Source organism: Rhinopithecus bieti, unplaced genomic scaffold, assembly GCF_001698545.2.
Source record: "Rhinopithecus bieti isolate Rb0 unplaced genomic scaffold, ASM169854v2 scaffold_30862, whole genome shotgun sequence".
NCBI classification, from domain to species: domain Eukaryota; kingdom Metazoa; phylum Chordata; class Mammalia; order Primates; family Cercopithecidae; genus Rhinopithecus; species Rhinopithecus bieti.
In genome coordinates, this window is record NW_016813281.1 from 823,173 (window position 1) to 889,412 (window position 66,240).

Below are 66,240 nucleotides of genomic sequence, written 5' to 3' on the forward strand. Positions count from 1 at the left end.
TGTGAAATCAGAGAGAAAAATTTGTATTATTGTAAGATGTGACGCTTTAGAATTTTTTCTAGCAAGAAAATGGCTTTGTTGAGGAAAGCACCTTGAGAACTATTAGGCAGGAAGAGGAGCTTCAAAGATCCGAGTGTCAGCCAGGAAAGAGGTGTCAGGTGGCGGACTGCTCTATGTTGTAAAGGAGGAAGCGAGACAACACTCTGGAGGAAGACATGACAGTAATGGGAAAGAGACGCCAACGAGAAGGCTTTGTGGTTTCTGAGGTGATCCCTGTCCCTCTGCTAAGTTCATAAATACTCCCTGTGAGTGGATTCCTTGTAGTCCCAGTGAAGGGATGAATTGTGCATACAGGGGACGTGGGGCATTTGGATCAGCGATGGCTTACACAGTTGCAAGAGCCCAGAAGCAGAAGCACCATGAGAATTCACAGTAGACTTGGGGAATGCTCTGGACTTCCCTAGACTGTGGAATTCGGTATTGGGAGCAATCTTTCCCAGAGCTCAAATACTAAGGGGAGCCTGACAATTAGGTTACGAGGGCAAGTTTGTCACCCCATTTGAAAAGAATGCCAATGGCTTCATCAAAGCCTCTCTGGATTATAGCTCATCAGTAGAGGTGCAAAAATCCTAGAGAATGTGAACAAAAAAAAAAAAAAAAAAAAAAAAAAAAAGGAAAAGAAAAAAGAAAATAAAACAAAATCCAATTTCAATGTCCAATTTGAAGAATGGAGTATCCCTGAGAGGTGGAGTAGCTGGAGATACTAAACAAATATAGAGCCATTCCCACAAAGCCAGCAATGAAGAAGCTAGTGCAGCTGGAACAGTGTGGGCCTAGCTGCTACTGGCTCTAGGAGAAGAGGTGGGTCATCGTCTTTTTGCCAGACCTGGCCAGATGGAAGTGTACCATCTGCCTGTCCCCTGCATCTGCATGTAACAAGGCATCTGCTGAGGCTATCCAAAACTAGCACAGCCTCATAGACGAAGCTGAGTGGCTGCCCGCCACTCCCCCTTCCTATTTCATGGGAAGAGCAATGAAATCATTAGAAGACCCAAGACACATCTCTAAGGATGATAGAGGATCCCAAAGGGCCCAAGACCAGCTGGCACTTCCATATCTTTCTCACAATGGAATCCTGGGCCTCGGAAAATGTGGATGACTTTGGAGAAGAAGCACTGGCTACAGAGATCGGGTTGGGGATGGAATTTGCAATTCTTGGACCATAGCACCTGAATAAGGGCAAACCTGGAAGCCACAAGATAGCCTGGACAGTGGCTGATCTGATCAAGAGACCTGAGTATGCAGCTGAATGGAGAAAATGCCTGGTCAAAGCTGCACAGCTAGGCAGGGCCGGCAACAAAGCTCCTGGCTCCAGGATACCTGCCTGGGGTTCCAGCTATTGCCGACCTGGGCTTCCCTGCCTCCTGCTCACTACTTAAGATGCCCCACCAACTTACTTGATGCAGGTGAGGGACAGGAAATAATTGTTGCTTACAAGTAGATCACTGCATATACCAGGCAGAATCCTTGGTGTGACCTGCCACTGGGTCACATCTAAGCTCCTTCTCAGCTACAGAGTAGGTGGGGGAAGACCCTTCTGCTTGTCCTGCTCTAAGTAACCATTCATCTGCTCTGATTCCTCATCCATGAAACCCGCCCCAGCCATCGTAAGGTGCACCTCGTCTCTCTCCTGGACTGTTGCCGCAGCCCCTAATGTGGTTTTCCTGCCTCCAGCTCTACTATATAAACCCATGGCACAGAAAGATGCCTGATGAATCTTCTGAAAGCATTCTGATCAGATTGTTAATTTGGTCCAGATCTCTACATGTCATCTTCGTTGCTTACAGAATGAAATCTAAATCATCCATGGGACATCCAAGATCCTACATGATCCAGGCACAACTTTCCTTTCTAATTTCATCTCTCACCCTATCCCTACCACCATCCTATGCTCAAACCACACCTGAATGCTATCCTTCTACAATGCCCTGCATGTTTCAATCTTCCTAACTTTGCTCCATCTGTTCTTTCCACTCCTCCCTCTTTACTCATTGAAATCCCATCCATTCCTCACAATTCAAAACAAATACCACCTCCTCCATGGGGCCTTCCAGGTGCCTTAATTGGAAGTAACTGCTCTTTTCTCTCTGCCTCTTGGTACTTGCCATCACCTAAATAGCTGTCCTTGTTGCTCTCTGCCTATGCTTCAGTGAATGCTTTTCCACATCTTTTTTTTTAACCCTCACTTGAATGTAAACTCCTTGAAGCCTGGATCATATATTATTATTCAGCTGTAATTGCTAGCATCATGTGGATATTCAATAAATATTTGCTGAATCAGAGCTGAGCTAGAAGATGAAATTAGAAAGGAAATTCCAATTTCCTTTAATAAAAGAGAGAGAAGAGAGAGGCCTTGTGTCCTCCACAAAACTAGCACAGCCTCATAGATGAAGCTAAGAGTGAAGTAACAGCAGCCTTGGGCTTCGCCATTCCCCAAGGGCCCAGCTGTCTCCAGCCTCATGAATCCTGCTGCAACATTCAGAGACAGAGCCTTGACCTGGTGAGAAGTAGACACGACAACTGTCCAAACTACAGGTCATCTGGGTGCTGAGCTGCTGAGACATTGACAACAAAAGTGCATGTACCAGGCCAGGCGCAGTGGCTTATGCCTATAATCCCAACACTTTGGGAAGCCAAGTTGGGTGGATCACTTGAGGTCAGGAGTTCAAGACCAACCTGGCCAACATAACGAAACCCCCGTCTACTAAAAATACAAAAATTAGCTGGGCATGGTGGTGCATGCCTGTAACTCCAAGTATTTGGAGGCTGAGGCATAAGAATCACTTTAACTCAGGAGACAGAGGTTGCAGTGAGCCAAGACAGCACCACAGCACTCCAGCCTAGGTGACAGAGTGAGACTCGGCCTCAAAAAAAAAAAAAAAAAAAAAGTATGTCCCAGACACTCAGGCTCCCCATTCTTGGACCTTACTTTCAGAGCAGTTTTCCTGAATATGGCTCCCCTTGGAGGAGGGTTAAGGGAGAATCAGCCAAGACGTTAGGCTTCAGCTAACCCTGCCAAGATGGACTGGGTGTGCAGAAGACTTATTGGTCATGGAAGCTCTTCTGTTCCACCTGCATCACACTCAGTGTCCCTTGGGCTTTCCACTTCCCCATTGCCTTCCATGTGGCATAAGAAGGGCTGCTTATCAGCTGCTGGGCACTGCTTCTGTGGGAATCGAGCTCTGCTACAGAACAGGGAGAATGATGGAGGCTTCCCTAGGGCTGCCATCCCCTCCACTTCTTAGGGAAAGAATTCCCAGTCAGACTGGAATCTGCACTGAGCATGAAGCATCTTCATAGTGACTTGGGTTGGTGGTAGGGTCCAAAGGAGGCCCCAGGCCCTAAGGATCCAACATGGGCACCTGGCTCAGGTGTAGCCTGCATGACACTTGGGAGCCCACCACTGCCACTGCCACTGTCATCACTGCCACCACTGTTTAAAGAAAAAGGGGTGGGGGAGTTTTTCGGCATTTGGCTTCTACACATGGACTTGGAGGCTGGTGGGGCCACCAACTGACCTGTTACTACCAGTGTGTGACTGATACAACAGGCATCTCAAGGAGAATGCAGCTCACTGCAAAAGGCTGAATGGTTACCATTTAATTCCACTAAAATTCCATCAATAATCAGGGTTTTAGTAAAACTTATAACAAATAGTGACAGCTTACTATGGGTTGAATCATGCCACCCCCAAATTCACATGGTGAATCCCACCCATCAGCACCTCAGAATGTGACCTTATTTGGAAATAGGGTTGTTGCAGTTGTAATTAATTAAGATGAGTCCAGTAAGATAGGCTCTAATCCAATATGACTGATGGATGTCCTCATTTAAAAAAAAAAAGGAAATGTGGACACAGAGACACACACACAGGGAGAAGATGGCCATCTCCAAACCAAGGAGAGAGGCCTGGAACAGATGCTTAACTAACAGCCCTCAGATGGAACCAACCCTGGCGACACCTTGATTTTGAACTTCCAGCCTCCAGAGCTGTGAGACGTTAAGTTTCTGGTTGTTTAAACTCCCAGTTCGCAATGTTTTGTTACGGCAGCCACAGGAAACTAACATACTTTAAAAATCCTCACTGTAAATCATGCTTACTTATTTCAGTCGTCCTTATGACAACTCAATGAGCAAGATATTTTTATTTAGCCTCATTTTCCAAATAAGAACTGCGAGACTCTGAAGAGTTAAGAGATTCATCCAGGGTATTAAGTGGTTCAGCCATTATTCAAACTTCGCTGCTTGACTGTGAAGTCTGCTTGACTCTGAAGTCCCTTTTCTTTTCTCTACACCACCCATTGCTACCTCAGACAGAAGGGATGTCCTTATGAGTGATGCCACCATGCATCCTAGGCTCCAGTGAGCCATGCCTGGTGGTTTTACTTCCTGTTTAGATGTGCCCAATTCATTGTATTGTCAACACAAATGGGCTTCCTGCTCAGACCACTCTGGACAGACGAATATTGGCAGTTCCCAGATGGCCACACAGGAGCTGGGGCCGACAGCCTAGTGAGGGATGACAATTGTGGCCCAGCTGGTAGGAGGATGCTTGAAGGTGAGGCCAGTATTCAAGGATCTGGCAGGTTGGGTCACTGTTCTGTAGAGGGAGTGGCTTGGGCACTAAGAGAAGCCTGTGAGGATCCTGGGTAGGCAAGAGACAGGTGGGCAGTTACGTGGGATGGGGCCTGGGGAGATATAAGCGCAAGACAAGGAGCAAAAAGGCAGGATCTGGGACCCACAGAGACCGGGGAAGCTGCAATTCAAGGTCAAAGTGACCCAGGACTGACCAGAAGGTGGGATGTGCGGGAGGCCACAGGAGCCCCTCAGGGAAGACACTGCCCCAAAGTCAGAGGAAACTGGTCTCTGAGGATGATTCCTTGGGTCTTTGGTGGGAATGATAGAGAAGAGAAGGCACTTCTTGCCTAATTTCCAGAGAAGTAACTACCATTGGACAAATGAAGCAAAGGGAACCAACCCTGTGCAAGGCAGTTCACTCAACAGCAGGCACAGAGCTGCTGTGAGCTTTCATGTGGCTTTCACATCTTCTGGCCCTGCGATGTCTGGTTCAAGTCCAAGGATCATGAAAGGCCTTTAACGGCTGCTGGGCAGAACAGTCCCCTCATTTATCTTCTGATTCCAGGCCCTGACTTCCTGGCAGATAGCATACCAACTGGCCCAGCAGATGTGCTCCAGCCCCTTCCTGAGGTTCCCCTGCCACTATCAGCCAGCCACCATTGCTTCCTCAAGTGCCTGGGGCTTCCAATATGGGCTTCCAGGCTCAACAGATGCGACCCAGGCCAGCCTCAGGAAGTGGGTACAGGGGACTTGCTCCCCCACTGAGCTCCCCTCACCCATCTTCCCACCATGCCAATATTTTTTGGCCGGGCACAGTGACTCATACCTGCAATCCCAGCACTTTGGGAGGCTGAGGCGGGTAAATTACTTGAGGTCAGGAGTTTGAGACCACCCTGGCCAACATGGCAAAACTTTGTCTCTACTAAAAATACAAAAATTACCCAGGCATGGTGGCATACGCCTGGAATCCCAGCTACTCGGGAGGCTGAGGCACGGGAATCACTTGAACCCAGGAGACAGAGGTTGCAGTGAGCCAAGATCATGCCGCTAAACTCCAGCCTGGGCAACAGAGTGAGACTAGGTCTCAAATAATAATAATAATAACAATAAAGAAAGAAAGAAAACTAAAATTTCTGTACAAGGCAACATTTCAGAATCCCATTTTAAGTTGATTGTTTAAACTCCCAGTTTACAATAGCAGGGTGGCAAATACATCCCATCAACCATCCAATTCTGACTAACTGGTGACAGCTGCCTGTAGCACTGTGTTGAGAAGATTCCAAATCAGCTTCTGGGCTCAGCAAGAAATACTTCCGTGATCAATCAGGGACATTTGCCAAAAGAGTAAATGTGGGGAGTGGAGCAGCAGAGGCGTCACATACTTGTAATTCCTTGTCTGTGGCTCTCCTAGTATTTGTGGCCACTCTCTGTTTTTCTTTTGTTTTGTTTTGTTTTTGAGATGGGAGTTTCGCTCTTGCTGCCCAGGCTGGAGTGCAATGGCGCAATCTCAGCTCACCGCAACCTCTGCCTCCCCGGTTCAAGCGATTCTCTTGCCTCAGCCTTCCCAAGTAGCTGGGATTACAGGCATGCGCCACCACACCCAGTTAATGTTGTATTTTTAGTAGAGATGGGGTTTCTCCATGTTGGTCAGGCTGGTCTCAAAATCCCAACGTCAGGTGACCCACCTGCCTCGACCTCCCAACTGCTGGATTACAGGCATGAGCCACCGTGCCCAGTGTGGCCACTCTCCATATGCATGCCTGACCCCTAAGCTTGTCAGCCCCGTAGGGCTGGGCGCTGAGGTTGACGCCTGAGTCAGCTCAGCCTCAGCATTTCAGTGCAGCACAGGGGCTGGCACACAGCAGGCCTCCATATTCATGGGCTGTTCTGCCAGACCTTGTGAAGATCATCTCCATTCTCAGATTTCAGAAATGCACGTCCTAAACTATGGTTTCTTTCCACTTCCCCACACAGAGAAACATAAGTAGCAGCGTAATTCTTACAGACCTTGGAAATAACAATTTCACAAACAATGTCCTAAGAGCTATAGTCATCCTTGAGATATTAGGTGGGGAATATGTTCATTCACTGATTTAGTCAACTTGTTGAAGATGTGAGGGCTGTGGGGAGGGTCACTGGGGGACGGCACTCATATTCCATCTTGTCAGCAACCTCTTCCTTCCCCCAATCTTCCTCCACTCCAGGGAGCTTCAGAAGCTCCAGATTCCCTCTCGTCTGTTGGAAAGAGTAATTCAGCTCTCCATTACTCTGTCCCCAACCCTCACCATCCAAACCCTTCTGGATGCTCAGCGGAACTCCCCATTCAACACCCACACTCTTCACTCTACAGAAGGTTCTTCCTCTTGCATATACTACTATATATTTCACAGCTCTCAGAAAAATGAGTGAATTAGATCTGTACTTACATGAAAAAAGATGAAGAGAAGAAAAAAACAGCCAGGTTGCAGGGCAACATACAATGTGTGATACTACTATATCCATGAGGTCTGGCAGGCTACATGTCAAACTGTTAGCCATAGTTACCTGCAGGGAGGAAATGAGACTGGGGGGTAGGTTGTCAAGAACATTTGTGTTTTTACTCCATATAATTGTACTGTTTAAACTTTTTAATAATGAAAATTTATTAGTTGTGTAATTAGGAACAAAAAAGACAGGATTTCAGCATGGGAAAAACAGGTCAAGGAATGCCAAGCCCCTGCCTTCTTGAAGAAGTAAATTTCTACACTCAGCTGGTTTGCTTGAGGGCAGCTGCTCATTTATCCCCAGCTGCCTCAAGAAACAGAGAAAAGGAGGACCTTCCTGTTGGATGTGTTGCTTGGAGAGCTGGGCTTAATGTGCCTGCATTAAACGCTCTTGCATTACTGCTGGGTAACAACCCTTCTCTCTCTCTGCTGTGGGGTGCAGCCTTTCCAGACCACTTGCTTGCATGCAGGCCAACTAGGGTGGTTCAAGCCTGGAAGACGGCTTTTTTTTTTTTTTTTTTTTTTTTTTTTTGAGACAGGGTCTTGGTCTGTTATCCAGGCTGGAGTGTAGTGGTGCAAACATGGCTCACTGCAGCTGAGTAGCTGGGACCACAGGCACATGCCATCATGCCCAGCTAATTTTTTAATTATTTGTAGAGACAGAGTCTAGCTATGTTGCCCAGGCTGGTCTCAAACTCCTGGGCTCAAGCAATCCTCCTGCCTTGGCCTCCCAAAGTGCTAGGATCACAGACATGAGCCACCATGCCCAGCCAAAGCTACTCTTTGATGAGCTCTTCTTCCTCAGGTGTGACACATGCCAGAGACTCTGGGGTTCACCAGGACCACAATCTTCTCTTTGATGAGGAGAGGTGAGCGGGCTCTGAACTGCAGGTGTCCTTCCTCACCTTCCTCAGTGAGATTAGTCAAACTTGGCCAAGCCAAAACCAGTAACACTGATGAGAACAGGGAACTCCCAGCCTCAGCTCTATTTTGTCTACCCTTGATTCCTTCTCCTTTTGTCCACCATACCACAACTCATAGGAAACAAAGAGGATGGATGAGTCAACAGGCTGTGGTTTTTAACCACATTAATGGATCAGAGAAGACAAGAGACTTGAGTGCCCTCCCACATTAGATGAAAAAAGAGGTTCCCTCCTGGGAGAGGAAAATGCCTCTTAAGTTAGCGCTGGTTGTGGAAAGGAGGCCTCAGTTCCTTGACACATAGATCCCTCCAGAGGGCTGCTTGAGTGTCCTCACAACATGGCAGCTGGCTTCCCCTGGGGCTGGTGATCCAAGAGAGACCAAGTCATATATTTTATGACCAGCCTCAGGGTCAGGCATCACTTCCATCACATTCTATTCATTAGAAACGAGTCAGTAAGTCTAGCCCATACTCAACGGAAGAGGAATTAGGTTCTACTTTTTGAAGAGAGACATAGGCAGGTCCGAATGCAGTGATGTTTACAACTAATTGATCACAACCAGTTACAGATTTCTTTTTTTCTTCTCTCCTTCCACTGCTTCATTTGACTAGACTTAAAAAAAAACAAAAAGTATCAAAATATTTCTGGGCATGTTTTAAAACCACTACAGATATGACTTATCTGGCCAGGTACGAGGTGCTAGAGACATAGAAATGAATCAAAATCCCTGCCCTCAAGAAACTCTCAGCTTAACACAGGAGACTGATATGTTACCTGGATTACAATAAACCAGGGATCACAGGGAGGAAATTTTCTACTGGGATGGGGGCAGGTGACAGTGAGAGAGGAGTCTCAGTGGGGACCTTGACGTGGGCCTTGGAGCATGAGTAGGAGTGTGTTAGCCAAGGTGAACTGATGCTCAGCACCCATGCTGGTGATCACCTCCTCCTGGTGATCCTTTCTGCACTGCAGAGGCTCATGAAAGAAAACTACATCCCCCATTCTCGTTGCAGGCAACCCTTCCAAGAGTATTTAGGTCCTGCCAATAAGATGTGCTAAAGCTTAGCTCCCATGCCTTTTGCTCTTTCTGCTGACAAGCTCTGACATGGAGGTGTGTGCTGTCTTGGCATCATAGGTGGCAGCAACCCCACTGTTCAGATCCTGACTAATGGGTGTCCAGGGAAAGTGTGGGACATCCTTTTGCTATGAGATTGTGGCTAGTATGGCATGGTTGTGGGGTGGCAGTTGTACAGAGTAGTGGGGTGGCTTTCTGAGAGTAGGAAATGCTCAGACCTGGTGGGGTGCAGTCCCAGTGCTTTGGGAGGCTGAGGCAGGTTGATCACTTGAGGTCAGGGGATCGAGACCAGCCTGGCCAACATGGTGAAACCCCGTCTCTAATAAAAATACAAAAATTAGCTGATTGTAGTGGCATGCACCCATAATCTCAGCTACTCAGGAGGCTGAGGCAGGAACCACTTGAACCCAAGAGGTAGAGGTTGCAGTGAGCTGAGATCATGCTACTGCACTCCAGCCTGCGTGACAGAGGAAGACTCTGTCACCTAAAAAAAAAATAAAATAAAAAAAAATAAAAAAATTCTCAGACCTTCCAGAACCCCTTCTAGAGTTGGAGGGTTGGGGGGGTACTCAAAACACACAGACAGCTTTCATCGAATTCTTCCTCCAATACCTGCTTCTCCTGGCCACCTTCACTTCAACTCTTATATCCTTAAGTGTGTGAGGGGCATAGGTGATGTTAGCTTGTAAAGCGCAGGGATTTTGAAGCCTCAGTTGCAACTGAGAGTTACACAGTTCCATTTTAACAACCAATTACTTCAAGTTAAAACCCATAAAATGCCAACCAAAAATTAATATGGCCCCCTCCAGTCTTTTATTGTCTCCCTTACTGAACTCATCCACACACCCACACCCCATGCTGTCAGTCAAATAGAAGTGGCACTGGATTAATTTCATAGATAAATATGGGAACTTTGGAAAGTTTACAAACTCAGCAGTTGTCAGGAATCCAGCTTTGCTTTGCTGACATTCGCCCATGGTTTCTGGCCTGAGATGTGCAGGTTAGAACAGAGCTCATCTCCCACCAGCCCTGAGCTGCTGAGATACAGACTCATGATGGGGTTTTCATTATCATTCTTGTCTTAAGGCATCACCATCACATACCAGCTTTCATGGGGCTCTCGCTCTCCAGCACCACCCCCGCACACACCCACACACTGCCCTAGACACTCTTTGGAGCCTGACATCCCCACATTCACTTGATAAATATTTACAGCTGAAGAGACAGCAGGCTGGAAAGCACATGGCAGCCATGGATCCCACCCACAGTGGGACTCACTTGGTGTCGGCTTGGCTTGTAAACCTCTCTGAATGCAGGGCAAGGCGTCCTGGGGAAGAAGCTATAAACAAGCATTGCTTGGCTGAACCCCTAATTGACAGAATCTTGAAACCAGAGACTGAGTCTAAGTTTCCTGCATAGCCCATGAGCTTTAGATCTCAGTGGGCGCACACCCTCAATGGAAGACAAACTTGAGGATATGATGGATTTGACGTTTGAAAGATGACTCTCCTTTGCATGTAAGTCAAGAAACAATATCCAGACATCCCCCAAAAGACTTCCTCATGCATATTCTCAACATTTTCTAGGTTCTGGACTCATTTGAGAATATGATTAAAGTTGTAGGTACTCTACCCAGAAAAAATACACAAAGGCACATACACACAGCACTTGCATGTAATAACTTTAAAGACTGAAAGATGAATTAGATCCAAGCCTCTATCTTCCAGGAGCTGACAGTCTTGCAGAAAAGGTAAACAACAATAAGCAAAATGCATATCAATATAGATGAGAAAGTGACCCACGTTTTGAAGGGCTGCGGAGCTTATGTATTTTGAGTTCAGGGAGACAGAGATCAGGCTGTGAGGTAAAGAGCCCAGCAGAGGGCAAAGGACTCAGCCCTAATTGCTATTCGTGTGTACCCCAGCTGTCTGCCAAGGGCCTCTGTTCCTCAGCACCTAAGTGAGATGGCCTCAGACTTCTGAATCCCATGGACTGGAGATCCAACACCCTCCCCAGTATTTCTGTTGGTTCCCTGGGAGGACTCGTGGTCTCCCGCTCTTTTTACCTCTCAGAACTCTGGCTTCCTCTCACATCTCTTCTGTCCCCATAGTATGTTCTCCCCAACATAAAATTCAGTCACTTCACTTGTTTCCACAACAAAAAGTTGACCACTGCAAGCATTTACACAGGCTTTGTGGAAAAATGGGGCTGGGGGGGGGGTTCCTGGAAAAGTGCCATATAATACACGCTTCCGCCATCTGCTGAGTCCTTCTGCCTTCTCTCCATACTTTTATCTCTTTTCCCCTCTTTTTCAGGAGCAACTCAAAAAGTTCCTAAAGCTTTAGTGTGAGAGGACACCGAGGGCTGGGGCCCACCCCAGTGAGGTAGGGGTGTGTGAGTGGGGGGAACTACTCTCCTTGCAAGCCCTTATCAAGGCATCTTTCCAAAACACACACAGAGTGATTGCTCCAAGAGGAATTCGGCAATAAAAATCTCTCCATACCATTTATATTGGTTAGCTGAAGAGACAAAATCCACTCTGGGCAGATTAAGCGAGAGAGGATTTATGACAGGGTATTAAGTGTCTTACAAAACTACTAGGAGGGATTTAGAAGAGACTTTGAGATTTCAGCAAGGCTTGCCCAAATGAAACCTGGGCCCCGTGCCAATAAGGGGGCTGCTGGGTCGCCTCTGACCAGGCCCGGCTCCCAGCAGAACAGATGCCCCTCGCCTCCCAACGTCATGAGGACGGTGACAGGGCCCCAGTGCCAGTCCCCCCACGGCAGTGCCCGCAAAAAACAGCGGGAGCAGCAGGCAAGGGTCTTCCCTGGCTTCCGCCCAGATCTCCCACAGTGCATCTGATTCGCAGAGCCTTAACGCCCTCGGACCCCCTGACCGCATGGGAGTCTGGGAAATGTAGTTTTTAGCTTTCCAGCCTTTGCAATACCAGACAGTTCAGTGGAAGGCAGAGGGGATGAAAGTTGAGTGTCGGCCGGGGCCTGTGTAATCCCAGCACTTTGGGAGGCCGAGACGGGCGGATCACGAGGTCAACAGATCGAGACCATCCTGGCTAACATGGTGAAACCCTGTCTCTACTAAAAAATACAAAAAATAACTAGCTGGGCGAGGTGGCGGGCGCCTGTAGTCCCAGCTACTCGGGAGGCTGAGGCAGGAGAATGGCGTAAACCCGGGAGGCGGAGCTTGCAGTGAGCTGAGCTCCGGCCACTGCACTCCAGCCTGGGCAACAGAGCGAGACTCCGTCTCAAAAAAAAAAAAAAAAAAAAAAAAAGTTGAGTGTCAATCTACTGTGTACAGATAAACCACACCATATCATTTCGAATGGGGGGAGAGAGGAAGAAGGTGGAGGGGAGAAGAGAATTTGCTTTTATTAGGCACCTACTGTAAACGAAGTAACTTATATCTCTTAATTCCTATAACACGATGAGTAGGCCTTATCACCATATTAAAACTATGGGAACAAGGCTTAACAGAGATAAGGTATTTTTTGTGGTTTTTTTTTTTTTTTTTTTTTGAGACAGGCTCTTGCTCTATCACCCAGGTTAAAGTGCAGCAGCATGATCACAGCTCACTGCAGCCTCAATTTCTCAGGCTCAAGCAATCCTGAGTAGCTGGGACCACAGGTGCACACCATCATGCCCAGCTAATTTTTAAATTACTTGTAAAGATAGGGTCTCATTATATTCCTCAGTCTGGCGTGAAATCCCTGGGCTTAAGTGATCCTCCCACCTTGGCCCCCCCAAAGCACTGGGATTACAGACATGAGCCACCGCACCCAGCCCATACAGAGGATGTGACCTTTGCTCCAGTCACATCAACACAGCTGCATCCCAGGACAGTAGGGGAAACTCCAGAAATCATACAAGCTAAGGAAAGGTAGCTTAGCTTATAGGTCCATCTACTAGAAATTCCAAATGTTCTGCATGGTCCCCACTTTGCTGTCCTCTATTCACAAGTTCCTCCTATCCTGACTATCCTGATCATCTCAGGACCCACCTTGTCTTCCAACTTCTGTCTGAGGCAGCCATCGGGGTGACACTCTGCTGGGCTGGCAGGCCCACTGAAGCACAGAGGCAGCTTGTCAGAGGACTTCTTGTAGGAGCTTGTGGCTGTTTCTTCCAACATCATGGACAATTCAGGAACATCTGTATGCAGTGGCTTCATAACTCCAATCCCAACCTCAGCCTCTGGGGAGCTGTCCTGCAGTCTTATTGTTGTCCCCCACACATTTCATCACAAGAGAGGAGTCTCCACCTTCTCCACTCAAGCAGTGGCTTTGGGTTTGAAGTCAGCTTGTCTGTCAGTTGCCAACCACGCTACAAACTTAACTAATCTCTGAACTCCAACCTCAGGGCCCCCACTTGTAGTTTCTCACAGAACTCAGACTTGTCTTCCTCAGATGTATATGGGCCTCCCAAGTGGGCTTCAATTCCTCAGAACCTTCCTCGATGTTCTTTTGTGTAGAGAATAACAGAGGCCGGTCTTCTCACAAGCCTAACATGAGAACCTAATGGGGCCAGGCGCGGTGGCTCACGCCTGTAATCCCAACATGAGCCTTTGGGAGGCCGAGGCGGGCAGATCATTTGAGGTCAGGAGTCCGAGACCAGCCTGGCCAATATGGTGAAACCCCATCTCTACTAAAACTACAAAAATTAGCTGGGTGTGGTGGCAGACACCTGTAATCCCAGCTACTTGAGAGACTGAGGCAGGAGAATTGCTTGAACCCAACCCAGGAGGTGGGGAGGTGGAGGTTGCAGTGAGCTGAGATCTCACCACTACACTCTAGCCTAGGCAACAAGAGTAAAACTCCGCCTCAAAAAAAAAAAAAGAACCTAATGGGATAATTATGGGATGCTCTCACACATGTTTAGACCTTAGTAAATCCCAATTGTTTGCCTCTACTCCCTTCCTGTGGTAGGCCACTTCTGAAATGGTCTTGATGATCTGGGTACTCATGAAACCGCCTTTGCAAAAATTTCAACTGAGAAATTTATCAAAGTGAAAGAGATCTAACCTAACTGACTTTCAAGTGAAAGAGATCTAACCTAACTGACTTTCAAGTGAAAGAGATCTAACCTAACTGACTCCATCTTGCTTCTAACCTCCAAGCTGTCCGTGTTCATTCCTGGGCACAGGCTGAACTAACTTTGGGAGGAAGTCAGTTTATAGTTTAACTTTGAAATAAAGATAACAGCCCTTTCCCCAAACAAATCCCCTTCCTGCCTGGGGACTAGACTGCCTTTGCAGGACTAACAAATTCGCCACAAGATTAAAAATTGTGGTTTAGGAGTCATGCAGCTGGAGGCTGTAAGATTCTGAATCTTCCCAAATTGCATCCTGGGGCTAACATCACTACTGTAAAGCCTAAGATCAGTGCTTGGGATATTTTGCAGACCCTGCATTCAGAGGATGAGCTGGTACCACCCAGATTGATAAACTGGCTCATCCAGTCATGTGGTTCCTACCCGAGAACTGACTCGGTGCAAGAGGACAGCTTCCACTCCCTATGATTTCATATCCCACCTGACCAATCGGCCCTCCCCACTTCCCGACCCCCTACTCAGCAACTTATCATTAAAAACCCCAATCCTCTAGTTTTCAGGGAGACTGCTTTGAATAATAATAAAACTCTGGTCTCCCACACAGCTGACTCTGACTCTGTGTGAATTAAACTCTTTCTCTATTGCAATTTCCCTGTCTTGATAAATTGGCTCTGTCTGGGCAGCAGGCAAGGAGAACCCAGTAGGCAGTTACAGTCACATCCTGGTATGTCTCCTCATGTGTGCGTGTGTGTGTGTGCGTGTGTGTACTGTACAGAGTGAGTTGCTTCTAACATAATAAGACTAAAGTGATGGGGTGTCACTTCTGAGATTAGGCTATAAAGGACTATGACTTTCATCTTCCTTGCATTCTCTCTCTCTCTCTCTCTCTCTCTCTCTCTCTTTCTGCCCCCTAGCTAGTGAGGCAAGGGGGGTGCCCAGGGCACAGAATTGAAGAAGACACTCCTTCCCTGGCTCATGCAAGTGCAGGGTCAGCACCTGAGAGCGAGTGTCTCCTCAAATGCTGAGCCCCAAGTGCCTTGCCTGCCTCACCTTCCTTCTAGCCAGCTCCCAGGGCAGACCTAACCCACACTCCTATCCCAGCCTTGACAGTCTCTGAACAGGTCCTGACCAAGCATGGTGATCAGATTTCCTACCACCTCCAGCTTGATTTCTCAGCCAGATATCAGAGGGGGCACCAGGATCTCTGAGAACCAGCTCTTCTGTGCCAGGCTTCCTGGCAAAGAAAAACCAAATATATTTAAATCCCTCTGTCCTCATGTCTCCATGAAGGATACTGGTCTTTTGTATAGTAAGCAGCTCCTTCTTCTTTCATACCAGTAGCCAATGACAGAGGTAGTCCAAACCGAAGGCCACCCCACTTCCCACCAGCTTGGGACAAAAACACAGAAAAGCACTGTGCATGGGCTGCCTTCCCGTGCCCTCTCAGTATGGCGTAGTATATGATCATGGCAATGTTTATATGAGTGTAGTATATGAGCATGGCAACGTTTACCAGCAAGGGACTTTAGAATGCCTCCGAATCTGCCAAGCACTATGTGTTTTAATGTGTATGATGACAGCTATCATTTGAGGGATGCTAGGCACTATGCTAAGTGCTTTACTTGTGGTTTTTGGTTTGATTTACTCAAAGACCTTAGGAGGTAGGTCTCATTTTTAGGGATGAAACTCAAGTCTCAATAGGTTGACTAACTTGTCTGAGATCACAGTTAATACATCATGGCCCTGGGACTTGAACTCAGTCTAGCTGGGCTCTAAGCCTGTGTGCCCAGCACTATGCCACATTGCCTCCCCAGCAGAGTTTGACTTTCCAAGGTCCACTGGGCTTCTCCTTCTTACCATGATCAGAATCCTGGTGTAAGAGTTTCTCTGCCAGGCGCAGTGGCTCACGCCTGTAAGCCCAGCACTTTGGGAGGCAGAGGTGGGCAGATGACCTGAGCCCAGGAGTTTGAGACCAGCCTGGCCAACATGGCAAAACCCTATCTCTACTAAATACAAAATTAGCTGGGTGGTGGCATGCACCTGTAGTCTCAGCTACTTGGGAGGGTGAGGCACAAGAATCACTTGAACCCCAGAGGTGGAGGTTGCTGTGAGCCAAGATCACACCACTGCACTCCAGTCTGGGCAACAGAGTGAGACTCTGTCTCAAAGAAGAGAATAGAAAGTTTCTCTCTTCTCCCCATTCCCCCTCCATCACTCCCATGAAAGTTTAAATAAACATGAAAAGTTAAGTAAACATACAAATAAAACTTGCCTCCTACCTCTTTAACACTTCCCTTCCCAAGAAGCCCACCTAGACCAAATCACATGCAGGAGGCCGCTATGAGGGTGGCAAATGGCATACTGTTCTAGAAGGGCAACCACAAACTTTAGAGCCAAGAAGCCCTGGCTTGGAAGTCCAGTTCTACCCCTTTGTAGCTGAGTGGGTGATTCTGTCTCAGCCTCATTTATAATCTGTAAAATGGGGAAAGTAATGCTCACTTCTTAGGGTGCTTAATTCACTCATTAAATGAATACATTTAAGTATATATAATATATACTGATATAATTGAATATATTACATATATAAATAATAATCCTGTGCCTTGAGTGCCACCATGTCAGCCAATGTTTCCTGCCCTTTGAAATTTCCAAACATTGGCTGGAATCTCATCTTGGCCTCTGCAAGGAACACGATCCATTTAGAGATTTGTTACAGATTTCTGTTGTGTCACTTTCCTTTTAAGGCAAAGTGGCTACAGTGGGCCATGGTTTTAAATACTATTTTCTTCTTCTCTGTTATATGCATAAGGCTCCAAGAACCATGTCAGGTGCATTGTGGTTACTTTGAGGACCAAGGGGACAAAGGAGGGGGAGGAAGGAGAAGTCCTCCTTAGAGAGGAGGCTGGACCCCTCATGGGCTTTCCCGTAAAAAAGTTCTGGGAGCAGTTGTTCCATTCTGAGGTTTTCAGGTATAAGAAACAGAAAATTGCCAGGTGCAGTGGCACCTGCCTGTAATCCTAGCTATTCAGGAAGCTGAGGTGGGAGGATTGCTTGAGCCCGTGAGTTTGAGCCTATAGGAACCATGATCATAACCACTGCACTCCAGTCTGGGTGACACAGTGAGATGGAAGGGAGGGAGGGAGAGAGGGAGGGAGGGAGGGAAAGAAAACCAAACTTGAAGGCCTTAAACAACCAAAACAATGTATGGGTTCACAAAATCTAAAGTTTAGAGGTAATGTGGGCTTCTGGCACAGGCTGTTGAGAGCTCCCAGCATTTGGGGGGCTGCAACTCTGCTTGTCTGAAAATTTCTCACCTCTGCCTCCCAGTCGGCTTTTTCTAAGCCAGTCTTTCCTTGAGGTAGCACAAGGCAGCTGACAGCGTCCAGGGCTCAGCGCTTCCTCACTCATGTCAGGGGGATCAGTGTGGTTGTATGCCCACCCCTAAAACAATCGCAGTGGCCAAGGGAATGCCAAGGAGGCAGGGATTATGTTGATGGGTTTAGGCCAATTGGAACTGACCCCTGAAACTAAGAGTTGGTTTGATCCTAGACTTAAACCACATTGCTGCTTTACACAATGGGATGGGGGTGTGGAAGGGAGAGCAACTGCAGGAATGGCAGCTGCAGATCTTCACCCCAAAGACTCTTTTTCAGTGTGGGTGTAGGTGGATCGTATTGTGTGTGTCAGTGTGAATGTGTGATGCGTCAGTGTGTGAAGTGTGTGCTTGTGGAGATAAGACTGTATTGTGCACATGATGTGACTGTGTAAGCATGTATGTTGTGTGTGATTGTGCATATATGGTAAAGTGTGTGTATGTTTGTATTAACTGAGAAGACCATATGCTGGACTAAGTGTGCCTTCCATTGTTTTTTAAATTTTTATTTTATTTTATTTTTATTTCAATAGGTTTTGAGGTATAGGTGGTTTTGGTTACATGCATAAGTTCATCAGTGGTGATTTCTGACACTGTCACCCCAGCAATGTACCCCCAGCAATGTACACTGTACCCAATGTGTAGTCTTTTATCCCTCACTCCCCTCCCAACTTTCCCCCAACTCCCGCCAGTCCCCAAAGTCCATTATATCATTCTTGTTGGGGCCTTCCATTCTGACTCTGCTGCTGCCACCCTGCTGGACCCCCAAGGGGCTCCCCCATCCCCGCACCCTCACCCCAGTTCATGAGCAAAGTCCCTTTTCCCCTAAGCAGAGATGATAGGGTGGAAATTTTAACAACTTTCCTAACGAAAAAGGAGAAGAGAAAGGAAATCCATTTAGAGAGCATAAGAAACCCAGAAAGTCATTTCTGACAATGTATGTCCCTGAGCCAATTATGACCTCCTACTTCCACCACCCTGCTCCTTGCTGTCTCAGAGCCTTCCCAGCTCCCTCCCTGGCGCTAACTGCTGGACACCACCCTAGGACGTTTGTCCCCTAGCAGCCGAGGCCAAAAATCCCATTTGCACGTTTGTACTCGCCATTCTACCTCAGGGCCCTCCGTCACCCCACCCCCTCCGACACCTCCCCCGCTCCGTCCTCTCCTCCCGCCTCCTTGGAGAAACTGAGAAACCTTCGAAACAAGGGCCCCACGGTAAGAAAGACGGCTTCCTTATACTCTGTGGCGAGGATCGGCACATGTAAACACAAATAGGAACGTTGCCTCAAGCGCTCCATCAGCGCACTCTAGAGTCCTACAAAGGACTAGACAAAACAAGGTCATCTCCCCAAGGCCCAGCCCAGTGCCTGGCCGCCCACCCTTTCCTCCGCCCAGGGCCTGCTCCTTCCGGCAGGTCCCAGTCCAGTGCAGCCCTCTGCTGCCCTCTGCTGGGCCCTTGCCTACACAGCCCCGGTGCTCACCAGTAACCAAGAACATCGGGGGTTCTTGGCCAACCTTTTCATGTTCCTCTGTGGTCTGGAGGCTGGAACAGGTTCACCAATATTTTCACCCACTCATCACTCCTCAGTGTGCTGGAACCTGTGAACGGTCACCTAGTCGTTCTGAGTCTCATGTCCTCGATTTTTTTTAAAAGCAAAACAGAGGTTATAATCCCTGCCTCACAGGACCAGGGTGAAGATTAAAAGGGTTTATTCATTCATTTATGAGTCATATGTTTACTGCACCTCTACTGTTTGCTAGACACTGGGTTGGTACTAAGGATACAAAAAGAAACTATCCCTGCCCAAATGGCGCTTACTGTTCTGTATACACAAATACAAAGTCGTGAATCATGATAAAGGAACTTAGTAAGATGCTGGGATAGACTAAGACAAGGGGAAGCTTCCGGGAAGATAAGGAGGCAACTTAAGCATGAATACGAGTCACATCCAAGGGATAAGGGGTTTGGGGCGGGTATTCCAGACAGAGGCGCAAGAAGGCTGTCGTGAAGGCCCCAGAAAAGGTGATAGAGGTGGGGAGTAGCTGTAGCTGGAGGGTAGCCAGAGGGGGAAGGGCCTCGATGAGAATGGAAAGGGGTTTGGACTCTATTCTAAGTGCTGTGGGAGCCATGGAAGGGTTGAGAAGTGGGGTTGTGAGGCAGTGGCTCACACCTGTAATCCCAGCAGCTTGGGAGGCCAAGGTGGGCAGATCACCTGAGGTCAGGAATTTGAGACCAGCCTGACCAATATGGTGAAACCCCATCTCCACCAAAAAAAATAAAAAAATTAGCTGGGCATGGAGGCATGTGCCTGTAGTCCCAGCTACTGAGGAGGCTGAGGCAGGAGAATTGCTTGAACCCAGGATGGGGAGGTTGCAGTAAGCCAAGATCACTTCACATCACTGGGTAACAGAGGGAGACTCCATCACAAAAAAAAAAAAAAAAAAAAAGGGCCGGTGTGGTAGCTCACGCCTGTAATCCCAGCACTTTGGGAGGCCAAGGCGGGCGGATCATGAGGTCAGGAGTTTGAGACCAGCCTGGCCAACATAGTGAAACACCATCTCTACTAAAAATACAAAAAATTAGACAGGTGTGGTGGCACACACCTGTTATCCCAGCTACTCCGGAGGCTGAGGCATGAAAATCTCTTGAACCCAGAAGGTGGAGGTTGCAGTGAACTGAGATTGTGTCACTGCACTCCAGCCTGGATGACAGAGCAAGACTCTGCCCACCTTCCTCTCTGCAAAAAAATTTAGTCAGGTGTCGTAGCACATGCCTGTAGTCCCAGCTGCTTGAGAAACCAAGTCAGGAGGATCACTTGAACCCAGAAGTTCAAGACTGCAGTGAGTTGTGATTGCACCACTGCACTCCAGTCTGGATGACAGAGTAAGACACTGTCAAAAAAAAAAAAAAAAAAAGCATGGTGTAGAGGACAAATTATCCCCTTTGTATAAATTACAACACTGACTCACGATGTAGGTAGGTGCAATTTTTTTTTCTGGAAAGAATCACAGAAAAGTATGCTTTTAGGAAGAGAAAATTGGATGAGAGGAAAGAAAATTGAGTCTCTGTTTTCATTTTGTATCTTTCTAAAGTAAAGTTAAAGGATTTGAAAATTTTTACCTTGGATTTATATTATTTTTTGACTTGAATTTTGTTTAAAAAACCTGGTGCTCAATTGTTCAGTATCAATTTATTGCCTCTGAGCTCACGGAATGAGCCTTTCAATGTATGCTCTGCACTAAGCAACAGATTTCCTTTAAGTGTCTCTCCCTTAAAGTGGGCATGATGTTAAGCTTTCTCAGTTGGAAGCTGGAGGGACGTCGAAGGAGGAAAAGACCTTCCTGCCATTTTGCCAAGGTTGAGGGTTGGTGGGGTGAGCATGAGGACACATGGTGACTTTGCCCCAGTCAGGTACACAGAGCACTGTGTCTCTGCAACCATGTGGCTCGGCCTAGCTACAACCTTTCCAGAGCCCTCTCGGCAAAAACCAGAGCCCCTGTGCAGCCCCTGTGTGGCTCACATGCTCTGAAGGCCTCCTGCCCAAACCAGTGCCCTGACCACCCAGGCCACCACATGCTGATGGCCTGCATGTCTTCCTGCATTCTAGGGGTGGCCAACTGCTTGTCCAGCAACTCCAGCCAGCTCCAGCCTGTCCTAACCAGACACTGCTCTTGGTGGCTGAACCACACCTTCTTCAGTGAGATCTGAATTACTCCCAAGGTTGGCTTCTTTCGGTGCCCTGCCTCAGCCCTAGGGTACTGAGCAGAGTTTCTTTACATACTATAGTAATCCTTTCAGCAGTTAATAATTCCTTTTATTATCCTCAGCCAACTCACACAGGAATAGAAAAACAAATACCCCATGTTCTCACTTATAAGCAGGAGCTAAATGATGAGAACACATGGACACAAAGAAGGGACCAACACACACTGGTGCCTACTTGAGGGTGGAGGGTGGGAGGAGGGAGAGGAGCAGAAAAGTAATTATTTGGTACTGGGCTTATGGTGATGAAATAAGCTGTACAACAAACTCCTGTAACACAAGTTTACCTCTATGACAAATCTGCACATGTACCCATGAACCTAAAAGTTAAAAAGTTAAAATTGAAAAAACAATACAAAAAAAAAAAAACACCTTTGCCTGTTTGACCTAACATGTGCCTCCATTTCTTCATCTGTAAAATGTGGACTACAACAGTACCCATGTCACAGGAATCTTGTGAGGATTAAATTAGTTAAGATATATATACAAAGCATTTAGAAGAGTTCCTGACACATCATAAGTACTGTATAAATGATGTTATGTGAGGAAAGGCTGAGGGGAATAAAAAGTCTAGAGGCTGGGCGCCGTGGCTCATGCCTGTAATCCCAGCACTTTGGGAGGCTGAGGCGGGTGGATCACCTGAGGTCAGGAGTTTGAGATCAGCCTGGCCAATATGGTGAAACCCTATCTCTACTAAAAATACAAAAATTAGCCAGACATAGTGGCACACACCTGTAGTCCCAGCTATGTGGTAGGGTGAGGCAAAAGAATCACTTGAACCCAGGAGGCAGAGGTTGCAATAAGGTGAGATTGCACCACTGCACTCCAGCCTGGGTGATGGAGTGAGACTGTCTCAAAAAAAAAGCAGTCTAGAGTCTGGTAGAATGAGTACTGTCTTCAAACATCTGAAGGACTGTCATGTGCAAGACCCTTTTACTGAAAACTGTAACAGAAGTGGAAAACCATGGGAAGAAAGGCTTGGCTCTTTATAAAGAATCGGAAATGGTTTGAGCTGCCCTAGAGTGACCAAACATTCCCAGTTTGCCCAGGACTGTCCTGGTATTAAAATTGAAAGTGCCATCTTGGAGAACTGCTAGGACAGGCAAATGGGGCCAAGAGATGGTTGGTCACTCTAGCTGTCCCCCAGCAAGGCATCCTTCATGAAGCAGAGAGTACCTGTTGCTGATGGATCTGAGCAGAAGCAGAGGAATCCTGGTTCAGGGATGGTAGAGAAGCTTTCCCCGCATGAGGAAGGAACTGGGACTAGATAAACTTTAATCCTGATAAAGCATACTTTTATGGAAACAACTTGGATCTGGAGATAGGAAAAAACCCACTTCAAATTCTGTCTCTGCCACTTCCTAGCTCTGTGATCTTGGATAACTTGATTAATTTTCTGAGCTTCAGTTCCTTGATCCATAAAATAGGAATAGTCATTCCCAACTTGTAAGGCTGTTGCATGGATTAGACATGATGTATGGGGGGAGATTTGCACAGTGCCTGGCACAATGTAAGTATCCAAGAAATTATAACTTCTCCCTCTAAGGTCTCACTCTAGGATTCTCTAATCCCCAGGTTCTCTAAGCTGCGGTTCTCAAACCAGCAGCATTGACAGCACCTTATGAGAAGTGCGAATTATCCACTCTACCCCATACCTACTGAACCAGAAACTGGGAGTGGGGCCCAGAAAGCTGAGTCAACTCTCCAGGTGATGCTTGTTACCTAAAACATTTGAGAAGCACTGCTTGAAGGGACTGTCCTATCGCTGAAAGCAAAAAAGTAGAAAGTCTCTCCAAAACTTGAAAAGTTCTCCCTTTATTCCACTGTAAAATAAAGTTATTTTAAAATGCTGTTAACATTGGAACACAATTTTTTCAAATAAAACAGAAGGAATTAAAAATAGTGCTAATCCCAATGCCTTTTTTTTTAAATTGCCTTTGTAAACAGCCTTCGCGTGCGCCAGCTGTCTGCACTGTGGCGTGGATAAGTCAGTATGACCTGGCTTTGACACATCCTCAGACCAATAGCACAGATGAGTTGACTAAGTTTGGTTACACTGTGTTAGCCACTAATGTGGCCAACCATAAACTACACAGTCAAATTTATTTTCCACATTAACTGAGGAAGCAAGTGTGGGTAGGATAGTTGGGAAAGAATTTTTTTTTTTTTTTTTTTTTGAGACCGAGTCTTGCTCTGTCGCCCAGGCTGGAGTGCAGTGGCACAATCTCGGCTCACTGCAAGCTCCGCCTCCCAGGTTCACACCATTCTCCTGCCTCAGCCTCCCGAGTAGCTAGGACTACAGGCACACGCCACTATGCCTGGCTAATTTTTTGTATTTTTAGTAGAGACGGGGTTTCACCTTGTTAGCCAGGATGATCTCGATCTCCTGACCTCGTGATCTGCCCGCCTTGGCCTCCCAAAGTGCTGGGATTACAGGCATGAGCCACAGCGCCCAGCCAGGAAAGAATTTCTTAAATGGTTACAGTATACTTCTTTATGCATAAAAGCACCCCAGGGATAAGTAAAAATAATTCTCATTGGAGTGCATGTTAATTTTTTTCTCTGCCCTGACAGTTCCCAGAACACGGTATGTTTATAACATACATAAAGATAGAGAAAGAATCAGGAAAAAAATATTTTAAAACAGTTCTAAACCCATTTTATAAAGATCTTTTAGTATACAAAATCCAAGATCATTCGGTCAAAATGACCCATCTTGTTTTTAATTTGAAATACTTCTTACAACTTTTAGGAATGAATGTGAAGAATAATCTTTTCAAGGTCCTGAAAATATCTTCAAAATATTTACTTAAACATTTAAGCAGAAAGTTTCTTCTACACAAAGTAGAAGAAACATGCAAAGTCCATGTGTACATTTGTCGGGTAAATGCACCTGTAGCAATAACTTAAGCATACCTTAGAATGACTTTGTATGGTAGATACACCTGAAATGTGTGTGTTTCCGAGCTAGGGAATCCGTGCATGGCCAACCTGGAGATTCTTTCCTTGTCAATGAGGAACATCTGAGCCTGTGGCCCATCCAATGGAACACAGGCTATACAGGAGATTGAGGCCTTGAGTTCTGGGGTAAATGAAGGTTGCCAGGTGGAGGTTGTTAGCAGGAAAGTATTAAGTGAAAATGCTGTATAAACTGCATGCTGTGTGCAAGCAGTATGGTTTTCCTGCCCAGCCCACTGCCTCCACTAGGTCATGTGGTTATGCGGTCCCTCCCGCCGCCACTGGACCAAATGTAGGTAGGTAAGGCAGGTCCCCTGCCCAGTCCACCGCCCACTGGACTCTCTCCTCTGTATGTGAGCCCTAATAAAACCCCATGTCTCCTTTGCTGGCTCTGGGTCTCTTTGACCTTTTGAACCTGGAGCTTTCCCTATTGAGGTTAATAGGGGTTCCACACAACATTTGCTTTTAGAAACAAAGTTCTTTACTATGTTTCCATTTTTTTAATATATATACAAGAAAACTCAAAATTTATGTAATCAGCATTTTCCAGCATTCTTACCCTGGGAGAGGGGGTGTTCGGAAAGTATCTCTTCAAGAAGGACAGAGGCAGAGGGAAGACAAGACCACATACACAACAATGTATTTTAAAGAGAAAAGGGTAAATATACTGTGATATACTGTTCTCCAAAGCTGAATATAGTTCAATGCCAAGCTATCTTTGGAGACGATAAAAATATAAAAGAGAGAGTTCCTTGTAGAAGGATAACAAGGAAGTCTTCCTGGAGGAGATGGAACACACAACAGATGTCAGATAACCAGTAAGTTTTAATGCTATGACGTGTGCTTTTGTTGCTAGCCTTAAAGAGTGTTCTTGTCAAGATTTTGCTCATGATACCCTTTCCGCATAAAACATCCTTCCCACAATTCTGCTTATTTAAATCCTACCCATCTTTCAGGGCCTACCTGAAGTTCTATCTTCTTTCCTTCCTTCCTTCAATAAGGATCAATAATAAAATCCTTCAGGAGGGAGGAGCCGGGTATAATGGCTCACACCTGTAATCCCAGAACTTTGGGAGGCCAAGAGTTTTTCTTGAGACCAGGGGTTTGAGGCTAGCCTGGGCAACATAGCAAGACCCTGTCTCCACCAAAAGAAATAGTAATAATATACACACACACATACATGCAAGAGGGGAGAGATCATGTGCTTCTTGTCACTGGGGACAAGAAAGAGAGGACGAGAAGAGTTGTAGAGTCTGTGTTCCACCTGAAGTGAGAAAACTCCAAGAGATAGAGTAGTAACCACTTCCAAAGCAATGACCGCTGCTAAAGCAATGACACATACGCATTGAACTAACACCTGACACCCCATCTGATTTTCCACACCAATCCTCGGAGACAGATATGACTACCCTAGCCCAACCTCACTCCCACCCTTGTCATCTACAGTGTTGACAGATTACAGTGCCCCTGTTACAGGGTTGTTCTGACGATTAAATGAGTTTCTGTATGTAAAATTCTGACACAAGTAAATATTCCATACCTGTTAGGTGTTGTTATTTAATTACTACTAGGGGAAGCAAAATTAATGAAAAAAATAACTTGTTCAGACATCCCAAAGGTATCACATACTTAGGGATAATATCCATGCTAATCTCTTGCCTTGGAGATTCCCAGACCAAGCAGACAATGTTAAACACCAAACCCACCTGAGATACAGACCTGTGATTTTAAGTGCTTAGGAGAGACTCTTCCCCCATTGCACCATCTATAACTTTTATACCCCAGAACATCTGTGTTGGTGGGATTTTTTTTTTAGTTCCCCCACTTTTACTTAGGGTGTAATCTTTTAGCGGTTCCAACGTGAGCCCAAAGCCTCTAATTCTGTTTCCGTGTGAACATTAAGACACAATTCACTGGAATATGGAACATTCTGCTGTCAGCCACCACTACCTGGGTAGTCTTAGCATGGGCTTACATGCCTGTTCTTCAGATTATTAGATAGCTCAGCTATTCATTTATGAGGACATTTACTGTGTGTGTGTGTGTGTGTGTGTGTGTGTGTGTGTGTGTGTGTTTCAATCTGGCAAATCTAGGTGTTTTTAGCGGGAGGGTTTTCTGGTTATTCAAACCTGCCAGAACTAAGATTTCTATCAGAGTGTTTTACTGACAGTCAAATTAGGTGTGTTGACCTTTATTTCCAGTTCTTACCTAAGGGAGCATTTTATGTAATTTTAAATTCCTGAAAATACAGTGATGTTTTGGAGGTGAATATTTATTGAAACCCCAGAGGAAATTATGACACAGGGTATTCTAAGACAACTGCCCAGGCAACTGTACTGATAACTTATAACCCTAAAACTTTTGCCTAATGATGATTTGTCCTAATACTTCACAAACAAACCTTATTTTAATAATTAGCAGGGAAAAGTATAATTTTTTTGTTTGGGTTTTGAGGAGAGTCTCCGCTCTGTCGCCGCAGGCTGAGTGCAGTGGCGTGATCTGGCTCACTGCAAGCTTCGCCCTCCGGGTTCCCGGGCCATTCCTCGCCGCCTCAGCCTCCGAGTAGCTGGGACTACAGGGCGCCCCCAACCTTGCCCGGGCTGAGGTGTATTTTAGTAGAGACGGGGTTTCACCGTGTTAGCCAGGAGGGTCTCGATCTCCTGACCTCGTGATCCACCCGCCTCGGCCTCCCAAAGTGCTGGGATTACAGGCTTGAGCCACCGCGCCCGGCCGGAAAAGTATAATTTAAAAATTCAGCTGCAACAACATGGGATACTCAGCCGTAAAAAGGAATGAAATAATGGCATTCACGGCAACCTGGGTGGAGTTGGAGACCGTTATTCTAAGTGAAGTAACTCAGGAATGGAAAACCAAACGTCTTATGTTCTCACTTATAAGTGGGAGCTAAGCTATGAGGACACAAAGGCAGAAGAATGATGTGATGGGCTTTGGGGACTCGGGGGTGGGAGAAGGGTGGAGGGGTGACGGATAAAAAACTACACATTGGGTACAGTGTACACTGCTCGGGTGACAGTTGCTCCAAAATCTCAGGAATCAACACTAAAAAATTTATCCACATAACAACAAACACCTGTTCCCCCAAAACTATTGAAATTTTTTAAAAAAGGAAAATAATAAAAATAATTCAGCTGCAGAGATGTGTCCTGCTGATAGGCTTCTGTTATGGGCCGTATTGTGTTCACCTCAAAATTCATTTATGGAAGTCCTAACTCCCAGTACCTCAGAATGTGACTATATTTAGAGACAGGATCTTTAGAGAGGTCATAAATTAAAATAAAGTCATTAGGGTGAACCCTAATTCAATGACTGAAGTTTTTATAGGAAGAGGAGATTAGGATTTAAACTCATAGAGAGGGAAGAACATGTGAAGCCACAGAGAGAAGATGGCCATATAAGAGCCAGGGAAAGAAGCCTCAGGAGAAACCAAACCTGCCAATGCCTAGAGCTCTCACTTCCGACCTACAGAATTGTCAGAAAATACATTTCTGTTGTTTAAGTCATCCAGTCTGTGGTACTTTGTTACGGCAGCCCTAGCCCCAGCAAATTAACATAGCTTCGTATTGTTTCTTAATAATTTATACAAACTACTTAAAACACTTTGATTTGTGTCCTGCTATTTAAAAGATATCTAACTTAAGATCTAAAATATTATTTAGGTTGAGCGTGGTGGCTCATGCCTGTAATTCCAGCACTTTGGGAGGCAGAGGCTGGAGAATCACCTGAGCCCAGGGAGGTCAAGGCTGCAATGAGCCATGATCACATCACTGCCCTCCAGGGTGACAGAGTGAGACCCTGTCTAAATATATCTATATCTATATCTACACACACATATAATTATATATAACAAATTATACGTATATATCACTTGTTAAGATCAACTTTCTTCACTCCTTTTTAATAATTAGCATATTTAGCCAGATGTGGTGGTGTCCGCCTATAGCCCCAGCTACTTGAGAGGCTGAAGCAGGAGACTGCTTGAGCCCAGGAGTTTGAGGCTGCAGTGAGCTATGATCATGCCACCATACTCCATCCTGAATGACAGAGTGAGACCGTGCCTCAAAAATAATAAATTAATTAAATAATTAGCATATTTTATCAACATATAAAACAACTTACTCTTCAGATTGGCTAAATGTATATATTTACCAACATTACAGCCAACTGCAATATCAACAACATAAAACTAAGAATCTTAGCAATCTATTTCGAACACGTACTCAACAAAACCCACAGTGGCCAAATACACTAATTGCTTTGCCTTGATCTAGTGCACTCAGGCTCACTATGGAGCATGGCGTTTTGTGAATGGACGTTATGCAATCATGCCAGTTGAAATAAATTATTTGAAATCGCTCCAAAACTGGTTCTACAGCTCTAAAACATCTAATTTCATCAGTGTCTGCTACAGTTAGGGAAAAACAAAAGGTTGCTTGTAGCAACCTGTACCAAGAGTGTAGTTTAAGTCTCAATTGTTGCCAGGCCCCTGGTAGGTGATTCTCTCTTCATTGTCCTCGCTGATTCCTTGCAGGCCACCTTCCTCTTCATGCCCTCTGTGTGCTAGAATTCCTCAGGCTGGGAACTAGGCCCTTCTCTTGTCACTCTCCATTCTCTCTCTAGATTATCTAATCTAATCTAATACAACAGTTTTAAAATTTATTTTTATGCCAATGGCTCTCAGACTTACTTCTCCAGGTTAGAAACTGTCTTCTGAATCACAGATCTGTATATCCAATAACTGACTATCTGAAATCTGCATCTGGCTGTTGCAGAGACAGCACAAACAACACATGTGAAATCGAACTAGTGGTCTACCCTTGCCCAAATGTGCTCCTCCACTAATCTTTCCTATTTTAGGAAATGACACATCATTCACCCAGTTGTTCATGCCAGAAACTGGATGTCCTTCTTGACACTACTTTTTCAGTGACCCTGGCCTATATCCAATACATTGGCAAGTCCTAGTGACTAAGGTATCAACAGATGATTGATAGACAGATAGATGATAATCTTAAATCCATCCACTTCTCTCCACCTCCACTGTCTTAAACCTGTTCCTATTTATCATCTGTGACCTGGACAGCAGTTTCCTAAGTGGTCTGCCCACATCCTCTCAAGACACTTTCCTATCCATCTTCCACAACGTAGCCAGAACAATCTTTTAAAATCAATTCTTTTTTTTTTTTTTTATTTTTAGATAGAGTCTCACTCTGTCGCCCAGGCTGGAGTGCAGTGGTATGATCTTAGCTCACTGCAACCTCTGCCTCCAGGGTTCAAGCGATTCTCGTGCCTCAGCCTCCTGAGTAGCTGGGATTACAGGTGTGCACCACCACACCCAGCTAATTTTTGTATCTTTAGTAGAGACGAAGTTTCACCATGCTGCCCAGACTGGTCTTGAATTCTTAAGCTCATGCAATAGGCCCACCTCGGCCTCCCAAAGTGCTGGAATTACAGGCATGAGCCACCACGCCTGGCCAAAATCAATTCTCTTTTATTCTTTCTCCCTCTCATTGACACATACACATCACTTAAAACCTTTCAATCACTTTGCATGTAAGATAAAACCCCAAATCATTAATATATACTAAGTCAAAAGAAATTCTGAAGGACAAAAGCATTTAGAAAAAAAAAGTTTACTTACAAAAACACTTGCAAAAGTATACAAGTGAATTTAGGCTTAGAAGAACTGATACATCAAATGCACACACACCAAGGTTTACAGTTAGTTGCTTCATGGTAGGAAAACGGCAATTTTCTCATATGACTGCCATATGACCCCAAGCTCCCACATATCTTCAAACTGCAGCATTACAAAAGTCAGCAATTAAATTGTAAAAGAGTCAGTAATATATGGGAAATGCTGAAAGTTTTGTTCACTTTGGAGACTACAGATAGTGTGATACTGTTCTTTCACGGTTTATTTCAGAACACAAAGTATTTTGTTTTTCCTGTGGGATATAATGTGTACACTCACTCATTTTGGACACAGGACAAGATGTCAGTTTTGCTTTATATGAATAAAGCCCAGCATGTCTGGGTACTTCTTATACCAACTTCAACTTATGCCACTCGCCCCCTCATTTTCTACATTCTAGTCACATGACCTTCTTGCAGGTTCTCAAAGCTCTTCCCCAACATGCTGTCCCCTCTGGTACACATTCTCCTACGTACTTTACCTGTCAAACTCATTTTCCCAGATGCAACTTAATGTCACTTCCTCCAAATCCCACTCTAAATTGAGTGCCCCAACTATTCAATCATGGCACTATGCATTATCAGGTATGATGCTTTGGATGCAAATAACTGAAAACCAAACCTATCAATAGAGTTTTAATATCAGGGAGGCTTTTGGGCATGGAGAATAACAATCGCCACTATTTGTACTTTTGTTTAATGCTTGCTTTATAAACTTTAAAATGTATTAAACAGTATTTCTGGGAAATTCTGTCTGATGCCATCCAATGCAGTATTCACTAACCACATGTGGCTATGGAACACTTGAAATATGACTAATCTAATTAAGGAATTTAATTTCAAAAAATTTTAATTAATTTAAATTTTGGAAAAACTAAAGTATGCGAACCTATTTTTTCAACTGCAAACTTTATGAAATCTAAACACAGATCCAATATTTCCACTTAAAATCAGGCAACTGAGACAAGTGTATACATGTGAAATACATACCGAATTTTCAAGACTTAGTATTAAAATGTAAAATTATCTGAATTTTATATTGATTACATGTTGAAATGAGATTTTGGATATATCACGTTAAATAAAATATATTACTAAAAATACTTTTTTTTTTTTTGAGGTGGAGTCTCGATCCGTCCCCAGTCTGGAGTGCAGTGGGGCGAACCCGGCTCACTGCAACCTCCGCCTCCCGGGTTCAAGCGAGTCTCCTGCCTGAGTCTCCCGGGTAGCTGGGATTACAGGCGCCCACCACCGCGCCGAGCTAATTTTTGTATTTTTAGTAGAGACAGGGTTTCACCATGCTGGTCAGGCTGGTCTCGAACTCCTGACCTCAGATGATCCGCCCGCCTTGGCCTCCCAAAGTGTTGGGATTACAAGCGTAAACCACGGCGCCCGGCCTCTTCTGCAATTTTATTTAAATCACAAATACACTAGATCCTCTTACATGCTTCGAAGAACCAAAAAAAAAAAAAAAGACATGAATTATCACAATGATTACCGAATTAATTGTAAATTTTTTATTTAAACTAGTCACAAAGGTATCATAGGTATGACTTACACCCAACGGGGACCAAAAGATGAACTAATGATTGGGTTGCGGAACGAAAGACTGAATTATCCACAACAAGCTTGGGAAGACAACAGGATTGGCCAGGCCCATCCCAAGAGGTCCACGTCAGGCAGAGGCCCCGCCCACCGCGGGACCAAGCGGCTACGCCTTCCAAGCTTTCGTTTGGGGCCGAGCCAGCACTGAGGAGAGTCAAACGCCACATGGTTCCGAAGGTCCTGCAGGCTCTCGGGTCACACCCTACAGCCCTACAGCTGACACGCCAACGAAAGCTTCTGAACTGCCAACACCAAAATGGAAACACCGGAGCCACAGAGTGAGCTCGCGTAGGGCACGCTCCCGCGGGAGTGCTTCCGGGACAGGGGGCGGGGTCGCCGGAAGTGGCCCTCCGCCGTCGGCTGCTCGTTGTTTAAGCGGCTGACGGGAAGGAGAAGCCAGAGCTCTGGCGGCGCCGCGGGGCGGCAGTCAAGACCAGAGCCGGAGCCGTCACTCACCTCTGGACTAGCCTGAAGCGGAGACTACCGGCTGCGAAGCGGCGGGGCGAGACACTTGCTCGCCTTCTGACCTCATCATGTCGCGGGGCTCCATCGAGATTCCCCTCCGGGACACTGACGAGGTAAGTGTCGTGTATGGAGGCGGGTGGGGGCCGTGAACTTGTACGATCGCCCCCACCGACTTCACTCGACTTCGTTTCTGAAGCGAAAGCATCCTCCTTCCCTAAGAGCCCTGATCAAAATCCCTGGCCAAGGTCTGATCATCATCTTCTTCAGCCCCTGTGCCCTCTCGGGCAGGGAGCACCGCGTCTCTGCAGCCTCAGGGCCACTCGGAGAAGGAGTTCTTGAAAGTTCCTCTCCAGCCTATTCGTTTTTGACAGTGCGCTACTCGTTTCCTAACCAACACGCGGGAGCAGAGATGTGAGAGTACCCGATAAACTGTAAAACACCTTGCAGATTACAGAGGTGGGCTCTGATGTTACCGGGGTTTATATGCTGCTCAAGCTGAAGATCTTTCCCTGGGAATATATAGGAGGTCATCTCTTCTCCCTTAGAAACTCGAGTCTGTCATGGTGCACTATGTTCTCTATATCAACTCTCCTTCAGCGAGATAGCCCAAGATTTAGCCGCCCCTGTGTGCTGATAGAATTTAACCTCCTCTGGTTTACCTATGTCTCATTCATGGGTGGCCTGTGGCTTGTCTGAGTAAAGCTCTCAGCTTTGATGTTCAGTCTTCTTGTATATCTTATACTCCTACTTTTATTTTTTTGTTTGAGATGTAATATTGAGGTATAAAATTCAGTGGTTTTTAGTGTATTCGCAAAGTTGTGTAGTCATTGCCTCTAATTCCAGGACATTTTCCTATTATTATTATTTTTGTGCTTACAGTCAGGACTGACTGTTACACGCAGGTGCCACCTCCATGATTAATGTGTGCAGTGGCATTCAACTTTGCATGGCCTGTAGGGTCATGCATCTCAAGGAGTCAGACCTATGGCATGAGAGTCTCTAGGGTGCTTATCTGCACTTTACTTGGATTCTATGTTAAGTAGGATTTTGTTTTGTTATTTTTGAGTAAGCAGACCATTTCTAGCATTTTATAGTTCCAGTGATTTGGGGACAAGTAGCAGGTCTGTGCTCTTACTTTATTATAGTATTACCTAATTGTCACGTAGTCCTTAAACATTAACATGTATTAGCTCAACCGTATTGAAAGTGAACACGTACTCTATGTATATGCATGTTGATTATATTCAAGAAAAGCAGCACAGATGAAATTTGAATTTTAAAGCGGAATAAGAGTTAAGACCTACATTTTGTATTTTAGGTCATTGAACTTGACTTCGATCAGTTACCGGAGGGAGATGAAGTTATCAGTATTCTGAAACAGGAACACACACAACTGCACATATGGATTGCTTTGGCGGTCAGTATTCATGTAGCAAATATTTTTTATTTGTTGACTAGGAAAATACGTAGTTTCTGTTTTCAGATATAGTAATAGCCAGCTTGGCTGCATGATAGATTAATTATACCATGTGTATGGAAATTAATTGTGTTAATAATTTATGAAACAATAAGGCCATTTTCCTAAGTGATATGCTACTCTACTGGTGAATTAGTCTATGTTGGTAAAGGCAAAATTCATTTAAGTACTACTCTATATTGAATATGTGATTATTTAGTGCTTGTTCAGTGAAGGCTGGCTTATGGTTTATAGACAAGCTGAAAAAAAGGAAAGTGCTTCTGTGTGAACATTGCTGCTTAACATTGTTTCCTATAACAATAAAACATTTCCCTTAAAATATTCTAGAAAGTGATTAGGCTCCAGGAAAACCCCACGGAAGTTCTTTTGGGTGAAGTTTATCTCAGGCTTACGTTTTTTGTCCTATTTAGTCTCCTTCAATGTGAATCTTACTAGAGATTCTCAAGAAAATCCAGTCAGAAAGCCTAAAATTCTATATCCTCTACTCGCCAGCATCAGCTGCATAATGATGTTTCCTTTTTATAGGAATAGGAAATATAAATGTTACAGTCATTATTCCTAAGGAGATGTGCCACATTGCTTTCATACAAACATGCAGAAGAGTCTCCTAATATTGTCTTGAAGAATCAGAGAAATAGGTCTGGAATTGGGCTTATATCCCATGCTCAAGACTGCTCTAAGAGTTTCTTCCTTTTGGATGTGGATTTACAGAGAAGTATTTTCAGTGACAAGCAGTGCCTTCTTGACTTGAAGTGCCAAGTTTGCTTATTCCATGGAGACCAAGCCTCCTTGTCACACACATTTTTTAAAACCATACGGTAATTTAGGGGTGTGTGTGTGTGTGTGTGTATGTGTGTGTGTGTGTGTATATATATATTTTTTTTTTTTTTAAGTACATATGCCTTCCTTAACAGCACTTAAACAAAAATTAGAATATTGGAGGATTAGCGTGGCACCTGTAGTAGAATAGATTAATGAAACATTGTGGGATATAGATTTTTATAGGGAAAAGAATGTAGGCTTTGGGGTTAGATAAGTCTCGGCATGGCTGCTAACTAGCTATGTGACCTTAAACAAGTGATCTAACTTCTGAGCATATGTCTGCATTTAAAATATAGAGATGTTAGCATCTACCTCATAGAGTGGTTGTACAGATTAGAGAATATGTATATGAAATTCCTTTCATGGTATGTGACCAATGGTCAGTGGTTAGTAAATGGTGGATATTCCACATAGAGACAGAGTCTCTCTGTTTTGCCCAGGCTAGACTCAAACTCCTGGGCTCAAGCCATCCTGCCACTGCAGCATCCCAAGTAGTAGATTACAGGTGCATACCACCACACCTAGTGGATATTTCTTTTATTATTTATAAGTCAAACAGATGCCTAGAGAATGTATTAAACAGGCCCAAATCACAGATAATTTTTGGTAGATCTAGAACCAGAACCCAAGTTTTCTATTTAGAATTCTTCATATCTTTTACTATTGTTTTCTCTCTTAGGCTCCACTTGTCTGAAAATTTTAGTTAGAAATCAACTATTGCTAGATAAGTAGCAGATTGGGAACATTTTGAGTCATTCCAGTTTTTTAAACAGCTTTATTGAAGTCTAATGGATTTATAATAAATTGCACATATTTGACATTTACCATTTGATAAGTTTTATCATCTGTATATACCTGTGAAGCCATTACCACAATCAAGGTTAATGAATACATCCATCACCTTCCAAAACTGTCCTCTGTACCACTCCCCACAAGCCCCCCACCCCACCCCTAATCCCTGTGCCAGATAATGACTGATCTGCTTTCTGACACTAGAGATTGTTTTATGTTTTCTAGAGTTTTATATAAATAGGATCACACAATATGTACTCTTTTTTTTGGTCTGATTACTTTCGTTCAGCATAATTACTTTGAGATTTATCCATGTTGTAGCATGTATTAATAGTTCATTCCTTTTCATTGTAGGATAGTATCCTTTTTATGGATACACCACAGCTTGTTTATCCATTCACCTGTTAATCAACATTTTGATTGTTTCCAGTTTTTTGTTATTACAAAAAAAGCTGCTATAAACATTTATGTACAACTTTTTATATGGACATATGCTTTAGTGATTCTAATTTGTTTCATTACCTATAGCTGGAATACTACAAGCAAGGAAAAACAGAAGAGTTTGTAAAATTGTTGGAAGCAGCACGTATAGATGGCAATTTGGACTATAGAGACCATGAAAAAGACCAGATGACTTGCTTGGATACATTGGCAGCGTATTATGTACAACAGGCTCGGAAAGAAAAGAATAAGGACAATAAAAAGGATCTTATTACACAGGCCACCTTATTGTATACAATGGCCGATAAAATTATTATGTATGATCAGGTAAAAATAAAGTCAAATTTCTTTCCATTTATGAAGGGGGGAAAGCACATGAAAGCAAAATGTGTGTGAGAGCAGATTTTTTGAAAGAGTTTTTCTTCAAATAACATGGTTGATAGAGTCAAAAGAAGAAAGGTTCCTCATTAAAATTGGAATGCTTTGGTTTTTGTACTGTTTAAGTAATATGGGCGAATTTAGTACATAAAACTTGCTCCAGTAATTTTATTATCTCCAGGTGAATTTCAAGGATATTTTAAGGAATTAAAATTTTTCTTTTGGTCATTGTTACTGGCGCAGAAGACTTACATTTAAGGATAATTTCTCATTTTGTAATTAAGAATTGCTTGTTAGTAGCTTAAGCACATTACATTTGATAGGGGAATTTGCATTGTGCTCCACCTCCTTGCTATTTGGTTTTCACTTTAGTGTTACACGTTCATGGTATATGGGGGTAAAGTCTAAGATAATATATTACTTTATAGAACCATTTATTGGGAAGAGCCTGCTTTTGCCTCCTTGAGGGTGACAAAATGGATCAAGCTGATGCACAGTTTCATTTTGTACTCAATCAGTCTCCAAATAATATTCCAGCCCTTCTTGGTAAGTGATCTTTGGCAACATACTAGGAAACAATTGTTTTCAGCATATGCCTACAATAGATTTCTTTGTAATAGCTTCTTAATAACTCAGCTAGACAGCACAGTAGAAGAGCTTTATGTTGTTACAAATGAAATTACCTACAACAAATATTGTTGAAATTGTAGAAATAAAATATATACCAGTTAAGAGTAATTATTATTTAGGCCAGGCACAGTGTGATTTCAGCGCTTTGAGACCCTGTCTCGTTATACCTGTAATCCCAGCCCTTTGAGAGACTGAGGCAGGAGGATCACTTGAGACCAGGAGTTCGAGACCAGGATTTCAAGACCAGCTGGGGCAACATAGCAAGACCCTATCTCTACAAAAAATAATTTTTTCAAAAAAGAGTAATTGGTTATTCACTTCTGAAGAGCCAATAAGCAATCTCTACTTAGACAACTTGAAGCTATTTCAATTACTATTTTGTAACATTTTTAAAACTTTTTTTAAGTTCAGGGGTACAAGTACAGGTTTGTTACATAGATAGACTTGTGTCATGGGGGTTTGTTGTGCAGGTTATTTCATCACTTAGGTATTGAGCCTAGTACCTATTAGTTATTTTTCCTGATCCTCTTCCTCCTCCCACCCTCCACCCTCCAAAAGGCCCCAGTATGTGTTGTTCACCACTGTGTGTCCATGTGTTCTCATCATTTAGCTCCCACTTATAAGTGAAAACAGGCGGTATTCAGTTGTCTGTTCCTATTGTTAGTTTGCTAACTTCATAACATTTCACATAAAAACAGGAAGTTTTATTTTTAGACAAATTAATATACTTTTATGAAAACGAATTTTAATATGAAATTTTGTTCACTATTTTCAAGTATTTCTTACTGAGCGATGTATTTAACTTAGGTAAGTTAGTGTAAAGCATAATAGACTTGTGGCCTTTAATCAGACACTATGTTTATTTTTAAAAATCTTTACAGGTAAAGCTTGCATTTCCTTCAACAAGAAGGATTACAGAGGAGCTCTTGCTTACTATAAGAAAGCATTGCGTACTAACCCAGGATGTCCAGGTAAGAGAAAAATTTATGTCTAAACTGTGTATGACCCAGCTTAAAACATTGAGGATTTGTCAGTTGCTTATGACGTTAGTTATGAAAAGATATTGTTAGATTATTGAAGTATCAGAATCATGATTTTTTTTTTTTTAGTGCTACGTTTGAGTCAAAAACTGGATGGTAAGGCCAGGTGCAGTGGCTCATGCCAATAATCCCAGCACTTTGGTAGGCTGAGGCAGGAGGACCACTTGAGCCCAGGAGTTTGAGACCAGCCTGGGCAACGTAGTGAGACCCTGTCTCTACAAAAAATGAAAAAGTTACATCAGCATGGTGGCACACACTTGTGGTCCCAGCTCCTTAGGAGGCTGAGGCTGGAGGATCACTTGAGTCTGGGAAGTTGAGGCTGCTGTGAGCCATGATTGTGCCATTGCCTTCCAGCCTGGGCAACAGAACGAGACCCTGTCTCAATGGGAAAAAAATAGATAGGGTCTGGGTGCACTGGTTCACACCTGTAATCTCAGCACTTTGGGAGGTTGAGGTAGAAGGATTGCATGTTGGGCCCAGGAATTTGAGAGCAGCTTCCACAACAAAGTGAGACCCCCGTCTCTATAGAAAATCAGCTGCACATGATAGTGCTTGTGGTCACAGCTACACAAGAGGCTAAGGCTGAAGGATTGCCTGAGCCTAGGCATTTGAGGCTGCAGTGAGCCATGTTCATGCCATGGCACTCCAGCCTGGGCAACAGAGCAAGACCCTGTCTCAAGAAAAAAAAGTCTGGATAGTAGATTATAATATAATCTTTTTGCCCTATATTATTTTTCTTTCCAAAATGTCATTCATGTAGCAAATTTTTATTGAGTATGTGACAGGCACTGTTCTAAACCCTGAGAATGTAGCAATTAACCAAAGAAACAAAAGTTCCTACCCTCATGGAATTCAGTTTTCAGTGGGCAAGATAAATAGTAAAATATGTATGATGTGTAAGCTACCAGTAAGAGCTAAGGAGAAGAATAAAGCAGAAAAAGGGTATGAGAAGCATCAGGAGTTGCTTAGAAAGGATGACCAAGGAAACTCATCAGAGATAGTAACATTTGTGTGAAGACCTAAAAAACAACTAGAAGCCAGGCAGATATATAGGAGAAGACCGCTCCTAGAGAGAGAGCATAGAAGGTACAAAGGTCCAGAGGAAAGAGGAAAGTTTAAGGAAGAGTAAGGAGGCCATTATTTCTGGAATGGAGAAAGAGTGGGGGTGAGAAGTAGTAAGAAACGGGGTCAAAACTATAACCAGGAACTGACTAATCACATAGGGCATCACAGATTATTGTAAGGACTTTAACTTTTACACCGACAGAGACAGGAAGCCATTGGAGGGTGTTGGGCAGAGGAGTGACATGATCTGACCTATATTTAAAAGGATTGTTAGAGCTTTGGGGTTGAGATTAGAGTGGGGCTCAAGGGGAGGGGGTCAAGGACAGAAGTAGGGAGAGCAGGAAGAAGGCATCTGCAGGCAGGCAGGTCAGAGGTGATTGTGGCTCACACTAGGGAGGTAATAGTGGAGTTGGTACAAGTGGTCAGATTCTACATGTATTTTGAAAGGAGAGCTGATGGAGTAGATATGATGTATGAGACAGAGAGGAAGAGTCAAAGATAACTCCCTTGCACAAGCAATTGGAAAAGTAGTGTTATATTTTATTACATTTGGGAAATAGTTTAAGTGGAACTAGTTTTAGACATGAAAAGTTTGAAATACCTTTTAGACATATAAGTTGTGAAATTAAACAGTTCAAACTTAAAGCTTTTAGAGCTTTATCCTGAGCCTTGAGAAGAATGTGGCTATACAATCTGAGTCACGTAGCATGCAGTTGCAATTTCTGCCTTTTTTTTTGCTGTAAATAATTAAGATCAAATGGTGCCACAAATAAGACCCCCCTCACATGGAGCAATAAAATAATCTTTTTAGAATATAGCAATTTGTAACCAATCAAATTGCTGTAATATATGCACCTGGTGTTATATTTAAAAATGTTATAATCCTGCTAGAACTTCTCTGTTTCCCCCAAATAATTAAAACCTTAACTTTTTCACTTTGGAAAACGCTGATATCACTTATTTGGAGTCAGTACTTTTCCAGTGGCCGTTCTCACACCTTGCACCCCAGTAAACTCTATACTTAATCATATTTTCCAAATCCCGTTATTTAAAATTGATGAAGAGATCAGAAAGGCTGGAATTCAGGAAAGAGGTCTGGGCTGAAATCATGAACATACAGTGTATAAAGCTGTGAATGAGTGCAAATAGAAAAGAGGTCTGAAGGTGGAGCCCTAGAGCACTCTGACATTAAGAGATAAGGAAAATAAGGAAGAATCTGCAAAGGAGACTGAGAAGATAATAGCCAGAGGTATAGGAGGAAAATAGGGTGAGTGCATTGTCCTTAAAGGCAAATGTAAAATGTTTCCAGAAGATGATGACCAACAGTGTCAAATTCTGTTGTTAGGCCAAGTAAAATAAGGGCAGAATTGATTATTGGATTTAGCAGCATACAAATCCATAGTGACCTTGATAAAAGCAGTTTTACTGGAATAGTGGGGTGAGAGCTTCACTGGAGTGTATTCAAGAGAAAATGGAGGGGAAGGAATTAGACATAGCAAGCGTAGCTAGATCTTTCTGGGAGTTTTGCTGTCAAAGGAAGAACAGACATGATTGACAACTGGAAAGAGATATTCAAGAGAGGATTTTTATAAGATGGGAGAATGTTTATGTATAGATGAGAATGAATGATCCAGTAGAGAGAAAAAATAGGGGAGGGTTGCTGGAGCAGTATCCTTGAATAGATAAGAGGGCATCTAGTGACCAGTATGGCGATTGGCTTTAGATGGGAACTTGTTTGTGTTTTGGCATGGTCTTGAAATGAGGTAGCACATGTGAGCATAGCTCTGAAGGGAACAATGGTATGTGCACATAATCAGTCACATTTAAGGTCTTAGTGGAACTTTTGTTCTCTGTTTAAAAATCATTCTTCAGTAATGAGAAATTGAAGATATGGTTAGCAGCGTTGTTAGAAGACAAGAAAAATACCAGTATTATAGTATTCTGTTCTGTGGTGAGAAATGTGTCGGTGATAGGGGAGAGGGTTGGAACGTGGTATGATGTAGCCTCCAAGGAAACCAAGTTTGTGATAGATCAAAAGATTTTATAGTGTAGTTATACTGAGGTTAATTTTGGGGATTTTGCAACTCACGAATAGAGAATGTTTAAGCATTTTTGTAATTGAACCCTAAAAAATGCCCTAGTTTAACAGATTGAATGACTTCATTTTATAGCGGAAGTTCGTTTAGGAATGGGTCATTGCTTTGTGAAACTTAACAAACTGGAAAAAGCTCGTCTGGCATTCAGCAGAGCCCTAGAACTCAATTCCAAATGCGTGGGAGCATTAGTTGGACTGGCTGTTCTAGAACTCAACAATAAAGAGGTATGTAAGTGAAAAAAGTATCTAGCTTCTAACTGCTTTGTCAAGCCCACAGCCTCTTACCTAAAACTCTTGGAGCCAGATGTGTCTTAGAAATTAAGACTACAGATTACAGAAAGGTACCTGTACTTTGTAATGTATAATACCCAGTTATTGGGGCACTACCCCAAAAGCAAACTTCTATTTGTGTGGCAAAATGATAGACTGTTCACACTAGTAGGATAGTGTTATAATTCAGGTAGTATTGCCACCAAATGAGTTTGCTCCAAGATTACCAAAAAAAAAAAAAAAAAAGCTTGTTTTTTAGAGCATTTAGATTTCAGAATCTCAGATAAGGGGTTGTAGACTTGTATGTCAGTTTGGAATGCTTCCACTGCAAGTAACAAAAAACACATCTCAGTGCCTTAAACATAAGGGCTTTTACTGTTTACTAAACCAGTTGTCAAAGGTCTCAAATTTGATAGCTCCTTGTCATCAAACCTATGATTTTATATAATTCTGTCCTCCCTTCCTTAATGTGCAGCCTTTCTTCATCATGTCTGTCACCTCATAGTCACAAGATGGCTGCAGCATCTCCAGCTTCTCATTATTACATTGATCTTATAAAGAGGGAGGAAAGGGAAAGGATAAAAAGGCTTTCTCTTAGAGAAGCCCTGTCTTGTATTGAGACGGAAGCTCTCCATCATGCTTCCCTTTATGTATAATTGTCCAAAACAGGGATGCCCAGGTTTCTCAGCCTCAGTACTATTGACATTTTGGGCTGGATAATTCTTTGTTGTGGGGAACTGTCCCTTCCATTGTAGGATGTTTATTTTAACAGCATCCCTGGCCTCTACCCACTAAATGCCGGTAGCATTCCTCCAGTTGTGATAACCAAACATGACTTCATCCTCAGTTGAGAACCACTACCTTAGGCCAGAGGAATAGATTATCTGGACTGGTATAGGTCAGTCATGAGTCATCTCCCAGGCCTGGGGAAGAAGGGAAGGGAACTTTCCTTCCTAAACTCAAAAGATTTTCACAGGCTACAAAATCTGGATTCTGTTAGGATAAGTGATAAAATGGCTGTTGGGTAATCCACCAGTATCAGTCATATGAAGAAAACAACTCGGATCAATAAAACCAAAGGTGGTAAAGGCCAGACATGGTGGCTATCACCTATAATCCCAACACTTTGGGAGATCAAAGCGGGAGGGTTGTTTGAGCCCAGGAGGTCAAGGCTGCGGTGAGCTGTGTTCGTGCCAATGCACTCCATCCTGGGCAACACATGAGATCCTGTCTGAAAAAAAATAAAAATGAATATAAATAAATAAAAACAAAGGTGGCTTTTTTGTGGGAGAAGTAGGGGCAGGGACTAATAAAGTAGGTAAGTCTCAAGCAAGAACTGAACAAGAAAATAAAAAGAGGGAAAAAAAGTGACACACAAAAAAATTAAGGATTAAAAGGGAGATTTAATTACAAATGCAATACAGATATTTAAAAATCATAAGAGGCTTCTAATCCGTTTTAGTGTCTGATCTTAGGGTTTATAACCTTATTTCTTGTGACTGAAGAAAACTTTGAAAAGTGCTAATTTAGTATTGTTTTCACTCCACCTTGTTGCAATGTTTTCTTTTAGGCTGATTCCATTAAAAATGGCGTCCAGCTTCTTTCCAGAGCCTATACTATTGATCCTAGCAACCCTATGGTATTAAACCACTTGGCAAATCACTTTTCTTCAAAAGGTAGAAATCATTTATTTTAAATTCTAATTTTGTTTTCTATACTGCAATCGATATTTTATTTCTTTTTTAAACTTGGAAAGAAATTTGAAAATGTCAGATTTTTCCCCCCCTCCAAATTATAGAGTTTGTTGTATTAGTTACGTGGGGGTACATACGTTTGTTTATTCATTTATTTGCTTAATATTTATTGACCCCTATATACTGTACCCAACACTGTGGTGGTGATGCGGAGATGAGTAAAACATGGTTTCTGTACTCAAGGAGTTTAGTTTCATAGAAAAAGCAGCCATGTAAACAAATGTAAGTGTAAAAATAAAGGTATCTACTCATTTATGGTAGAGAAATGAGGAAGTGGTCAGGTGGCTAAGGTGAATTTTCACCAAGGCTGCAGAGCTTTTGAACTAGGTTTTTAGGAAGAGGTCACTAGAGAGTTGAAAAAGGAAAGACACACAAATATATGAAATAGTATATAATATTTTTATGGTAGGCAGTGCTTTGGATTCAGATAGTGGAGCATTTGTGTAATATCAGAATTTGGACATACTATGTAGGGAACAAGGAGTCACTGACGTTTTTGTTTATTTTGCATGTTGATCATGTTGTATTTTTTAAGTTGCCACTAATTCTGTAGAAGCAGTGGTATTTTAGGTTTCTTAAAATACTAAATCTACTGAGATTAGTGGCTCACGCCTGTAATCCCAGCACTTTGAGAGGCTGAAGTGGGAGGATTGCTTGAGCCCAGGATTTCAAGACCAGCACTGGCAACGTAGTGAGACCTCATCTCCACAAAAAATTTTAAAAATTAGCTGGACATGGTGGCACATACCTGTAGTCTCAGTTACTCAGAAGGCTGAGGTGGGAGGATCACTTGAGCCTGGGAGGTCGTGGCTGCAGTGAGCCATGGTGGCACCATTGCACTACAGCCTATGCGACAGAGTAAGACCCTGTCTCAAAAAAAAAAAAGTGCATTTTATGAATTTACTTATGTAATCTTCCCAGTAATTCTATGATGTAGGTAATCTTATTCCCATTTTGTGGATGGGTAAATTGAGGAAGAGTTAATAGTCTAAAGTCAATAATTCACTATGAAAGGAGCGTATGTTTCTACGGCCAGAGAGAGTAAAGCACTGTGGTGAATAGCTATGTGACCTTAGACTAACCACAGTGCTTTACTCTCTGGCTGTAGAAACATACTAACCTTTCATAGTGAATTATTGATTAGGCTATTACTGTTATAGCACTGAAAGGCAATTATTTATGGAGAAGATGGAAATGTATCTTACAGGTAAATGAAATGTTAGTCTAAGATAAAACAGCTATGCAAGCTAGTCTTATGAGTTCACTCAGTTGACTTTCTGATCTTCGTTCAGGATTATAGTAAAGTCCAGCATCTGGCCCTCCATGCATTCCATAATACAGAAGTGGAAGCTATGCAAGCAGAGAGCTGCTATCAGCTAGCTAGATCATTCCATGTTCAGGTAATTTTTTAACTTCTCTAAATGTCTAATCTTTTTACTTATGGTGTTTTAAGTCTTTCCAATACTTTTGTTCATATTGGTCTTGTTTTATTTTCAATCTTTAGGAAGATTATGACCAAGCTTTTCAGTACTATTATCAAGCCACACAGTTTGCCTCTTCCTCTTTTGTGCTCCCGTTTTTTGGTTTGGGACAAATGTATATTTATCGAGGTGACAAAGAAAATGCATCTCAATGCTTTGAGAAGGTTTTGAAAGCTTATCCTAATAATTATGAAACTATGAAAATTCTTGGCTCTCTGTATGCTGCCTCAGAAGATCAAGAAAAACGAGATATTGCCAAGGTACGTCTTTTTTTTAAAGTCTTAGCTGTTTACTGTTATCCCAAAACTTCCATTTCTCATTTCCTATTATTGCTAGTAGAAATATGATATAAACAGTTTTGTTAGCTGAGCTTGTTCCAGTTTAGATAACAAACAATGGACTTATTAAACAAACTTAAATAGCCCCCACTTTTAATTTTGACAACCTATTCATGGAATACTTCAGCTTAACAATCTCTTTTATCCCAGGGCCATTTGAAGAAGGTCACGGAACAGTATCCCGATGATGTTGAAGCCTGGATTGAATTGGCACAAATCTTGGAACAGACTGATATACAGGTGTTTGAGTAATGCTTTTTAATCTCCCATATGATGTGTTTTTTGTAAGCCTGGTGTAGTGTTTCTTTTCCACTTATACCTTTTTCTGTCAATCATGAAAATACAGGGTGCTCTTTCAGCCTATGGAACAGCAACACGAATCCTGCAGGAGAAAGTGCAGGCCGATGTCCCCCCAGAGATTCTCAATAATGTGGGTGCCCTCCATTTTAGACTTGGAAACCTAGGGGAGGCTAAGGTAGGAAAATAGAAATATTTCCTTCTTTTATACTGAATCAAGTTGAATGCACGGCTTTTTAAAAAGTGTATAAACTAAGTCTTTTAACAGTGTGATTTTTCTTTCTCATAGAAATATTTTTTGGCATCATTGGACCGTGCAAAAGCAGAAGCGGAACATGATGAGCATTACTATAACGCCATTTCCGTGACCACATCATACAACCTTGCCAGGCTATATGAGGCAATGTGTGAATTCCATGAAGCAGAAAAACTGTATAAAAACATCTTACGTGAACATCCTAATTATGTTGACTGTAAGGATTTTAAACTTCTTTATGTAATGAAATCCCTTCATTCCCACAAAAGCAGCAAAAATTTAGCCTGAAAAAAAATTTAGATTTGATAGTCAGAAATTTTTAAGGTTCTTATGTCCCCATTTCTCCAGGGCAGATTTGTGGCCTTAAAACAAAGGTGCAGCTTTACTTACATTTGTGCTATAAATAAGCAACTAAAACCAACTGGACCATATTTCAATGACTACACTATCTTCAGTGGGTCAACTACCTTTGTTAGGCTTTTAACAACTCCTTGGCATATTTGATAATGCATTTACCTTTGAAACATCCTGTTTTGATTTCATATGAACATTTTTGCAATGTTTATAGAGAAAGAGAAGTGCTTTTCCTTGAAATAATTATTACTAAAATGTCCTAATTTGAGTTTTGCAACCTATACATTGTAAAATATGGAAAGCTTTTAATTAAAAAATAATTTAGGCCTGGCATAGTGGCTCATGCCTGGAATCCCAGCACTTTGGGAGGCCAAGGCAGGGGGATCGCTTGAGTCCAGGAGTTCGAGACCACCCTAAGCAACCCCAATAGCGAGATCCTATCTTTATATTTTAAATAATAATAATTTACATAGGGTACTTAATTTTATTTGTGTGTATGAGGGTTTTGTTTTGTTTTGTACTTTCTTTAAAAAGAACCTAAAGCATGATGTTTTGACTCTAGTAAATCAGGAGCTTTTTGTGTGTGTGTGTGTGTGAGATGGAGTCTTGCTTTGTCACCCAGGCTGGAGTGCAATGTCACAGTCTAGGCTTACTGCAATCTCTGCCTCCCGGGTTGGTGCGATTCTCCTGCCTCAGCCTCCCGAGTAATTGGGATTACAGGGGCCCACCACCATGCCCGACTAATTTTTGTATTTTTAGTAGAGATGGGGTTTTGCCACATTGGTCAGGGTGGTCTCGAACTCCTGACCTCAGGTGATCTGCCCACCAAGGCCTCCCAAAGTGCTGGGATTACAGGCGTGAGCCACCGTGCCCGGCATATCAGGAGCTATTAACTTAGTGCCTGTCATGCTGTTATGGATGCAAAAGTGATTTAAAATAAGCAAGATTTCAGTTGAATGCCAGACTGAATATGAATTGATTTGATAGGCAGTAGTGAACCATTATTGGTATCTTGAGAGAAGTGACATTTCCTAGAGAAAACAACAACTTAAATTTGTGTGGCACTTCACTGTTATTTAATGGAAGAACCCCAGTTAGAGCTCAGGTCTTCTAAGTAGTAATACCTATTCATCAGACTTTCACTATTTTGCCATATTACAAGCACCTTTTTTAAAAAAAGGTAACTGACAATGGTGAGCATTGGAGAGAAATTAGAAATGGGCCAGTTCCAAGCTTTTTAAATAACTTAGCTTGAGATAAGGACTTAGACCAGGGAACTAGAATTGGGAGTGGAGTGGCAGAGGTGAGTCTTAGATTTCAGACAGTAAGTCTGGTTCGTGACAAAATTATTCTTTAACTTGTTGGATTGATGATTGATTATTGACCTTTGGGACTTTTATGTTTCTTGTATGGCTGTATTAATGAAAAAAATTTGTTTCAAAAGTACAACTTTAAAATTATGATACTTTATAGCTAATATTTGGGATATAAAAACTTTTAAATATGTTTTCAGGCTATTTGCGCCTAGGAGCCATGGCTAGAGACAAAGGAAACTTTTATGAGGCTTCAGATTGGTTTAAGGAAGCTCTTCAGATTAATCAGGTTGGTAATATTAACTCTTAGGTTTGAGAAATAATTATTTTCACTTTTCCTTCCCCATAAATCAGTTTTTCCTTTTAATCTTCCTGGTTTTGTCATCTTTTTGTTTTGTTTTGTTTTGTTTTGTTTTCATTCACTCATTAGATACTGAAGAATGTATTAGGTTGCATTATTAATCATGTTATAAATAGGGACCATGTTTTTTGTATAAATCTTTCCTATTGTCTTCCTTGTTCCTTCTTCCCTTCCCCCATCCTGTCCCTTCACTCCACTTCAACAAATGTGACCTGGCTCCTGTGTTTACTCTAGTTTACTTCACTTTCAGTTTAGTTAGTACCATATGAGAGAACTTCATAGAATCATAGTATCTTAGGATTTTGGATGGAACTATAGAGGTCATCTAAACGTTTTGAGGGCCCACAAAAAGAAATAGATTTCACATCATAGCCTAGTACACACAAATGTATATGTAGACAAACAACTGAAATGAAAGTTTCACAAATCATTATTTGCTTTTGCCAATGGACGACACACTGATATTTTTACTTTATTCCGTTCTGTTGCATTTACTATGTAGATAACTAAATACTAACTAAATTGATTTTACAACTCACTAATGGGTATCAACTCTCAGTTTGAAAACCACTGTTATGTGGGGGTCTACAACAAGAAGTGTGTATTTTCAAACAATTTTTTAATGATTTAACAATTTTTGTAAATCATTTTCAGGCTTCTGCAGCTGTAGATTCTCATTGTGAATCCCTTGCTTGCTCATGCATAAGTGTATTTGCAATACCAAATATACAGGTTTAGTATTTTTGCCTGTTAGTGATCGTTTCACATGTGTAATGTTTTGGTTGAGATTTTAAATGGTGGACGAGTACTATGGATGTGAATGTGGGGAAGTAATTTTAATATTATGTAATTGGTCACAAGGCCTAATTTGCAGTAAGTATTGCTGTTTTATTTAACAATGTCTTGTTGCTTTGTATGCATTAATGTTTGGATGTAAAGATTGTGTGTCTATCCAACAGGGAGCCACAGTATTTAAATTGACCAACCTAAAGTTACAACTACTTTGAGGTGGCCAAATGTAAACTGAAAGCCTTAATTAAAGTGGTGTAATTTTGTATAACTTAGCATCAGTAGTTCAATAAATTTGGATTGCCATGCAAAAAAAAAAAAAAAGAAAGAAAAGAAAGAAAACCACTGTCATAATATAGCTTGTAAACCTCTTCAGTAATCAGCTGTTGTGGGAAGATGATTGATCTCTCTCAAACTAAACTGCAGATTTTCCTTCTTCATATATGTATGTTTCAGGATCATCCAGATGCTTGGTCTTTGATTGGCAATCTTCATTTGGCAAAACAAGAATGGGGTCCTGGACAGAAGAAGTTTGAGAGGATATTAAAACAGCCATCCACACAGAGTGACACCTATTCTATGCTAGCCCTTGGCAACGTGTGGCTCCAAACTTTACATCAGCCCACCCGAGATCGAGAAAAGGTAATCTCTTTTTGTCCTGTTAAACAAAACTGATACTCTACTTTCTTGTTTGAATCTTTTTTAAGAGTGCTTGTTTCTATAGGAAAAGCGTCATCAAGATCGTGCTCTGGCCATCTACAAACAAGTACTCAGAAATGATGCAAAGAATCTGTATGCTGCCAATGGCATAGGTAATTATAAAACTTGAGTACCTATAACAATTTGTTTTAAATGAATACTTTCAGAGGAATGTTTGTAAATCAGAATTTTTCTTAAAATATGATCGATGTAGTTGTTTTAAAATATAATTTTAGTTGTTTTCTGGCTCCAATTAGAAAATTCTTAAGCGTGAACCTTTTTATATCTTTAGGAGCTGTTTTGGCCCACAAAGGATATTTTCGTGAAGCTCGTGATGTATTTGCCCAAGTAAGAGAGGCAACAGCAGATATTAGTGATGTGTGGTTGAACTTAGCACACATCTATGTGGAGCAAAAGCAGTACATCAGCGCCGTTCAGATGGTAATAGCTTCTCTTTCAAGATATTTTTATATCTTGTTCATTGTTGAGCAGATCTTTTCTTAGCCATTCTGGCCCTGTCATGGAACTGCATGCTATCTCTTGTGATATTGTGTCTATTTAGAGATTTATAATTATATAATGCTAAGGCCAGGCTTTGGTATCCAGATAGAGATGGGAGTCCTGGTTCCACCATTAATTACATGCCTCAGGCAAGGGACATCCCTTGTGAGCCAGTTTTCCTATCTATAAAATGGAGATAATTGTACCCTAACTTCATAGAATTGTATGAGGATCCAGTATGAAAACTACTTGGCACTAGCATGCCTAGCATATTAGTAATACCCAGTAAGTAGTAGGATTTAATATTCATTTGTATATTCAGTTTCTGAAACTGAACTGTGAGTTTCAGAAAGGTTAAATGACTTATTTAAAAGAAAACGGGCCAGGCATGGTGGCTTACACCTGTAATCCCAGCACTTTGGGAGGTCGAGGTGGTCGAGGCGGATGGATGATGAGGTCAGGAGTTCAAGACCAGCCTGGCCAACTTGGTGAAACCCTGTCTACTAAAAATACAAAAATTAGCTGGGCATGGTAGCACGTGCCTGTAATCCCAGCTACTGGGGAGAGACTGAAGCAGGAGAATTGCTTGAATCCGGGAGGCGGAGGTTGCAGTAAGCTGAGATCGTACCACTGCACTCCAGCCTGGGTGACAAAGCAAGACTCTGTCTTGGGGAAAAAAAAGAAAAAAGAAAACAGGGATAAGATTTAATGACTGTAGGATTTTTTTTAATGCTTACATTTGTTGAGTGCTTGAGTTTGAAATAAAAGTCATACTCAGCATCCATAACATTGAAAAGTAAAAAGGATCTTCGGCTCTCTGGGATATATTATGGTCAGAAAGGAAAAGCTTACAAAAAGTAGAAGAAAAGAGCAATCCAGGCTCTGAGAAGTGGTTTACCTTTTTCTAAAATGGGTGGGTTATTATCAGTATTCACAGTATTGGAACCCAGATTGTATATGGTAGCTTCAGAGGCTGTGTTTTGTGAGGTTGGCCTTCCTGATCTCCTGAATAATAATGTTGCCTTTTATAAATGCAAATTACTAGGGATATTCAGGAAAACCTGTCTTAATCATTTTCATGAAAAGGTCTTACTTATGACAAGAGGTATTCCGTGGTCAAAAAGTGCTATGTTCATGTCACAGTTAACACTAGTATTGTATTGGTTTTACCAAGAAGTTAACAATCAGAACTGTAAGACTCCTTGTGCTCATTGCCAGTAGGTGTGTTCTGCCAATTGTTAAGAAAGGTATAGACAGTAAAACCCAAAGGACACGGGTATATGACTTCTAATCAGTGGTCAATAAGCTGATTCTAGATAGTATTGCTAAAAATATGAAAAAGGCTTTACAATCTGTTTACCCCTTCTTTCAGTGTTGGTCCACATTTCAAATGGAAAGAAATCATTTCAAGCATCTAGTTTTCTAATGGTCAGATTTTATGTTATCAAAATGTATCCTGATGAATGTCAAAATCATTCCCCAAATTATTCTTTGAAATTAACCATTCAAAGGGTAAAATACCTTTTTACAGAGCTTTAAAATTGCAGTGCCATTTTGCTACAAAATCAAAATGTCATGTATTCTTTGTTGTGTTTTAATTAACTTTTTTCTTTTTTTGTAGTATGAAAACTGCCTCAGAAAGTTCTATAAGCACCAAAACACTGAAGTTGTGCTCTATTTGGCACGGGCCCTCTTCAAGTGTGGCAAGTTACAGGAATGCAAACAGACTTTGCTAAAGGTAAAAAGGAGACTATTATTCCCATCCATTTCTGTGCTACATTGTATTTTTTAATTCTTTGTTATGCATGTTCACATACCTACTACTTAATAATACTCTGCTGTCTAAAATCCTTTTCATGTCACTTGACCATATGAAATATTTATTTTTTATTCACAGGCTAGACATGTGGCACCCAGTGATACAGTTCTTATGTTTAATGTGGCCTTGGTCCTACAAAGATTAGCTACCTCTGTCCTGAAAGATGAAAAAAGTAATCTGAAGGAAGTACTTAATGCTGTGAAAGAACTGGAGCTTGCACATAGGTAAAGATTTTGTAGAAACAGCCTATTAAATGCTTTGTTTGGTCTATGACCATACCATCTTGAACGCTCCCGATTTTGTCTGAAATGCTTTATTTGTTTAAAGCCATTTGTCTCAAGCTGCTGAAAATCACTTACTTCTAAAGGTGGTCTATTGGAATCATTCCAGCAATAGTTAAGCCAATGCAGACAGCTGCTGCCACCAGGTGGTGCCAAACTATAGTCAGGATCCTGCCAGATTTGGATCTTGTAGCTCAACCTGTAGGACTGGCTGGCTAGCTTTGCAAACTTGCCATAGATTTTTCATTAATCTGACAGTAATGTGACCCAGCATTTTACACATGTGAAATTTTTTAGACACTTAACGTTGGTTTTCTATTTTACACCAATGTGTCTTTTAATGGGATGTTGATTTTCATTGAACTAGGATTCAGGTTTTACCTCTTAAATAATGCTTACTAGTTTTATTCAGTTCAGCTCAAAATTTATTTAACCATATAGTATTTATATGGTGATTCAGTGTGTGGTGAAATTAAAACCTGTTATCTCTTCAGGTTTTGTCCAACTTTATTTGTATTCTTATTTAACAATTCTTGCCTTGCCTGGTAAATTATAAGTGCTTTCATGGCCTGAGCCCCCTAACCTCCATCCTGACATATTCAGTAAATTTCATGTTTAGTAAATAGTCGTTGCTTGAATTGATTTGTGGTTATTTGTGAATTTACTGATAATATTAAATATAACTTAGACCATCTTGATGAACGTGTCTATTAAATGTAATGAGTGGCATAAATTTGTGTAAATCAGTTAATATGCAAACCTATTCTCAGATTTTGTAGAACAGATTAATTTTTTTAAGGGCTTTATTTCATTACAATCTCTTTTTTTTAAAGTAAAGTATTTTTTCATTTCATTTAGATACTTCAGTTATTTGAGTAAAGTGGGAGATAAAATGAGATTTGATTTGGCCCTTGCTGCTACAGAAGCCAGGTAATGTTACTATTTATGGAAGGTGACTTTGGGTGAGGCAGTGATATTTGCATGGGCTGGTAAAGTGACACAGTAGGGAACAGAGGTTCCTGACCTTCCACAGGTCAGTCTTTCACACTTCTCTTGGGGACTTTCTAATCTTTACCAGGATTTTTTCCTTTCAGGGAACTGGGCAAATTGCCTTAGAACAAGTACTTAAGTTGTGGGGGAAATACTTTTCTATTTTACTTATGTCAACTGTGTCAGCCTAGTCAAGATAAAATTCACGACTCTGAGTTATATGGAAAGATAATGTTGGAAATCTTTTTAGCTGTGCTTTCAGAGGACATTTATAGTTTGGAAACTTAACGTAGTTGGCAGTATTGGCTTATAATAAACTAAGTTAATTTTGCTAATTAAGACTTCATACTTTGGTATAGTGTGGGATGTGTAATGCAAAAAATAAATTATTTTTTTTGACTGGGTGCAGTGGCTCACGCCTGTAATCCCAGCACTTTGGGAGGCCGAGGTGGGCAGATCACCCGAGGTCAGGAGTTCGAGGGCAGCGTGACCAACATGGAGAAACCCCGTCTCTACTAAAAATACAAAATTAGCCAGGCGTGGTGGTGTACACCTGTAATCCCAGCTACTCAGGAGGCTGAGGTAGGAGAACCGCTTGAACCCAGGAGGCAGAGGTTGCGGTGAGCCAAGATGGCACCATTGCACTCTAGCCTGGGCAACAAGAGCAAAACTCCGTCTCAAAAAAAAAAAGAAACATTTTTTAAAAAAAAAGACTTCACATAGATCAACTAATGGTCCTGCTTCAGATTTTTTAATTTGTGTAAGGAAAATAGATGTGCTGAGTTTTTCAATATAGTAGTTGCATTCATGTTTCTCTAAACCTGGAATGTTCTAGGCAGTGTTCTGACTTACTGAGCCAGGCCCAGTACCATGTGGCCCGGGCACGCAAACAAGATGAAGAAGAGCGGGAGTTGCGGGCTAAGCAAGAGCAAGAAAAGGAACTGTTAAGGCAGAAACTTCTTAAAGAACAGGTATCTTGTATTTTCCAGTTATACTGGAATTAATTGTGTGCATGCATACACTTTGTATGTTTAAAAAAAAAAGTCCTCTGCCAGATGTGGTGGCTGATGCCTCTAATCACAACACTTTGGGAGGCTGAGGTGGGTGGAGGGCAGCTCACTTGAGGTCAGGAGTTCAACACTAGCCTGGCCAACATAGTGAAACCCTGTCTCTACTAAAAATACAAAAATTAGCCAGGAGTGGTGGCACACACCTGTAATCCCAGCTACTTGGGAAACTGAGGCAGAAGAATCATTTGAACCTAGGAGGCCAAGGTTGCTGTGAGCCAAATTGCACCACTGTACTCCAGTCCAGGCAACAGAGTGAGACTCCGTCTCAAAAAAAAAAAGAAGTCCTCTACTTAGGATGGTAGCCATTAATTTTTCATCATAAGAAAATTTTCAGTGGTGTTTCTTTTCTACCATTTTTCCTCATAGGAAGAGAAACGTCTCAGAGAAAAGGAAGAGCAAAAGAAACTTTTGGAACAGCGGGCCCAGTATGTGGAGAAGACCAAAAATATTCTTATATTTACTGGTGAGACTGAAGCAACAAAAGAGAAGAAAAGAGGTGGTGGTGGTGGACGGGTAAGATGTAATTCCTGCTAGCACGAGTGACCTCAGTCTCTGTCTTTTGACTTTGAGAAATGAGGATAATTGGTTAAATTCCTTCTGTACTTACTAGTTTTGACTTCCTCTTTTGTTAAGAGACAGTCTTCCAACACAGAGAATGATTTCAATGGTATCCAGTATTTAGCAATGCATTCCAAGGTTAGCTAAGTATATTTTACCTTGTAGTTGTCTTTTAAATAGTTGATTTTTGCAGTTTTAACTGGTTGAGACTTTCATCTCAATTAGAAGTCTTTAAAATATGGGCCTAGCCAAGAACCTTTTCCACGTGACTTAGTAAAATATCCTTCATTCGGGCCAGACACGGTGACTCATTCCTGTAATCCTAGCACTTTGGGAGGCCGAGGTGGGCAGATCACTTGAGGTTAGGAGTTTGAGACCAGCTTGACCAACATGGTCCATATCTCTACTAAAAAGTACAGAAATTAGCCAGGTATAGTGATGCATGCCTGTAATCCCAGCTACTTGGGAGGCTGAGGCACAAGAATCACTTGAACCTAAGAGGCAGAGGTTGCAGTGAGCCGAGATTGCCCCACTGCACTCCTACCTGGGCAAAAGAGTGAGACTTCATCTCAAAAAAAAAAAAAAAAAAAATCCTTCATTGTCAAATGACTGATAGGATATGGCCCCTTTCTGTACCTTAGCATTCTAACCACATTCCACCAACCAGGAAATAACTGACTGTAGGCTTGTTTGGATTTTAGCGTTCTAAAAAGGGAGGAGAGTTTGATGAATTTGTCAATGATGACACTGATGATGACCTACCTATATCCAAAAAGAAGAAGAGAAGAAAGGGTAGTGGCAGTGAACAAGAAGGTGAAGATGAGGAGGGTGGTGAGAGAAAGAAGAAAAAGAGGAGAAGGTAATGTCATCATTAATGTGTTTTAAGTAACCTCGTAAAAGTGGTGAAAGACCTTTTACCTTCTGAATCTTTTGATGTTTAGAATTTATGAACACTTGATCCAAACAGTGAAGCTTTTTGTGCCCCCACTTCCTACTTTAATTCTAAGATAGACCCCAGTACAAAATCCACTGAGTACCTGGGATTTCCATACATCTCCACAGCTTTCCTTCTAAGAGCTACAAGTTAGTCATAATTGCCTTTCTTGTGTCTCTAAATATTTATTGGAAAACATGTGATTTAGAATAAGACCTGGATTGTGTCCACACTAACTGTGCATGTGCAATCTTGGAGAAATCACTAAGCTTCAGTTTCCTCTCTGTCATTGGTAACAGCAATGCCTACCTCATAGTTTTTGCTCAATGCATAAGATGTGAATGTGTGTGAAAGCACCTGTAAAACCACTCAGTGTTCTCTGCTGTTAAGATCAAGGATGCCCTACCCATTTCTTATGTGGAGGTGCCTCCTAAGCTACTTTGTCCCTCTCTTATTGTGCTATCCTGTCCAGGAACCTCCATTCAGCTATCTTATCTAGACTGCCCTTCCCAACCCTTGGCCGACTGTATTTGGGAAAGAACCTGATAATTCATTAAGACACAGACTTGTGAAATTGAAGCTGTGGTGAGGATATTAGTAGCAGGCCTGGAATCAGTAGTTGGGAAAGAAGGAAGAGGAGGGGAAAGATGTTGAAGTCAGGAGCCTGTGTCTTTTCTCATGTTCTCTATCACTCCACCAAGTGCAAGATTCAAATGCAAATTAATGAGACCTCAGCAGTGACTAAATTAATCAGCAGACATTGCATAAATACATCGTTTTACAGATTTCTGAGCCACGTGCAGCAAGAGTAAGTTATATCTTCTGCCCTTAAGGAGTGAACAGTATGATTGAGGACAGCACCCATATAGAAGAGGATTCAGAATGAATAATAATTTAATGGCAAAGTAGTCTGCAACTTTATAGGTAGGCTCTTGACAAACTCTCTCTTGGTGTTCACTATTTAAGACTTCCGAAGGGAGAAGAAGGATCTGATGATGATGAAACAGAAAATGGACCCAAACAGAAAAAACGACGTCCACCAAGAGCAGATAAGAAAAAGGCTGTAAGTTTATAGTACTGTGTTTTTCTGTCCCCTGGTAGACATGAAAGATTGCACTAGAATACATTCTTTCCTTGCAGCTTTCTCAAGCACGAATGCTGTTTTCAAAGTTCATCAGTGGCTGTTTGATTGTATCATTGTAATGCAAACCCAATTTAACAAGATGGCCTAATGTAAGCATCTTGACAAATCTATTATGTTTGACATTCTTTAGCCCAAGCCAGAACGTCTGCCTCCATCAATGAAGGGAAAAATAAAATCCAAAGCCATAATTTCATCAAGTGATGACTCTTCGGATGAGGATAAACTTAAAATTGCTGATGAAGGGTAGGATATTTTCTCTTTGTAAATTCTTCTCATGATGTAGATAAATCAAAAGTGATTACTAATCTACCTGTCTATACTAGAAAAATATACTTTTCTTTATTTTTATTTACAAATAATAAGAGGAGTGGGGACAGACTTGAAAACTGGAGGAAATAGATAACTGGTAGTGTTGCTGTGCCGAAATGTCTTCTCCCCAGCTTCTTAGAATCTGAGAGCTGGAAGAAAGTTTAACTTGTCATTTTGTCCTACTACATCTTTTCTCTCAAAGAAGAAAACCTTTTTTGAAATCTCATTTCTTCATGGATGTTAGCTGAAATTTCCTAGATGACATCCTTCTAAATAAAATGTATCATTTTGCTGCCCTACTGTTGACACACTAAAAGTGTTACAGGTAGCCAAGTCCTGGTCATATGGAGATAGGCTATTTCTTTTTATTTATTTGTTTATTTATTTATTTATTTTTGAGATGGAATTTTGCTCTCATTGCCCAGGCTGGAGTGCAATGGCACGATCTTGGCTCACCACAACCTCCACCTCCTGGGTCCAAGTGATTCTCCTGCCTCAGCCTCCCGAGTAGCTGGGTTTACAGGCATGCGCCACCACACCTGGCTAATTTTGTATTTTTAGTAGAGACAGGGTTTCTCCATGTTGAGAGATAGCCTATTTCTTGACTGTTTCCTCCCCTGTTGTGCAGTGGTAAGTCAACAGTACCTGCTCCGTGGAGGACTTATCCTAGACTCCTTCCGCAAGACTCTTCTTTAGTTCATGGCCCACCCAGTGAAGCATAAAATCATTTGTCCTAAACTTGCCCCTCAAGCTCAAGTTGTCCCCCATTTGGATTTCTCAACCAGGTCTCTTAATACTGTACTACACTGTGTTCTTCTGTAGCCATCGTTTTCATTTATTCATTCAACAGACATTTGAACATCCAGTGTGTGATAGTCTAAGTGCTGGTAAGACAGAGAGAAAAGATAGGCCCATAAATTCTCCAAGGAATTTCTGCTTCAGGCAGTGGCGAAGAACAGATAAACCAAAACCATGTTGTAGACTGGGTGCAGTGGCTCACACCTGTAATCCCAGCACTTTGAGAGGCCAGGGTGGGTGGATCACCTGAGGCCAGGAGTTTGAGACCAGCCTGGCTAACATGGCGAAACCCCATCCCTACTAAAAGTACAAAAGTTAACCAGGCATGGTGGTGTGTGCCTGTAATCCCAGCTACTAGGGAGGTTGAGGGACAAGAATCGCTTGAAACCAGGAGGCAGAGGTTGAAGTAAGCCGTGATGGCACCACTGCACTCCAGTCTGGGCGACAGAGTGAGACTCTTGTGAAAAACAACAACAACAACAAAAAACCCACATTATAGTTGGATTAATGTTATCATGTGAATTTGCATTATTGCTCTCCAGGAACCATACCTAGTCTTGAGTTTGGGTGGTGGTAGGAGTTGTAAGAGATGTTTTTTTCTAAAAGAAAGGGTGTTTGAGTTGAGTCTTAGAAGAATTGGGATTCCTGAGGCAGAGGTTAGCATGTTGAGGAGGCTAAGGCTTCTGGTGGGGATTGGACTCATAGGGTGGTAATCTATAAAGAACCAAATTTGCAGTTCTGGCCAGGTGAGGTGGCTCACGCCTATAATCCCAGCACTTTGGGAGACTGAGGCAGGAAGATCACTTGAGGCCAGAAGTTTGAGACTAGCCTGGGCAACACAGTGAGACTCCATCACTACAGAAATTTTATAAAACAAAATAAACAAAAAAGATTTGCAGTTCCCTTTTCTCTGAAGGCACCGGCTGACACATCTGGATTGTTTTTCTGTAAAGCACTGTTTAGCCCTTGTCCCCATGGTGTTATCCAGGTCTGTTTAGAGATGTGCATGATCAGTGTAATGAAATACATGGTTTTCAAAGACTGAGCACTGTTAAATGTGTCGGCAGAAAGGTCCATTGTGAGATGCTGAGCTGCTTCCAAATCTGTACCTGAAGTCAAGGCCAAGTTTGTTTGAGCCACTTGCATCAATTAAGCTTTGTCCTGACCATCATAAAGTGTGTTTGCTTATTTGGCGAGATGGAATGGAGTGAATTGGATCCCAGGGAAGACCCACAGGTCTTTAATATGTATACAGAAAGAGAGTAATATATTTCACCTCCCTCACCGTTCCTAGACCGAACTCTGGGATTCAGTATTCCTTTACTGGAATATCTGTCATGAAAACCAGAACTAAGGAAGGTGCCAGAGAAGTGTGTCTGCTCCAAAGGAGTGGTCACAGTGGTTAAGGGAATGTTCTTTCCTCAGAGCCTCCAGGAGACCAAGACTCTGAGGGTGCTGCCACCATTCTAAGCATAAGCGTGACTTCCCCTTTCCTTTCACATATCAACTGAGAAGTAGAGGGGAGAGCTTGGGAGCAAAGGCAAATAAACCAAAGGGCCCCTTTAGCCCCAGTTCCCTATCTTGAGCAAGTCTGGTCATGGTGGAGGAGACCTAGTGCAGTAGCAAATCTTAGGACAGGAATAATGACCTCACTCTTCAGGTACCTATTAGCACCGATGGCAATAGGACAGGGAAATATCGTTTGAAACCCTTTTCTGCCTTTGGAAAAGGGTTAATTCTTCAAAGTCTTCAAACCAGTTGAGATCCTGGATTTCATCTTTGTTTCTGTTAATTTGCTTACAAAGATAAACAAATGTATCCCTTTTCATAATTTTATATATGAAATTGGGAAGTGCTTCATTCTGATTAAAAGTGCCCAGTGAATCACCATCCCGGTTTATATTTTGACTTATAGCTAAAGTGCCTTATCTTTTTTTACTTTTTAAACCTTTTTGAATTGTGAAATATATTACATTTACAGAATAGTACACAAAACAAGTATCACAAAATGATACCTGTGTAACCACTACTTAGGTCAAGAAATAGAATATTAAATGCCCTTATGTTTTAAAAGTACATTCTCTGCTTATCAAGGCCCCAGTTAGCCAGAATCCTCAGCTTCTAACCAATGATCATCTTTGCCAGACATCCCAGGAACAGCAACAGCAACAGTGACTCAGACGAGGACGAACAGCGAAAGAAACATGCCTCATCAGAGAGTGATTCTGATGAGAACCAGAACAAGTCTGGCAGCGAGGCCGGCAGTCCCCGGAGGCCACGAAGACAGCGGTCAGATCAGGACTCAGACAGTGACCAGCCATCCAGAAAGAGAAGGCCCTCTGGTTCTGAGCAGTCTGACAATGAATCTGTGCAGTCAGGGAGAAGCCACTCAGGAGTTTCTGAGAACGACTCTTGCCCAGCTTCTCCAAGTGCCGAATCAGACCACGAATCAGAGAGAGGATCTGATAATGAGGGTTCTGGCCAAGGCTCTGGAAATGAATCGGAACCAGAGGGATCCAACAATGAGGCCTCAGATAGAGGCTCAGAACATGGGTCAGATGATAGTGACTAGGTTTCATTTCATCAATAAGCTTCATCTCTGGAGGAAACTTTTTTAATATATGAAAGCTGTGATAAAAATGTTTCAGATGTTTAGTCAATTGTGAAATTTTTCTTAAGGCAATTTTCTTTTCTATCAGTTTGTATATTACTAAGCCCCAAGAGACATTTCCTGTGCTAGAGTCCAATATTTGAGTCTCTTGTACAAATGAGACTATTCTTTGTGGTACAATTCCACCTATCATATGTGAAAACTGCAGTAAAAATAAACCCAGATGCTAAATCATTCCTACAAAGGTTTGACTGAAACTGTGGCAGATGGCTCATCTTCTTTATATGTTAAGCAGCATACTCTTTTGATTTTTATTGCAATCTTTTACCAAGTGGTGCACAAACTTGGTATTGATGTCTTTATTCCATTTTGAGTGTAGACTGAGAATGTTTTATTTTCTGAAGGCAGAGATATCTACTGTATAATTGCACCAAAGTACATTTGAAAGGAAGGTTTTCAATAGTATAATACTGCAGCGATGTAGATAAAATCACAAATATATAATTTGTTAGGTTGAATAAGGTGTGGAAAATGCTTTTCTGTTAGTAGAATGCAAAAACCTACCTAAGCCACGTAATAAATTCTTTTACCAACTTTTATGGGTAATTTTGTGTCTTTTTTGTTTTGATATATTTGTGCATGGCAGTTTAGCAGAAATTATGCAAATATTTGAAAAATCCTACATTAAGCCTCAAGACTTTTATAATTCTTACAGATTTGTGGAGTGTTTATTTTAAAGGTGCAAGAAAACAAAGGTACCAGCATGTATTTTTATTTTCAGTAATTCAGTAATTAACAAGAGTAACATTTTTATGTAGCAGTTTGTAAGAGCTTTAATTATTGTAGTCAACAAGTATTATTAAATGTGCTATATTAGCCATTGAGGTGAGAATGCAGAGATAAAGTTCCCTTCTTGTCTTTAGAAATTGAATAAAGATAAATTTATTGCCCGTGTGACGTGAGAAATAGGGTAATGATGTTTGCACAGGTTGTGGGAGCAAAAAGGAGGTTGGAGGAAGCAGTGAAGACAAGGTTTCTTGAAGGACAGGAGTCCTGAGATGACTCAGCCTGAGCCAGGGCTCCTGCCTGTACCTCAGGATCAGTCTCCCATTTCTTAGTGGAGTTGGTGTCAGTAGGAGCAGGCAGCATAGATAATGGGCCTAGTGCAGTGGCTTGTGCCTGTAATCCCACCATTTTGGGAGGCTGAGGCAGGAAGATTGCTTGAGGCCAGGAGTTTGAGACCCTCCCTGAGCAACCTAGCAAGGCCCAATCTCTACAGAAAAATTTAAAAATTAGCCAGGCGCTGTGGTATGCACCTATAGTCCCAGCTACTTGGGAGGCTGAGGCAAGAGGACTGCTTGAGCCCAGGAGTTCTAGGTTACAGTGAACCATGATTGTACCATTGCACTCAGCCTGAGTAACAGAGCTGAGAGCAGAGATACTGGAACCCAGGAGTCCAGGACTGGAATCTCACTTCATGACACTAACCAGCCATGTGACTTTGGGCAAGTTACTTTCCCTAGATAGGCCACATGCCTCATCTAAATCAAACCATTTCTCCACTGTTAATCTTGAAAGCCTCAGTTCAGTGTCACAATTAGAGAATAAGACTTGCATTGTCTTTGATGTTCATTTGGAACTAGACCAAGCACCACAATTAGAGCTATTTAATTAAACAATAAATTTTGTTGAAATTTACACAAGAAAAAACATTATTCTGAATCCGAAGCTTTAAACTCCTTCCCCACTGAAATTACTTAACAGTCTTTTTAAGCAGACTATCCCATTATAGCAAAAGACTATATACCCAACTCAGGAATGTTGTGAGGATGATGAGTTAAGGTAGGTTAAATGATGAATGCACTGTAAATTCCCAATAAAATTATGCATGTGATTGAATTGGCTCTGAATATTTGGCACTGTTCATCAAGCTTGGCTCGTTTAGCCTAAGTGGGGACTAGGTCAGTTACTCTTTCACAGGTCATCCTTTAAAAAATTCTTCCTAGTTCCCTTTGAGAAAAATATTTTGAATCTCCAGGAAATGTGATTTTCCTGGAGCTTTTAAAGTATCCCTTGTTTTGGTTCCACTAATGAACAATTTCCATCCCTGGGAGTGTAATTAGCCAAAACAGGCAAGAAAGACCTTTTAAGGGATAATAATATCATCTCCTCAAACTGGAATTTGGAGCCTATGATCAGTGCAGCTTTTGTCACAGGGGTAGTTTCTGATGCTCTGGTCTTTTGGGTGTGTTAGGAAGTATGGGTTGGTGGCAGCGCTTCCTGTAATGGCATTATGGGCCCAGGAAAGGGTATGTGCTACAGGCAAATCAAATACGTCTAGACTGCAGTGCATCCTCCAATTTGGGCCCGAGCAAATCAGACTGCAGCTAGAGGCAGAGATTCTCACTTTGGATCAGCCCCTATGATAGGAAGGCTGCCCTGGCTCCTAGTTTGACTTTGACACTCACTTGATGTGACAAAATGCTTCACTTTTCAGCCTCAGTATCCCTATCTATAAAATAGGTTGTTTATGATCCTTTTAACATTCTGGGGGCTTTCTCAATTATTTTATTCATTTATTTATTTATTTATTTTTGAGACAGAGTCTTGCTCTGATGCCAGGCTGGAGTGCAGTGGTATGAGCTTGGCTCCCTGCAACCTCCACCTAACTGGGTTCAAGCGATTCTCCTGCCTTAGCCTCCCAAGTAGCTGGGATTACAGGCGCTGGTCACCACGCCTAGCTAATTTCTGTATTTTTAATAGAGACAGGGTTTCGCCATGCAGGCCAGGCTGGTTTTGAACTCCTGACCTCAGGCGATCCGCCCAGCTCAGCCTCCCAAAGTGCCGGGGTTACAGATGTGAGCCACCGCGCCCAGCCCAAATAATTTTAAATACAGTGTCTCTACCTCAACTGCATTATTCACTTGAGGTGTTTCTAGTAATTGAAAATCTTTTCTGCTATTTTAAGCCTAATTTCTTATAGACACCAGGCTGGTCTCAAACTCCCAACCCCAAGTGATCCGCCCACCTCGGCCTCCCAAAGTGCTGAGATTATAGGCATGAGCCACCGCACCCAGCAAAAACAATTAAAAATATATATATATAAAGAAGTATATTTATTTGGCTCTTGTCTTTTGCTGTTTTTTTGTTTTGTCTTTGTTTTTGTTTTTGTTTTTTTGAGACAGAGTCTCACTCTGTCGCCCAGGCTGGAGTGCAGTGGCACAATCTTGGCTCACCAACCTCCACTCCCAGGTTAAAGCGATTCTCCTGCCTCAGCCTTCTGAGTAGCTGGGACTACAGGCATATGCCACCATGCCCAGCTAATTTGTGTATTTTTAGTAGAGACGGGGTTTCGCCATGTTGGCCAGGCTGGCCTTGAACTCCTGACCTCATGTGATCCTCATGTGAAGCCTCGGCTTCCCAAAGTACTGGGATTACAGGCGTGAGCCACTGTGACTGTCCCCTTTTGCTGTTATTTATTCTGCTTTACAGTAGAAGTATTTTGATAACATTTTTTTTTTCATTTTAAATACAGTGAGTTCTGGAAAATATCTCAATTTTTGTGCATATGCTTTGATATAGCTGATCAATTCTGGGTTGCCACTACTCTAATACTCTGGAGGGCAAGTATATTTGTTCACGAAGTCCACAGCTAAATAGTGAAGAGAACACTTATTAGCAAGGCATGTGGGGCTGGCTTCTCAGGTGTCTTCTGCAAAAGTCACTCAAGTTGTGAATTTACCTTCTTTTTAATTCTGTTTCCTAAACAGACCTCAATCCCGTGGGTTCGTTCCCCAGAGTGTTTTCCAGGACATGCTAGTTCCAAAAGATACTCCTTAAAAAAGAGTTCTATAGTCAAGTTAGTTATGAAAATGCTATAACAATTAGGAAGTTTTGGTGACAATTCACAGAAAAAGCTGTTTCAAACTGATTTAGCAAGAAGGAAAGGCCAGACACGGTGGTTCACGCCTGTAATCCCAGCACTTTGAGAGGCTGAGGTGGGTGGATCACCTGAGCTCAGGAGTTCGAGACCAGCCTGGCCAACATAGTGAAACCCCATCTCTACTAAAAATACAAAAATTAGCAGAGTGTGGTGGTGCACACCTGTAATCCCAGGTACTCAGGAGGCTGAGGCATGAGAATCACTTGAACCCAGGAGACAGAGGTTGCAATGAGCTGAGATCTTGCCACTGCTATCTACCCTAGGCAGCAGAGCGAGATTCTGTCTCCAAAAAAAAAAAAAAAAGGAAAGATAATTGTATCCTATAACTGGACATCTGGACATCTGGGGGGATTGCTGAAAGGAAGCTACAGTTCAACCAGAAGGTTCAGTATTATGAAAGACTCAGTTTTATTCATGCTTTTTATCATGCGTATAGAAGAGTATATGATGTAATAAATATAAATTAATACCTCTATGTCCCTACCAGAGGCTTCCTGGGTGCCCTTTCCCAGTTGTACCCCTCTCCTTTCCCATATATGCTATGTTTGAGCAAAGTGTTTAAACCTATCTGGGGGTTTAGCCCTCTTCTGACGATGTAGGTCATAATTTGAACATTGGTATCATTGTGTGTTACCGTAGAAAGTGAGGTGTGAGGCTCCTTGCCTCTGCCCTGCGTGACCCCTTAGTGTTGGTTGAAATGATCTATTTATTCCCACCACACCATGAGCTTGAGGACAGAGCTTATAGTGTTTCCATCTATTTTCCAGGGGCCAATCATAAAGTTTGGCAAGAAGTGGATGCTAATTTATATTTTGAATATAAATTTAAAACTGAATTAACATGGAGGCTGTGGAAAGGATTGGACTGTCTGCTCTGAGGCCTCTGGCAGCTCCATCCTGCTCTTCTAGCATGTGTTTTAACAAATTCATTTTGTGGAACTCAGGTTTCCACTTGCACTCAGTGGTAGCATGTGGCATGGGTCCAGGTCCCCTTCACAGACGCGGCCACAGCAGATGCACTGCCAGACTCTCCACGTGGCTGGAAATGGTCAGTCTGCTGTTTCTTACAAATCGTCCTCATGCCCACCAGGTTTTGTTCTCATTTTGACAATTGTGAAGGCATTGAATGTCCGTCTGACTACTCAAAGATCACTACTCTTGAGCATAATCTCAATAAACGAACGTGTAGGTTTGTCTTGAGTCCCAGACAGGGTGGAATGTATGTGATATTATCTTCTCCAGAGGGAGATCAATGCCAAAACCTTTGTTCTCTTCTGAACTGCTTTGAAACAATACTGTTCTTTGAAACAATACTGTTTTGATCTCCCATGGGAGCTGCTGCTCCGATTTCCTTAACTGAAAAGAAGTGGCGACTTCATTTCCTGCCTTAGCCCACTACAGATTGTCCTGGCCTGCATGTGTGTGCCTGTGCCTAGGTGCAGACACGCTCCTTAATTATCTCACCTCCTGCTGCTTCCAGCTTGGAGTGGAAGCTAAAGCTATCAGGCCAAGGAGGTGGGAGAAGGGAGCACCACCATATTCCTTGGCCAGAAGCAACTGTGAGGGACAAATGCTGGGGCTAATTTAATGGATTTAAAACCTTGTTTCCACAGCCTGCAACCTTCTTGTTGGTTCTAGCTGAACTCTGGCATGGGAACTATGCACTATATGCACTATGCACTATAATTTCTGAAATTATAGAAATTTCAGAACTTGGGTTCCCACCCTTTTGATCCTCCAGGAAGACTTGGGACCCTCCCTTCTGGAATCTCATATTGCAAACAGCTGATCTTGTTCAAAACTCCCATTCAAGGCAGCTCAGAAGTTCCCAGTAGTCACATGAGCTGACAGTGTGCTCCCCATGTCAGCTGTGGTGTGGCTGGTAGGCCCTTGTTCCTGTGGCAGGGATGACAAATGCCTTATAGTTATTTGGCTCTAGACAATGGGGTTGGAGCATGAGGAAAGGGTTGGCCTTTGCAAAGAGCTGAGTCCCTTCATCCACACAAAAGGAAATCATGGGTCAGTGCAATTACTGGCAAGTCAGTAGCTTAGATGGTAGGAAGATATAGGGGATGGAGTTGCTTCTCAATGAAGTGGAAGCTGAGGCCCAGGGTCACCGTGGCTGGGAAGGCAGTACAGTCCTTGGTGGTCAGCAATGGGGCCTGGGCAGATTAGGTTGGATATCAGGGCTCGTCAGATTTTAATGGGCTAATTACCTACAGTTTCTGATTCAGTGAGTCAGGAGTGAGACCAGACATTCTGCATTTCTAACCGGCTTTCAGGTGAAACGAATCCAAAGACTACACTTTGAGCTGGGAGGTTGTATAGCATTACAAATGTGCCCTTTCTGGGAGAACACCCTCAATTTTTCTTTCACTGAGGCTTAAAAGCCTGACAAAGCAATTTCATCAGCTAGGGGTGGGGTGTGGAGAAGCAGATGTTACCAGGGGAAGGAGGAATGAGTGAGAGGAGGCTTAGGGAGGAGACGATGTGAAACGGCTGTTGTGGAAAGTGGGAAGGTGAGCATACCGAGGAGGTGGTGAAGTCCAACGGCACAATTTTTTTTTTTTTTTTTTT

At 42.5% G+C, this 66,240-nt stretch overlaps 1 protein-coding gene across 1 annotated transcript; it reads left to right on the top strand.

The window, feature by feature from the left end:
- The first annotated feature begins 31,494 nt into the window (after positions 1 to 31,494).
- On the top strand, positions 31,495 to 60,320 carry CTR9 (CTR9 component of Paf1/RNA polymerase II complex). Its single transcript, XM_017847954.1, has 25 exons — positions 31,495 to 32,167; positions 33,373 to 33,471; positions 35,674 to 35,913; positions 36,393 to 36,510; positions 37,476 to 37,565; positions 40,871 to 41,019; positions 42,635 to 42,731; positions 44,100 to 44,218; positions 44,323 to 44,559; positions 44,788 to 44,877; positions 44,984 to 45,112; positions 45,224 to 45,407; positions 47,058 to 47,146; positions 48,464 to 48,649; positions 48,732 to 48,819; positions 48,999 to 49,147; positions 50,829 to 50,945; positions 51,105 to 51,250; positions 52,166 to 52,237; positions 53,133 to 53,268; positions 53,734 to 53,880; positions 54,627 to 54,784; positions 55,826 to 55,922; positions 56,134 to 56,246; positions 59,256 to 60,320. Exons 1-25 carry the CDS (start codon positions 32,123 to 32,125, stop codon positions 59,680 to 59,682), a joined length of 3,522 nt encoding a protein of 1,173 aa, XP_017703443.1. The 5' UTR covers positions 31,495 to 32,122; the 3' UTR covers positions 59,683 to 60,320.
- Positions 60,321 to 66,240: the final 5,920 nt, after the last annotated feature.

Coding starts and splice junctions, on each gene's coding strand:
- CTR9 (XM_017847954.1), top strand. CDS start 32,123: ATGTCGCGGGGCTCCATCGAGATTCCCCTCCGGGACACTGACGAG. Junction 53,269..53,733: donor AGAAACTTCTTAAAGAACAG/GTATCTTGTATT, acceptor TTTTCCTCATAG/GAAGAGAAACGTCTCAGAGA. Junction 55,923..56,133: donor GAGCAGATAAGAAAAAGGCT/GTAAGTTTATAG, acceptor GACATTCTTTAG/CCCAAGCCAGAACGTCTGCC.